This window comes from Staurois parvus, unplaced genomic scaffold, assembly GCF_062004578.1.
Source record: "Staurois parvus isolate SC_StPar_1 unplaced genomic scaffold, SC_StPar_1.0 ptg002794l, whole genome shotgun sequence".
Taxonomy (NCBI): Eukaryota; Metazoa; Chordata; class Amphibia; order Anura; family Ranidae; genus Staurois; species Staurois parvus.
The window spans coordinates 20837-84703 of NW_028320590.1; the positions used below are offsets into that span (position 1 = coordinate 20837).

At 49.7% G+C, this 63867-nt stretch overlaps 1 protein-coding gene across 1 annotated transcript; it reads right to left on the bottom strand.

The window, feature by feature from the left end:
* Positions 1-30433: 30433 nt before the first annotated feature.
* On the bottom strand, positions 30434-59304 carry LOC149429115 (ATP-dependent DNA helicase Q4-like). Its single transcript, XM_089666713.1, has 21 exons — positions 59161-59304; positions 56266-57380; positions 55479-55578; positions 54206-54335; positions 53438-53548; positions 51046-51165; positions 49480-49572; positions 49189-49325; positions 47365-47448; positions 46884-47072; positions 46618-46800; positions 45212-45395; positions 44855-45132; positions 43455-43592; positions 42020-42188; positions 39828-39957; positions 38024-38196; positions 37406-37592; positions 33367-33520; positions 32604-32712; positions 30434-31271 (listed from the first exon to the last, which is right to left on the bottom strand). The coding sequence occupies exons 1-21, from the start codon at positions 59245-59247 to the stop codon at positions 31150-31152; spliced, it is 3993 nt and encodes a 1330-aa protein (XP_089522839.1). The 5' UTR covers positions 59248-59304; the 3' UTR covers positions 30434-31149.
* Positions 59305-63867: the final 4563 nt, after the last annotated feature.

The following is a 63867-nucleotide window of genomic DNA, read 5'->3' on the forward strand; positions in this document are numbered from 1 at the left end:
CTACTCGTCCCCATGCCCGTCTACTCGTCCCCCCCCCCCCATGCCCGTCTACTCATCCAGATAAAAAAAAAAACAATTTTAACCAAAACTTTATTTAAATCGGCGGTGATTTTAGGAATGTTGGGACTTTTAAAATCAAAAGGGGCATTACGTTGTATATCTCCTCCTCCCCTCCCCCGCCCATCTCCAGTACCGCCCTCAGGGACTAGCATGGAGGGAGAGACCTTGCAGTGTAATGAACCTTGATTGGCTGCTCCTCGGGAAAGGGGTGTGTCCAGCTTATCCTTTTTTTCCCTTTCACTGCAAGAGCCATTTTTGCATTTTTTTGCGCACGTTTAAAAAATAATTTTAGGTCTGAAGATGACACAAAACCCCCAAACATGAGATATTTTCTGAAGGCAAAGACCTGAGAGAATAAAATATGGGTAGTTCCAATTTGTCATGTCACATATTACCGCAAAATTTCAGTAAATAAATACAAGGAACTTAATTTTAGGGCACAGAAAAAAATAGATTCCCCTATTTTTTTGTAAAATATAAAAGGTTGCAGCGAGTAAATAGATACCCAACATGTCAAACCTTAAATTTATGTGCTGAAAAACAAAACAAAAAAAAAATCAGCGCCTACAGATTCCCCAAATCCTAATGCAACACAGGAAAAGTTCATAATAAAGTCCAATATCATACGATACAATATACAGTAAATGAGTCCATAGAGCGCGTGGGCGAGCTGTTGTGGCTGCAGCAGGCTCAGGGTGAAGATACAAAAGGAGAAGAAAGCGCCTCAGTGCCGTACGTAAAACATTGAGGAAGAATGTAACAAACACTCCCATGGTGAAGGGATAAAGGAAAGCTTTGGTCTAAGAAGCAGAAGACGTGGCTGAGTCCTCGCTGTAATAGGTGCCGTGGTCCGGGCTGAGGAAGACTCTGGATGTACACGAGAAGCCAGCCGGCGTGTATAAGTCTCGGAAGATGGCGTTCGGAGCACCCTGGAGCGCAGCGTCAGCGTGATGACGTAGGGGGGACCAGCATGCAATGCGTTTCGGAGAATGCACTAGGCCACTAACAGGCAAAAGTGCGATCCCTTCTCAAGCATAAGCAGCAGTCAGGGAGCCCTTGAAAATGAATGTGCGCACAAAATCGCCTACATTCCCAATGTGCGCACAAAATCGCCTGCATTCCCATTCTGCGCACAAAATCGCCTGCGTTCCCAATGTGCGCACAAAATCGCCTGCGTTCCCAATGTGCGCACAAAATCGCCTACATTCCCAATGTGCGCACAAAATCGCCTGCATTCCCATTCTGCGCACAAAATCGCCTGCGTTCCCAATGTGCGCACAAAATCGCCTGCGTTCCCAATGTGCGCACAAAATCGCCTACATTCCCAATGTGCGCACAAAATCGCCTGCGTTCCCATTCTGCGCACAAAATCGCCTGCGTTCCCAGTGTGCGCACAAAATCGCCTGCGTTCCCAATGTGCGCACAAAATCGCCTGCGTTCCCAATGTGCGCACAAAATCGCCTGCGTTCCCAATGTGCGCACAAACGCACTGCTCTTTAGCAGACACACAAAGGTTCGATTCATTCCTTATGTTACCCCCCATGCTGTGTGTTTTTGGTGTGGCGCAATTTTTTAAAAAATGGTTTGGGGACTGGGGCCAGTTCACACCAGAAGACTGTGCGGGAAAGGAGCGCTCCATGTACATTTCCCACACTGCAGGTGATTGCATTGCCTCTGCGATCTGCATGTAGGCGCCAATGCATTAACGGAATCCAAAACAGATCGCAAATGCAGTGTTCGAAGGCACCAGATTACATTCAAATGAATGGGCTGCAAAATCACACTGCATGTTCCCCTCTCTGCTCACCTCTGCACCCCCCTCTTTGCTTACCTCCACCCCCTCTTTGCTCACCTCCACCCCACTCTCTGCTCACCTTCACACCCCAAACCCCTCTCTACTCACCCCAAACCGCCTCTCTGCTCACCTCTGCACCCCCCTCTCTGCTCACCTTCACACCCCAAACCCCTCTCTACTCACCCCAAACAGCCTCTCTGCTCATCCACACCCCCCCTCTCTGCTCCCCCCCAAAACCCCCTCTCTGCTCACCTCCACACCCCCCCCTCTGCTCACCTTCACACCCCAAAACCCCCCCTCTGCTCACTTCCACACCCCAAACCCTGCTTTGCACACCTCCCTCCCTGCTGACCTCCACACCTCAAACCCCTATTTGCTCACCTCCACACCCCCCTCTCTGCTCACCTTCACACCCCAAACCTCTCTCTGCTCACCTCCACACCCCAAACCCTTTGCCCACCTCCAACCCCCCCCCCCCCCTGCTCACCTTCACACCCCAAAAACCCTCTCTGCTCACCTCCACACCCAGAAAACTCTGCTCACCTTCACATCCCAAAACCCCCTCTCTGCCCACCTCCAACCCCCCCCCCTGCTCACCTTCACATCCCAAAACCCCCTCTCTACTCACCTCCACACCCCAAACCCTGCTTTGCACACCTCCAAACTCCCCCCCTCTGCTCCCCTTCACCTCTCTGCTCACATCCACACCCCAAACCGCCTCTTTGCTCACTTCCACACCCCAAACCCTGCTTTGCACACCTCCCTCGCTGCTCACCTCCACACCTCAAACCCCCATTTGCTCACCTCCACACCCCCCTCTTTGCTCACCTCCACACCCCAAACCCCCTGTTTGCACTCCTATGTACACCACTCTCCCTGCTAAACACTACAAGCAAACCTCCGCCTTCCCTTCTGATCCTTTCTTCTCCCTGCTTTCCACTTACCAGAGCCTTGGGTCAGGCCGTTCTTCTATTGCAATCCACAAGGCTATGGGTAGTGCTGGCCAGGTACTGTCCTGTAGGGGGAGGTGTAGAGCTCATGATTCAGAAAGCTACCTCCCCCTGGCACTGCACCGACCGAGCGCTTGCTCCTGTAATATTCGGACAGAATGGGAGTTTGGTCGGCTATGACAGCTTTTTCAAGCATGATGCCACAGCACCTCTGAGGACCTCATGTGGCACCCCGGTTGAGAAACGCTGATGTAGAGGAATCAGGACCTCCTTCCTCCGGCAGGTGACTCCTCTAGTGATATATAGAGGAATCAGGACCTCCTTCCTTCTGCCGGTGACCCCTCTAGTGATAGATCTATATAGAGGAATCGGGACCTCCTTCCTCCTGCCGGTGACCCCTCTAGTGATGGATCTATATAGAGGAATCGGGACCTCCTTCCTCCTGCCGGTGACCCCTCTAGTGATAGGATCTATATAGAGGAATCGGGACCTCCTTCCTCCTGCCGGTGATCCCTCTAGTGATATAAAGATCTATATAGAGGAATCGGGACCTCCTCCTGCCGGTGACCCCTCTAGTGATAGATCTATATAGAGGAATCGGGACCTCCTTCCTCCTGCCGGTGACCCCTCTAGTGATAGGATCTATATAGAGGAATCGGGACCTCCTTCCTCCTGCCGGTGACCCCTCTAGTGATAGGATCTATATAGAGGAATCGGGACCTCCTTCCTCCTGCCGGTGACCCCTCTAGTGATAGGATCTATATAGAGGAATCGGGACCTCCTTCCTCCTGCCGGTGACCCCTCTAGTGATATATATATCTATATAGAGGAATCGGGACCTCCTTCCTCCTGCCGGTGATCCCTCTACTGATAGGATCTATATAAAGAAATCAGGACCTCCTTCCTCCTGCCGGTGATCCCTCTACTGATAGGATCTATATAAAGAAATCAGGACCTCCTTCCTCCTGCCGGTGACCCCTCTAGTGATAGGATCTACAGTTGTGTTCAAAATAATAGTGTGCTGAAAAATAGTGAATAAAGCTGCAAATCCTTCTAATCCTTTTCTTTCCATCCACACAAATGCATTGGGAACACAACACATTCTATTCCAAATCACAACAGGAAGAAAAATACATCAAATTTGTGTTGTTCCTCTAAAAAAATGGAAGAAAAGTGAATATTAGACGGTTCAAAAAAAATGGCCGTGTTTGTATTCTTCTTTACAAACTCCAACATTCACTATATAAACTGAGAAATGTTTGAAGATTTTGCTTTCCTTTGAATGACTTCATGAATATTTGGTTGTAGTCGCACTGTTTCTGAGAACTGCTGTACATCTGTGTTGCATGGAGTCACCCAACTTCTGGCCCCTGTGATCAGGTATTCCAGCCCAGGATGATTGGACCACATTCCACAGTTCTTCTCTATTTCTTGGTTTTGTCTCAGAAACGGCATTTTTGATGTCACCCCACAAGTTTTCTATTGGATGAAGATCCGGGGATTGGGCTGGCCACTCCATAACGTCCATCTTGTTGGTCTGGAACCAAGATGTTGCACGTTTACTGGTGTGTTTGGGGTTGTTGTCTTGTTGGAACACCCATTTCAAGGGCATTTCCTCTTCAGCATAAGACACCATGACCTCTTCAAGTATTCATCCACGACCTATTTGTTTCCCGCTCCCTCAACCTCCTAGTGATCACGGAAACCTGGATCCAGCCCACTGACTCTACCTCCCTGCTGCACTCTCCTATGGAGGTCTCACCTGGACCCACTCACCCAGACCGAACGGTCGTAAAGGTGGTGGGGTTGGTCTGCTCCTGTCACCGCAGAGCACCTTCCGAGTCCTCCCAAACCCCCCCTCCCTATCCTTCTCCTCCTTCGAAGCCCACTGCGTCAGACTATTCTCCCCAACCCCCCTGAAGATTGCTGTGATATACCGGCCTCCTGGATCCATACCCCGCTCCCTGGATAACTTTTCCTCCTGGCTACCCTTCTTCCTCTCCTCTGAGCTACCCACCATAATTCTTGGGGATTTCAACATCCCTGTCAACCTTGAAAACCCGGATACATCACATCTCCACTTAACCTCCTCCTTTGCACTTGCACAGTGCATACAATCCACCACCCACTCCAACGGTAATATCCTTGTTCTTGTCTTCTCCAACCACTGCGCTCCGCACAACCTCACTAACACCCCCTTTCCTCTCTCTGACCACAACCTGATTACCTTCTCTATCTCCTCGTCCTCCAACACCTACCCCTCCAAATGTCACACTACTACCAGCCGTAACCTCCGCAACCTTAACCCTGCCCCCCTCCACTCTGCAGCTGATCAACTCCATGACAGCATCCTCCCCCTGTCCTGCCCCGACTTGGCGATGACTGCCTACAACAACACGCTGTCAGCAGCCCTTGACTCACTAGCGCCTTTAACCACACGCAACATCAGACCCCGACCGCTCCAGCCCTGGCAGACTGATCACACCAAAACCCTCCAAGGACACAGTCGTGCCCTGGAGCGACTATGGCGCAAAACCAAATCCCAACAAGCCTTCACCCGATACAAATCTGCCTTCCACACCTACACCTCCTCCCTCCACGCAGCCAAACAAGCCTACTTCTTGACCCTCATCAAGGCCCTCTCCTCCAATCCTCACCGAATCTTCTCTGCCTTCAACTCTCTACTCTCTCCACCCCCACCTCCACCCAGCACCTCACTCACCGCCCTTGAGATTGCCAATCACTTCAAAAACAAGATTGACACAATTCGCAAGGACATCGCCGCAACTCACACGCCCTCTCAACCTGTCCCCTCTCACACAGCTACCCCCTCATCCCCCCTCCCCCTCGACATTACCCGCAGGGACTTCGTCACTGCTCAAACTTCCTCCAACCCCGTTCCCCCTCACTCAGCTACCCCCTCATCACACCTCTCCCACGGCCCCACCACTGCTCTGACCTCCACTTCCACCCCACCCTACATTCCTCATACTGAAGCTCACCCAACACTCCGCACCTTTGATCTTACTACCATCGAGGACGTCACCAAGATCCTCTCTGATGTCCGCCTCACCACCTGCCCCCTCGACCCTATCCCCTCACAATTCCTATGACCTCCCTCCCCTTCCATCCTATGCTCCCTCACCCACATCTTCAATCTCTCCCTCTCCTCCGGCACTTTCCCCTCCCCACTGAAGCATGCACACATCACCCCCATACTTAAAAAGCCCTCCCTGGACCCCAATGACCCGAACAACCTCAGACCCATCTCCCTGCTCCCATTTACATCCAAACTCCTCGAGCGCCTAGTCTATACCCGCCTATGCTCTCACCTCAACGACAACAACCTCCTCGATCCCCTACAGTCCGGCTTCCGTCCCCTACACTCCACCGAAACTGCCTTACTCAAACTCTCCAACGACCTGCTAACCGCCAAAGCTAATGACCACTATTCAGTGCTCCTACTCCTTGACCTCTCTGCGGCCTTCGACACAGTTGACCACCCCCTCCTCCTCAAAAAGCTACACTCCCTCAGCCTCAGAGATTCTGCTCTCTCCTGGCTCTCATCCTACCTGTCACAACGCTCTTTCAGCGTTATCTATAATGCTACCACCTCCCCCTCACTCCCCCTCTTTGTTGGGGTCCCTCAAGGCTCTGTCCTTGGGCCCCTTCTCTTCTCCATCTACACCTCCTCCCTTGGCCAACTCATACACTCTCACGGCTTCAACTACCACCTCTATGCCGACGACACACAAATCTATCTCTCAACCCCCCACCTCACCCCCTCAGTCTCTGCCCGAATCACACACCTACTGAGCGACATATCAGACTGGATGTCGCTCCACTTCCTTAAACTCAATCTCTCCAAAACCGAGCTCCTTGTCTTCCCCCCCAGCCCGAACCCCACCCCCCATTGACCTCTCCATCACATCCAACAACGCCACCATCAAACCCGCCCTGCAGGCCAGAGTACTTGGTGTCATTCTGGACTCCAACCTATCCTTCCAGCCCCAAGTCCAATCTTTAACAAACTCGTGCAGACTCCACCTCCACAACATGCAGACTCCACCTCCGCAACATGCAGACTCCGCCTCCACAACATGCAGACTCCGCCTCCGCAACATCGCCAAAATCCGCACGTTCCTAACCCCAGAAACCACTAAACAGCTCATCCACTCCCTCATCATATCACGACACGACTAATGCAACTCCCTCCTCACTGGCCTGCCTCGCCGCTGGCTATCCCCGCTTCAGTCCATCCTGAATACGGCTGCCAGACTCATTCACCTTTCCAACCGCTCCATCTCCACCACCCCCCTCTGCCAATCCCTCCACTGGCCTCCACTCAGTGTCCTCCACCCCCCTCTGCCAATCCCTCCACTGCCCTCCACTCAGTGTCCTCCACCCCCCTCTGCCAATCCCTCCACTGGCCTCCACTCAGTGTCCTCCACCCCCTCTGCCAATCCCTCCACTGGCCTCCACTCAGTGTCCTCCACCCCCCTCTGCCAATCCCTCCACTAGCCTCCACTCAGTGTCCTCCACCCCCCTCTGCCAATCCCTCCACTGGCCTCCACTCAGTGTCCTCCACCCCCCTCTGCCAATCCCTCCACTCAGTGTCCTCCACCCCCCTCTGCCAATCCCTCCACTGGCCTCCACTCAGTATCCTCCACCCCCCTCTGCCAATCCCTCCACTGGCTTCCGATTGCGCAACGGATCAAATTTAAAATCCTAACTCTGACGTACAAAGCCGTCCACCATACTGCCCCGAACTACATCACCGACCTAATATCCAAGTACCACCCAACACGCACACTCCGCTCCTCACAAGACCTCCTTCTCTCTAGTTCCCTGGTCTCCTCCTCCCATGCCCGCCTCCAGGACTTCTCCAGGGTGTCACCCGTCCTCTGGAACTCCCTACCCCAACCCATCAGATTATCACCTACTCTCCTCTCCTTTAGGCGCACCCTGAAAACCCATCTCTTCAGGGAAGCCTACCCCACCCCCTGCTAACTTGCCGACCTCCTCCACTCTTCCTACCACTCCATCCCCCACAGCTATCTCCTCCTGTACCACTATCCCCTCCCTCCTAGATTGTAAGCTCGAAAGAGCAGGGCCCTCGATCCCCTCATGTTTTGCATTGTATTGGTATTGTTCTGTCACATGTTCTGTCCCCCTTTGTAATGTACAGCGCTGAGCGAACTATTGGCGCTTTATAAATACTGTATAATAATAAAAATATTCAAACTGATCCATGATCCCTGGTATGCGATAAATAGGCCCAACACCGTAGTATGAGAAACATCCCCATATCATGATGCTTGCACCACCATGCTTCACGGTCTTCACAGTGTACTGTGGCTTGAATTCAGTGTTTGGGGGTCGTCTGACAAACTGTCTCCGCCCACTAGACCCAAAAAGAACAATATTACTTCCATCAGTCCACAAAATGTTGCGTCATTTCTCTTTAGACCAGTCAATGTGCTCTTTGGCAGATTGTAACCTCTTCAGCACACGTCTTTTTCCCAACAGTGGGACTTTGCGGGGACTTCTTGCAGATAGCTTGGCTTCACATCGGCGTCTTCTAATTGTAACAGTCCTCACAGGGAACGTCACACCTTCTTTCATCTTCCTGGAGCTGATTGTTGGCTGAGTCCTCACAGGGAACGTCACACCTTCTTTCATCTTCCTGGAGCTGATTGTTGGCTGAGTCCTCACAGGGAACGCCACACCTTCTTTCATCTTCCTGGAGCTGATTGTTGGCTGAGTCCTCACAGGGAACGTCACACCTTCTTTCATCTTCCTGGAGCTGATTGTTGGCTGAGTCCGCCCCATTTTGGCTATTCTTCTATCCATTCCAATGGTAGTTTTTCGCTTTCTTCCGTCTTTCAGGTTTTGGTTGCCATTTTAAAGCATTTGCCATCATTTTAGCTGAGCAGCCGATCATTTTCTGCACTTCTTTATATGTTTTCCCCTCTCCAATCAACTTTTTAATCAAGGTACGCTGTTCTTCTGAACAATGTCTGGAACCACCCATTTTCCTCAGAATTTCAGAGAGAAATGCACTGTAACTAGCATGTCCAACATTTGCTGCCTTCCTTCCTTAAATAAAGGCAATAATTGCCACCTGTTTATCAAAGAATGAATGACCTCACTAATAGAACTCCACACGGCTATTATTGTGAACACGCCCCTTTCAATGAGTGATTCAATGACACAGAATCAGCAGCATGCATGTCATGACTGTCGGGTCTGTTGGATTTCTATGACTCTACTACACCTGCTAGGAAATTATCTGCCATGTAGAAATATCATTCCTACCAAAAACAGTGATTGATCCGGTTAGTGATGTCTGATGGCTAGTATTTTCAACACAACTGTATATAGAGGAATCGGGACCTCCTTCCTCCTGCCGGTGACCCCTCTAGTGATAGATCTATATAGAGGAATCAGGACCTCCTTCCTCCTGCCAGTGACCCCTCTAGTGATATATAGATCTATATAGAGGAATCAGGACCTCCTGCCGGTGACCCCTCTAGTGATAGGATCTATATAGAGGAATCGGGACCTCCTTCCTCCTGCCGGTGACCCCTCTAGTGATAGGATCTATATAGAGGAATCAGGACCTCCTGCCGGTGATCCCTCTAGTGGTAGATCTTTATAGAGGAATCAGGACCTCCTTCCTCCTGCCGGTGACCCCTCTAGTGATAGATCTATATAGAGGAATCAGGACCTCCTGCCGGTGATCCCTCTAGTGATCTATATAGAGGAATCAGGACCTCCTTCCTCCCGCCGGTGACCCCTCTAGTGATATAAAGATCTATATAGAGGAATCAGGACCTCCTTCCTCCTGCCGGTGACCCCTCTAGTGATAGGATCGATATAGAGGAATCAGGACCTCCTTCCTCCTGCCGGTGACCCATCTAGTGATAGGATCTATATAGAGGAATCAGGACCTCCTTCCTCCTGTCGGTGACCCATCTAGTGATAGGATCTTTATAGAGGAATCAGGACCTCCTTCCTCCTGTCGGTGACCCATCTAGTGATAGGATCTATATAGAGGAATCAGGACCTCCTTCCTCCTGCCGGTGACCCCTCTAGTGATATAAAGATCTATATAGAGGAATCAGGACCTCCTTCCTCCTGTTGGTGACCCCTCTAGTGATATAAAGGAATCAGGACCTCCTGCCGGTGACCCCTCTAGTGATAGGATCTATATAGAGGAATCTGGACCTCCTTCCTCCTGCCGGTGACCCCTCTAGTGATATATAGAGGAATCAGGACCTCCTTCCTCCTGCTGGTGACCCCTCTAGTAATAGGATCTATATAGAGGAATCAGGACCTCCTTCCTCCTGCCGGTGACCCCTCTAGTGATATAAAGATCTATATAGAGGAATCAGGACCTCCTTCCTCCTGCCGGTGACCCCTCTAGTGATAGGATCTATATAGAGGAATCAGGACCTCCTTCCTCCTGCCGGTGACCCCTCTAGTGATAGATCTATATAGAGGAATCAGGACCTCCTTCCTCCTGCCGGTGACCCCTCTAGTGATATAAAGATCTATATAGAGGAATCAGGACCTCCTTCCTCCTGCCAGTGACCCCTCTAGTGATAGGATCTATATAGAGGAATCAGGACCTCCTTCCTCCTGTCAGTGACCCCTGTAGTGATATAAAGATCTAAACAGAGGAATCGGGACCTCCTTCCTCCTGCCGGTGACCCCTCTAGTGATAGGATCTATATAGAGGAATCAGGACCTCCCTCCTCCCCCCGGTGACCCCTCTAGTGATAGATCTATATAGAGGAATCAGGACCTCCTTCCTCCTGCCGGTGACCCCTCTAGTGATATAAAGATTTATATAGAGGAATCAGGACCTCCTTCCTCCTGCCAGTGACCCCTCTAGTGATAGGATCTATATAGAGGAATCAGGACCTCCTTCCTCCTGCCAGTGACCCCTCTAGTGATAGGATCTATATAGAGGAATCAGGACCTCCTTCCTCCTGCCGGTGACCCCTCTAGTGATGTAAAGATCTATATAGAGGAATCAGGACCTCCTTCCTCCTGCCGGTGACCCCTCTAGTGATAGGATCTATATAGAGGAATCAGGACCTCCTTCCTCCTGCCGGTGACCCTTCTAGTGATATAGAGATCTGTATAGAGGAATCTATTCTCTTCCCCCACTTATTCTCAGTCTGATGCTATTGTGCCTACATGGCCTTGCTCTCAGCTGCTTCACTGAGCATGTGCACACACAATTTTCTTTCTCTGGGAGGACCATCTCCTAGGTGGCATACGTATTCACAGCTCCTTTCACAGACAGCACCGCGATGCTACAGCAGCCTACAGGTTCCTAGCAATGAAGGCTTAGCCTTTCACTCCACACAGCAGTAGAGGCCCTGAGTGCTCCTTTGTGGACACTTGTGCACCATACACAGCAAACTACAAGCACAGAGTAAGGGGTCGGATGGCCCTACTGGCTCTCAGCACATGGCTTGGGTGAAGAAGGTGGAGAGTCAAAGTCCTATCTCTAGAGGACCCTACTGTCCTCTTGGGATTGATGTCTCCAGTCTGACTGCCTTCCTTTGGGCACCTGCTGGCCCTTCAGCTGCTCAGGCTTTCCCCTACTTACAGTGGGGAAAATAATTGATCCTCTGCAGATTTTGTAAGTTTGGCCACTTAACAAATACATTTTTATCATAGGTGTATTTTATATGATATAGAAAGAAAAAACACTTACTACAAATTTTATCAATTAAGCTGCAGTTCACTGAGTAAAATAAGTGTTTGATCCCCTACCAACCAGCAATAATTGTGGCTCTCACAGACTGGCTATGTGTTGCAAACATTAGTCTGTCAATTTTAAGAAGGTGCTCCTAATGACAACTCGTTATGTGTATAAAAGACACTTGTCCACAGAATCTTTCTTCCATTCAGAGCTCACCACCACCATAGGCAAGACCAAAGAGCTGTCAAAGGACATCAGGGACAAGATTGTAGAGCTGTACAAGGCTGGGATGGGCTACACGACCATCAGCAAGAAGCTTGGTGAGAAGGAGATAACTGTTGGAGTGATTGTTTGCAAATGAAAGAAGTACAAAACTAGAAAATCTAAAATTTCTGGGGAAATTGTGTGAAGTGTTCTTGCCTCCACCAGTAGTCTACAACTGGAGTGGGCGGAGTAACTGGGGAGAGCGGCTTGTCACTCTGCTGCCTGCTCACACACCTGGCTTCCTATGGCAACTCACTCTACAGCAAAGGCAGAGAAGAGCGGTTAAAAACAAATTGCTCCAACTTGCTCACTTCACTGGCGGTTGCCATCTTCAAACGGTTGTAGTTTACAAAATTATAAATCCTACAGCAAAGAGCTTTATATTGTGAGAATCACAAGACCCAGACCTACATTGTGATGCATAGTATGTCTCTGAAATATTAAAAATGAAGGCACAGTCACAGTTTAGAAATTGCCCTTCAAATTTGAGGTGGCTAGAGTGGAGTTTCAATGAATGTCAATGGGCGGCGGGAGTTGCAAACAAATGGTCATATTGTGAAAACTATCAGGACTATGGCTTAGCCTTGGACATTTTTAGTGGCAGCAGGAATAGCTGAACGTTTTGATATAAGATTTGTGTAGGTGGGCTTGAAAATGAAGGAGTGATGGCAGTTTAGAAATCATGTCCTGATTTGTCAGCTCACACTCTAACTTTTGTCAGCTCCCACTCTAGCTTTGAACATTCCGCCATTCATTCCTATGGGACCAATTTCACCACAAAAACGCCGATATTTCATGAACCATTCGGCCAAACGTTCCACAAAGTAATAGCACACCAATTGGGAACAGTCCGCACGTTTCGGTATATTACTGTCTATGGAGTGTAAAAACTGTGGGAGGAGTTAGGGTGGTATTTTTGGCTGTAATAAGAATATATATGTGAGATAACAGTAAGTGGTCTTGCCATGCATGAACACCTAATAACCATCAATTGCCCTCGGTCTGGAGCTTCATGCAAGATTTCTCCTCACGGGGTAAGGATGATCTTGAGAAAAGTGAGGGATCAGCCCAGAACTACACTGGAGGAGCTTATGAATGCCCTCAAGGCAGTTGGGACCACAGTCACCAAACAAACCATTGGTAACACAATACACCACCATGGATTGAAATCCTGCAGCACCCGCAAGGTCCCCCTACTCAAGAAGGCACAAGTACAGGCCTGTCTGACGTTTGCCGATGCACATCTAAATGATTTGGAGAAGGATTGGGAGAAACTGCTGTGGTCAGTTTAGAGGTCTTTGGTATTAACTCGACTCGCCGTGTTTGGAGGAAGAAAAATGCTGACTATGACCCTTAGAACACCATCCCTACAGTCAAGTATGGAGGTGGAAACATTATGCTTTGGGGCTGTTTCTCTGCTAAAGGTACAGGCCGACTTTGCCGCATTGAGGGGCCAATAGACAGGGCCATGTATTGTAAAATCTTGGATAAGAATCTTCTTCCCTCATTCAGAACAATGAAGATGGGTTGTGGATGAGTCTTCCAGCATGACATTGACCCAAAACTTACTGCCAAGTCAACAAAGGAGTAGCTCAAGAAGAAGCACATTAAGGTCATGGAGTGACCTAGCCAGTCTCCAGACCTTCATCCTATAGAAAATTTATGGAGGGAGCTGAAAATTTGAGTTGCTAAGTGACAGCCAAGAAAGCTTAAGGATTTAGAGAAGATCTGTAAAGAAGAGTGGACCAAATGCCTCCTGAGATGTCCACAAACCTGGGAACCAACTACAAGAAACGTCTCCATACCATATCTTGGAGGAGCACTGACTGGCCGGAGTAATTGAGGTGTTGACTTGGCCTCGACATTCTCCAGATCTCAAATCCATTAAGCATCCGAGGACGTGCTGGAAAAACAAGTTTGATCCATGAAGGTCCTACCTCTTAACTTACAAGACCTAGAAGATCTGCTAGTGAGAGTTTGGTGCCAGATACCACAGCAAACCTTCAGAGGTCTAGTGGAGTCCATGATGTGACAGGGTATAGTGGGTTGTCATAGGGTTACAGCTGATTGGTGTATATACCTGAGGCTCTTTCTCTAAATTTGGTTGTATTTCCCCTATGTCCCATAGAATATCCGATCCTGGTGATCTAATAGCCAAAATATACATCAAATTATTTCTTCCAAAGAGCATATCTGTCATGCACTGCCAGGCGGTACCTCTAGTGATCCACAGAACGGGATTCGCCAGGATGTGGAGTCTAAGCCCCAATCTGCTTATTCACCAGAGCCCCTGATGGTGGGGATGGACTTGGAGCAGACCGAGACAAGGTCGCGACCCCTGAGTGCATCCAACTGTGGTAGAAGGGACCGCTGGAGGTATGTAATGGAAGAGAGCCTGATGTGAAGATGCTGGCAGGCCCGGGCAGGGGGACTGGATCCGTGCAGGATGGATGGATGGATAACAGTGCAGGTATAGCATAGTCAGACGGGCCGGGTCAGTCACAGCAGAGTCAGGATGGTACAGAGCAGCGGGCAGAGAATAGTCGGGTCACAAGCCAGGTTCAACAACAGGAGGTCAAGCAATCAGGAGTAGGCAGAAGAGTAGTCAAATGAGCCAGAGGTCAGGGTAGGAGAAGTTAGCAGGAACCAGGATCAAGCAGGGTCGGCAACAAGGGATATCTCTCAGGAACAGATCAGCAGGGAACAAAGACCATACGGCAACTTGAGTCTGCACAGGGCTGGTTTAAATAGTGCACCCTGCGCTATCATTGGTGCCAGGCGCGCGATCACGAGTGTGCATGCGCGGCCGCCGCCGTTGCCTATGTCCTAGTGCCCGCCGGCTAATGCGCCTCGGCATTCTGCGCATGCCCTGACTTGTGCACCGCCGCAACGCCTGACATTGCTCCCCCCCCCCTACAGGCAGCCCCCGGCTGCCCAACTGATTTCTCCTCTGTGGATGGTTGCGGAAAAATTCTTGGACCAATCTAGGACCTTGGACGTTTTGGGTTGGTTCCCACGAATTCTCCTCCGGGCCGTAGCCTTTCCATTTAATGAGAAATTGCGTCTGACCTCCCCTTTTCCTACAGTCCAAGATTGCCTCAACTTCAAATTCTTCCTCTCCATCAATATTTATGGCCTCCGGGGGTCTGGACCTACGGTCCGGAAAGGGATCCGGTATTGCAAGTTTTAATAAAGATACATGAAAAACCGGGTGTACCTTAAAGGATTCGGGAAGTGTGAGCTCATACGCTACTTCATTAATCTTCCGTTTCACCCGGAATGGACCCATGAACTTAGGTGCCGGTTTCCTTGATGGGCACAATATTTTCAGGTTGGTTGTAGCTAACCAGACCTGGTCCCCAGGTTGCAGGATTAGCTCGCCTCTTCTTCTTCTGTCAAAAGCCCTTTTGGTATCCTCCTGAGCTCTTGCAATTGCTTCTTGTAACACCTTGTTGTTAGAAGAAAAAAATTTTAGCATATCTTGTGTAGCGGGAACCGAACTTTCTGGAATCAGATCAGGCAGAAACGTGGGATGGAACCCGTAATTAGCGAAGAATGGAGATTGGTGGCGGAATGACTTGCGTTGTTGTAGGCAAATTCGGCTAACGACAGGAGCATCAGCCAATCATCCTGGAGAAAGGCTGTGTAGCACCTGAAGTACTGTTCCAATGTCTGGTTCGTCCTTTTGGTCTGCCCATTTGTCTGTGGGTGATATGCGGATGAGAAGGACAATTTGATTCCTAGGATTTCACATCGGGCTTTCCAGAACTTTGAGGTAAACTGGACCCCCCTGTCCAAGATGATATCTTGAGGAATCCCATGGAGTCTTACAACTTCCTTGATGAAGATTTGTGCCGTCTCAGGAGCCGGTGTGTTCTTTGGTGGTAAGAAATGGGCCATCTTTGACAGGCGATCCACAATCACAAAGATTGCCGTGTGATCTTGAGAAGGTGGGAGCTCCACTATAAAGTCTATGCAGATCATTCTCCAAGGCCTGTCGGGTATTGGCAATGGTCGTAGTAGACCCCAAGCCTTGTTTCTGGTGGACTTGCTTCTCTGACAAATGGCACAAGTCTTCAAGTATGATTCGCAGTCCTTGACCATGCTCGGCCACCAGAATGTGCGCTGTAACACCTCTAAAGTCTTATCTACTCCAAAATGGCCTGCCAATGGATGATCGTGGCAGTAGCCCAGGACCAAGGTATGGGCTTCCTCGGGTACCATGATCTGTTCTTCCTTCCACAAAAGTCCTTCCCTGTTCTGCAAAGAAACCTCGGGTGGACTTGGCATTCCTATGGAGGCAGTTTGCAACTTGGACCGCAAATTGGAGGGCAAGAAAATTTCCTGTAGACAAAATGTTGTCTGGCTTAGGCACCTCTTCAGGGTCCTTGAACATGCGCGTGAGCGCATCAGGTTTTGTGTTTTTGGATCCAGGTCTATAGGTTATGTGGAACACGAACCTTGAAAAGAATAGTGCCCATCTGGCCTGGTCTCAGGCGCTTAGCCGTCCTCAAATATTCAAAATTTTTGTGATCCGTGAAAATTAAGATCGGGTGCGTAGCCCCCTCCAGTAGGTACCTCCACTCCTCCAGTGCCGTCTTGATCGCCAAGAGTTCCCGATCTCCGATATCATAGTTCCTCTCTGCTGATGTGAGCTTCCTAGATAAGAAGGCTACTGGGTGCATGAGTTCCTTGATGCCCCTTCTTTGGGACAGGACCGCCTCCACTGCGTTCTCAGATGCGTCCACCTCCAGTATATAGGGTAAGGAGGAATCCGGGTGGCTTAGGATGGGAGTTGCGGTAAATAATTTCTTCAGGGATTCGAATGCCACCTGTGCTTCAGGTGTCCACTGGAAGCAAACCCCCTGCTTGGTGAGTTGGGTAATGGGGGACACCAGACCCGAAAAATTCTTGATGAACTTTCTATAGAAGTTAGCGAAGCCAATGAACCGTTGGATACCCTTTTTATCGGTGGGTACTGGACACTCCAAGATTGCAAAGACCTTCTGAGGGTCCATGGTAACTCCCGTGGTGGAGATGATTAGCCCCAAGAAAGAAATGCTGTGTTGTTCAAAGCTACATTTGTCTGCCTTGGCATACAGCACGTGTTGGCGTAGTCGTTCCAACACGCTCTTGACATGACCTCTATGTACCTCCAGTGAAGAGGAGAAAATCAGAATATTGTCTACGTAGATGACGACAAAGATATCTAAATAATCCCTGAACACATCATTTATAAAATGTTGGAATGTGGCCGGTGCAATGCACAGCCCGAAGGGCATGACCAGGTACTCTAAGTGCAGAATGCTGTCTTCCATTCATCTCCTTCCCTTATGCGGACTAATTTATAAGCACCTCTCAAATCCAACTTAGTAAAAACAGATGCCGACTTCAGCCTTTGGAATAGCTCAGGAACTAAAGGAAGCGGGTAGCGATTCTTCACCTTATTTAGCTCCCGATAGTCTACGCAGGGCCTTAGGGACTTGTCTTTTTTTTCCACGAAAAAGATTCCAGCTGGTGACGTGGAAGGGCGAATGAAACCCTTTTGGAGGTTCTCATCTATGTATTCCTTTAATACCCCCAGCTCCCGCTCGAATAAAGGGAATATTCGCCCGAAAGGGATCTCAGATCCCGGGAGGAGGTCGATTGGACAGTCATAAGTTCAGTGCAGAAGGAGAATGTCTGCCTCTCGCTTACTAAACACGTCAAGGTAGCTGTGGTAGGCCGGGGGAATGGCTTGGGTCAGTCCTGTGTCCATGTCGATGCATAATAAGGACTGTGGGGCTGAGGAAGCCCTGGGGCAGCAAAGCTACTGGTAGTAGGGTGATCGGAACTGAATTGACCCTGTCTTCCAACTAATCTGGGGGTCATGGGCTCGTAACCAGGGAAGCCCCAGAATAATTAGAAATAGAGGGGATGCAATGGCATCCAGGCGGAGGAATTCCTGATGGTGGCCAGCCACCGTAGTACAGATAGATGGGGTCTCCCGGTCTACCAACCTTGATTTAATATGGGACCCGTCGGCCAGGAAAATATTTACACCACATTCCCTTGTCTGTAGGGGGATCTGCTGTTGAGCTGCAAAATCTAGGTCTATGAAGCAACTACAAGCTCCAGAGTCAACAATTTTCGTTGCTGACACGGTCCTTCTGGGAAGCTGGAAGGAAATAGGCACGGCTAGGTAATTTGAGTTATTAAGACAGGTGGGAGATACAGCAGAAGAAACAGAGGCGCACTTACTTAGTTTTGCTGGGCAAGAGCGTACAATATGACCCGCTTTCCCGCAGTAGAGACAGAGGTGGTTTAACCGGCGTCTCTGGTGTTCTTCAAGCGTTAATGACGGTCGCGTCAATCCCAATTGCATGGGTTCGGGCATGTCGTCAGTTTCCAAATTCCGATTTCCAACAAAAGCAGTAGACTGGACCGGAACCCGGGGTAGTACCCATGTTGGTTCCTGACCTTGGCTGGACCTTTCTGCTCTACGTTCCCGCAATCTGCGGTCGATCTGGACGGACAGAGTTATTAGGTCTTCTAAGGTATCAGGTATCCCACTCTGGCTAACTCGTCCTTGAGTGGCTCGGATAGGTCCATGCAAAATTGGTGATGCAGGGCCACGTCATTCCATTGAGTGTCCCCACTCCAGCGTCTGAAATCAGAAGCATATTCTTCCGCTGCTCGATGACCTTGTCTGAGTGTATGCAGAGCCGTTTCAGCCGAAGCTGCCCACTGCGGATCATCGTATAACAAGGCCATTTCTTTAAAAAATTCTGTTATCGAACTCAGCTGCGGATGGCGAGTCTCAAGTAGTCAGCGGGCCCAGCCCTGGGGTTCACCCTGCAGTAGGGATATAATGAATCCGACCATTACGGATTCTGTAGAGAATGTCCGTGGCTGCAGATCAAAATATAATTGGCATGAGTTAAGAAATGCCCTAAATTTCCTTTGATCCCCATCGAAGCGTTCCCGCGTCAGCACGCGGGGTTCGGGTGGAGGTATGGAGGCCACTGCTCTGACAGGAGGTTCCGAAGGGTCCCCGGCCAGAGACGGAGTCACCAGGTTGTGAGATGTGGATGCTGGCGAAGCTAGTGTCTGAATACGACCTTCCAGGTGCGAATAACCTTCCTGTAGCGTTTGAACCGCTTGGATAAGTGCCGCCAGCTGTTGGCATATGTCGTCCAAAGGGGAAGGTCCTCTTCCAGGCTCAGTCATGGCCGTATGGTACTGTCATGCACCGCCCGGCGGTACCTCTAGAACGGGATTCCCCAGGGCGCGGAGTCTAAGCCCCAATCTGCTTATTCACCAGAGCCCCTGATGGTGGGGATGGACTTGGAGCAGACTGAGACCAGGTCGCGACCCATGAGTGCACCCAATTGTGGTAGAAGGGACCGCCGGAGGAATGTAATGGAAGAGGGCCTGATGTGAAGATGCTGGCAGGACCGGGCAGGGGGACTGGATCCGTGCAGGATGGATGGACGGATAACAGTGCAGGTATAGCATAGTCAGACGGGCCAGGTCAGTCACAGCGGAGTCAGGATGGTACAGAGCAGCGGGCAGAGAATAGTCGGGTCACAAGCCAGGTTCAGCAACAGGAGGTCAAGCAATCAGGAGTAGGCAGAAGAGTAGTCAAACGAGCCAGAGGTCAGGGAAGGAGTCAACAGGAACCAGGATCAAGCAGGGTCGGCAACAAGGGATATCTCTCAGGAACAGATCAGCAGGGAACAAGGAACAAAGACCATACGGCAACTTGAGTCTGCACAGGGCTGGTTTAAATAGCGCGCCCTGCGCTGTCATTGGTGCCAGGCACGTGTCCGCGATCGTGAGTGCACATGCGCTGCCGCCGCCGTTTCCTATGTTCTACTACCCGCCGGCTAATGCGCCTCAGCGTTCTGCGCATGCGCCAACTTGTGCACCGCCGCGATTCCTGACAATATCCTACAAATGTACATATTACGCAGCTACAAGAATTACTGTATGTCCTGAGGATCTGCCGATCTTTTCAGGTGAATTACATTTTCTGGATCCCACCTCAGTCATTCAATATCTTTTCAAATCCTTTGTGGTATCAGTCCATGAATGGTTACAGTTGTATCATTATGGCCGTTCTATATCTCTCGTACCATCCCGTATAAAGCCACAACTCAAATTCAGGTTGTCAATGAAGAAATCCAGCAAATGGGACTCTTATAGTGGACCACCATCTAATATTGTCCAAAAGGAGAGTGGAAAATAATATACCAAGATGGAAGTAAATCACGAAACGATTCCACAACAGACATGGAAAGATATTGAGTGAAGGGGAAGGTAATCCGTCTCATGATATAGACTTCTTGTAGCTACATAGTATGTAGACTTGTGGCGTTTGCTGTTTGGGATAATTATTTATTTGATGCATACATTTGGAACTAGATTGGCAGGATCATTTGTCCTACAAGGGAAAATACCATATTTAAGGACATGCCATTGGGGAATATACTGTACACGGCTCAAAAAAATGAAAGGAACACTTTGTAATCCGAGGGTATAGCATCAAGTCAGAGAAACTCCTGGGATATTGCTCTGGTCAGGGAAGTCGCAGAGGGGGTTGTTCATCTGTTTCAGTTGCTTTGGTGTTCATGAAACTAACAGGAGCACTAGATGGGCAACAATGAGACAACCCCCAAAACAGGAACGGTTTTACAGGTGGAGGCCATTGTAATTTTTTCCCTACTCGTCTTTTCTGTTTTTCACTGGTTTTGCATTTGGCTCGGGTCAGTGTCACTACTGGTAGCATGAGGCCAGACACCACAGCCGACCATACATGACTAGACGACACCAGTCTGTCTGAACATGGAACTCTTTATTTTAAATGGGCTTTTTATACAATATCTACAGAGACTGATCACATGATCATACAATAGACACGGAGACTGATCACATGATCATACAATAGACACGGAGACTGATCACATGATCATATGCAAACGCAGCTATATACAGAAATAGACTTAACACTCTACACAGTAAGTTAATTAGGTTAGCTAGCTGGGTGACCAAAACAAAAGGTGAATGGGAATTCACACCTAGACAATGGTCGGATGAATTAGGATCTCACTACAGAGCAGACAGTCTGGCTCCTACACTGGAGGAGAGGAGAGGCCCAGCCTGATCAGGTCCTTCAATTCACATGTCTAGTTCAGAAACAACAACCAGGAATAGTCTTCATACTGTATGCATGATAAATATTACTGTCCCATCTGAAGTAATTCCAACCGCATTCTCAGCGTCCATTAGTCACCTTGTGCCCCTAAGAGACACAGGGTGACTTGCACATAAGAGGGATATGGGGAGCTGAGACGGGTCTCCCCACCACTCCAAAGTGAGCTGTGTTCCATGAGCTCCCCACCCAAAGTCACTCCCGTCACAAATAGGGCAGTAGAAGGTCCTTAACCCATCAGCAGGACCGGTATCTGCTTCTTTGTGCCAGGAGGAACAGGATGAGCCCTACAAAATGACCTCCAGCAGGCGACTGGTGTGACCAATTAAGAAACAGAATTCATTGGGGTGGCCTGAGGGCCCGACGCCCTCTAGTGGGCCCTGTGCTCACTGCCCGGCACCATAGAGCTGGATTGGCATTGGCCATTGAACCCCAGAATTGGCAGGTCTACCACTGGCACCCTGTGCTTTTCACAGATGAGAGCAGGTTCCCCCTGAGCACATATGACAGACGTGAGAGGGTCTGGAGAAGCCGTGGAGAATGTTCTTGTAATGGAACCGGAACCCAGACCGCACTGAGTTTTTCCGTTATAGCACAACTTACCCTGTCCGAACACCATCCACGGACCACGCCCTTGAAATCCCTCAGGAAAATAGACAGCACCCAGCTCTTAAAACAGAAAGCCAACTCTTTATTTTAACACAAAACACAGAATATATACAGAGGGCGGGGAAACACAACCAGGAACAGGAAATACATCATCAGCCCGCCCTATCAGTGGGAAGGGCTACAGGGAACCACCCCAACCAACCCAAGACACAGAACAATGGGATGCAGCCATGTGGCAAAGGACCTTGACCAACCCCCACACCAATACACAAACAGTACATCCCATAATAGTTTGCTGGACAGGAAGGCACAGCACCATGGGGGTGAGCACATGGCAAACAAACAATGGACAGCCATGTGGCCTAGACAAAGGACAACACACAAATGCACAATACCGGGACATTCACATGTACACCCTGTACCCTTAAACAGGCACAGGGTGGGTTAAACATAATGATTTAGGGAGATGATACAGGGGTCCCCCCACCCCCAAAAGTCGCTCCCGTCACAGTTCTGCTGCCTGTAACATGGTTCATCATGGCCGTTTTCGTGGTGGGTCAGTGATGGGCTAGGGAGGCATCTCTATGGAGGGACGCACAGACCTCTACAGGCTAGACAATGGCACCCTGACTGCCATTAGATATGGGGATGAAATCCTTGGACCCATTATCAGACCCTACGCTAGTGCAGTGGGTCCTGGGTTCCTCCTGGTGCAGTGGGTCCTGGGTTCCTCCCAGTGCGGTGGGTCCCGGGTTCCTCCTGGTGCGGTGGGTCCCGGGTTCCTCCTGGTGCGGTGGTTCCTGGGTTCCTCCTGGTGCAGGACAATGCCCGGCCTCATGTGGGGGGGGGTATGCAGGCAGTTCCTGGAGGACAAAGAAATTGATACCATTGAATGGCTCCCACGCTCACCTGACCTAAATCCAATAGAACCCCTCTGGGATGTCATGTTTCGGTCCATCCATCGCCGCCAGGTTGTACCTCAGACTGTCCAGGAGCTCAGTGACACCCTGGTCCAGATCTGGGAGGAAATCCCCCAAGATACCAGCCGTGGCCTTATTAGGAGCCTCCCCTGATGTTGTCAGGCATGCATACAAGCAGGTGAGGACCATACAAACTACTGAGGACCATTCTGAGTTGCTGCAATGACATTTCAGCCAAATGGACTCGCCTGCTGCATCATTTTTTCACTTTGATTTTTGGGGTGTCTGTGAATTCAGTCCGCTGTAGTTCGATCATTTCCATCCAACGATGGGGTGTCCTTATGTTCCTCACTCATCCCCCGTCCATGTCAGTATAGAGATCCAGCAGGAGATTCCTCCTCATTGAGGTCTGATGGGTTTTCAAAGTCTTCCTTTCATTTTCTTGAGCCGTGTATTTAATGACATACACAGCGGAGTTCAGACTGAGATTTGGGGGCGTCTGTACTGTTACCCAGTCAGAGCTGCATGCAGTGCAGTGCTGTTAGTCACATGTTTCAGGCCCTGGGGAAGGTGTGTAAGCTTGTTAGTGGAGGAGAGGGCACAAAGAGAACCTCATAGGATGAGATCTTCACCATGGCTCATGAGGCCGGAGCTGAGACACACAGTGACTAATAATGATGTGATGCCTAGCCTGTGAATATATTATAGATGCACAATTTGTCGCCAGAAAAATAATTATATATATAAAACGCTGTTTGGATGGAGGTCCTCTGACTAGGGAAGCTATGTTTAGAATAGGCAAAAAGAGGACAGAGGACCAGTCACCAGTATTGCCTGCCATCTTCCTGCAGCAGAGGACAAAGGACCAGTCACCAATAATGTCTGTGGTCTCCCTGCAGCAGAGGGCAAATGACCAGTATTGTGTGTGATCTTCCTGCAGCAGAGGGCAAATGGCCAGTATTGTCTGCGATCTTCCTGCAGCAGAGGGCAAATGACCAATAATGTCTGCAATCTTCCTGCAGCAGAGGGCAAATGACCAGTATTGTGTGTGATCTTCCTGCAGCAGAGGGCAAATGGCCAGTATTGTCTGCGATCTTCCTGCAGCAGAGGGCAAATGACCAGTATTGTGTGTGATCTTCCTGCAGCAGAGGGCAAATGGCCAGTATTGTGTGTGATCTTCCTGCAGCAGAGGGCAAATGACCAGTATTGTGTGTGATCTTCCTGCAGCAGAGGGCAAATGACCAATAATGTCTGCGATCTTCCTGCAGCAGAGGGCAAATGACCAGTATTGTCTGTGATCTTCCTGCAGCAGAGGGCAAATGACCAGTATTGTCTGCGATCTTCCTGCAGCAGAGGGCAAATGACCAGTATTGTGTGTGATCTTCCTGCAGCAGAGGGCAAATGACCAATAATGTCTGCGATCTTCCTGCAGCAGAGGGCAAATGACCAGTATTGTGTGTGATCTTCCTGCAGCAGAGGGCAAATGGCCAGTATTGTGTGTGATCTTCCTGCAGCAGAGGGCAAATGACCAGTATTGTGTGTGATCTTCCTGCAGCAGAGGGCAAATGACCAATAATGTCTGCGATCTTCCTGCAGCAGAGGGCAAATGACCAGTATTGTCTGTGATCTTCCTGCAGCAGAGGGCAAATGACCAGTATTGTCTGCGATCTTCCTGCAGCAGAGGGCAAATGACCAGTATTGTGTGTGATCTTCCTGCAGCAGAGGGCAAATGACCAATAATGTCTGCGATCTTCCTGCAGCAGAGGGCAAATGACCAGTATTGTGTGTGATCTTCCTGCAGCAGAGGGCAAATGGCCAGTATTGTGTGTGATCTTCCTGCAGCAGAGGGCAAATGACCAGTATTGTGTGTGATCTTCCTGCAGCAGAGGGCAAATGACCAATAATGTCTGCGATCTTCCTGCAGCAGAGGGCAAATGACCAGTATTGTCTGCGATCTTCCTGCAGCAGAGGGCAAATGACCAGTATTGTCTGTGATCTTCCTGCAGCAGAGGGCAAATGACCAGTATTGTGTGTGATCTTCCTGCAGCAGAGGGCAAATGACCAGTATTGTGTGTGATCTTCCTGCAGCAGAGGGCAAATGACCAGTATTGTGTTTGATCTTCCTGCAGCAGAGGGCAAATGACCAGTATTGTGTGTGATCTTCCTGCAGCAGAGGGCAAATGACCAGTATTGTGTGTGATCTTCCTGCAGCAGAGGGCAAATGACCAGTCACCAGTATTGTTTGTGGTCTCTCTGCAGCTAATTTTTCCCCATTACTTACTGTGCCTTGTATCTTTACCAAGATGGAGGATGCCATCTTGGTAGAGGCAGGGCTTTGCTTCGTCATGTCAGTGTTGCCCCCCTCATGACTGGTGGGGCAATGACAAAGGTAGAAGAAGAACAGATACACAAAATGGATGGAGCTGAAGCAGAGAGATTCTTGTACTGCAGGTCCTCAGGTACATATTCCTCTCCAGCAAGAACAGCGAGCAACACAATAGTAGCATCACCAAATCTCCTGAGGCCACTAGTCAGACAGAGCAGTGCCTCAGGTGATCTCACACTGCACAAAAAGCTATGAGGTTTAAAAAAAGGCATGTCTAACCGGTTCCCGCCCAGCCAATAGCACAAAGGCAGCCGGCAAAACACATTGTCCCTCCGGGTGGACGCCATATGGCGTCCTTTCAGGCATGCACGGTGCGCCTGCCCACAGGGCCACTCTGCGGCGCAATCTGTCACCGCCCGTGTACCTCGGACACGGCCGATGACAGATCTGAGTACCGACCCCTGTTGCCGGTACCATGTGACCTGCTGTGACCAATCACAGCAGGTCACATGACAGTTGTATACAATGGATGGCTTCCTTTCATGCCATCCATTGTATACAAGTGTGTCTAGCTGTGAATGGTCACAGCGATCACATGCACAAGCTGGGCCAATCACAGCCCAGCTGTGTCATGTGATTAGCCATGGCCAAATCACTTTTAAGCACCAAAAAACCCCCCTGAATGAATCGATGTCATTCAGGTAAATGCTTGCTTATAGCAAAGTAATTCTTTGCTATAAGCAAATTTTGTAAAAAAAAAAAATAATAAAATACTGATCACTTCCCCAAAGTGGTACAATGTTACTATGGTAATAATATACTACTTTGGTCATAGTGTAATATGAAAAAAAAAATCTTAAATAGAGAAAAAAATGTAATAAAAAATCATCGCCATGCCAGTTATATGATAATGCTGTACTACACTGGTGACCGGATGTAATAAAAAAAAAAAAATAGTGAAAATATTTGAAATTTTTTCATTTTCCGAAAAATTGACAAAAAATTACAACTTCAAAATCACAACCCCCTGATGAAGCCGCATGACCGGCGGCGTAACGCGTAGGGGAGGGGCTGCAACGTCACAGACCATTTGTGGACGGCGAGTAGACACAGAGCATGCTGTGTTTGGTTTGTTAAAGGCGATCCATTGTTTTTACAAAAGCAGTTTGTACTTCTATCAAATAGGATATATCAAAAGTAGGAGGAGTAGCTGCATGGGAGAGAGATCCTAGAAGGGATATGAGGCGGAGAGCCGGCTGAGAGATACCCACCATACTTCATACGATGCAATATACATCTGAAATGTTCCTTAAAGTGAACAAAAGCGCAGTAAGCCTATGATAGGCTATCCAGGAGGTGAGCGTACATCTCAATCACATTAAAGGAAGTCGCTGGAATTGATCATTTTACTTGAATCACTGAGCGGTCACTATTATTGAATAGAGACTTTTTTTCATCATATGTTATGCATTGGATGTCACATTATATATTTTGATCACATTGGTTATTTATATATTTTTTATAATTTTTTGAATATGATTTGTTTGGGAATAGGATTTAGGTACCGATATAATTTTTGCAACGTTTTTTCTGATTACACTATTTTATTTAGATTAGGAGCGCGACATTTATTTTATTTGGAACTTCAAAAAACTCGCCATGCCTCTTATGAAATACGTCGGACTGTCTACTTTGCAAAAAGTGGTCATTTGGGGGATATCTGTACTGTCCTGACATTTGGGGGATACCTGTACCGTCCTGACATTTGGGGGATACCTGTACTGTCCTGACATTTGGGGGATATCTGTACCGTCCTGACATTTGGGGGATATCTGTACCGTCCTGACATTTGGGGGATCTCTGTACCGTCCTGACATTTGGGGGATCTCTGTACCGTCCTGACATTTGGGGGATATCTGTACCGATCTGACATTTGGGGGGATATCTGTACCGTCCTGACATTTGGGGGGATATCTGTACCGTCCTGACATTTGGGGGATATCTGTACCGTGCTGACATTTGGGGATATCTGTACTATCCTGACATTGGGGGGATATCTGTACCGTCCTGACATTTGGGGGGGATCTGTACTGTTCTGACATTCTTGGATCTCAAGAAATGAGATTGGCTGTCAGTACTTCAGGATTGATCAACATTCAGATATCTCCCATAGTTTGTGAACTCTATAACTTTCCTACAGACTAAATCATAAATCCTAATTTGGGTTATGTCCACCAAAGACATGGAGCAGAATACATTTTGGCCCAAATTTATGAAGAACAATTATTTATTTATTTGCAAACTTTTATAACAGAAACAAAGAAAAACGTGTTTTTTTTTTTTTCAAAATTTTCAGTCTTTTTTTGTTAATTTAGCAAAAAATAAAAACCCCGGCGGTGATTAAATACCAACAAAAGAAAGCTCTAGTTGTGTGAAGAAAATGATAGTTTGGGTACAGTGTTGCATGACCGCGCAATTGTCATTCAAAGTGTGAGAGCGCTGAAACCTGAAAATTGGCCTGGGGACTGGAAGGGGGTGACAGTGCCCGGTATGGAAGGGGCTAGGCCCAGGAAGTGCACCTTTTTTTTTTCTTTAGCAAATATTCACTTTTTGTCTTGGATTCTGCATTCGTTAGGATAACCATCTAATTCCGAAGTATTTCAGATATATTAGGGTGACCCTCCTCATCCTGACACTTAGATGTATGGTGGGTCACGGGGTGCACTTCCTGTGCTGTCCTGTAACCCAGATTCAGACCACAGTGGCCTAAAGCCTACAGTCGGCTGGTGTCAGAGTTGGTCGAACAATGTCAGGATCACTTCGAAGCCTGATTGGCAGCTGGAACAGCCTCTCAGCATGCCGCTGAGAATCTGAGCAAGCCGGTCCCGCCTCCTCCTGAGCCTGGAGCTCCAGTCACTGTTCATTGCTTAGACAGAACCAAGAACTGAGCGATTGGCGGTCATGTGATCGCTCAGTTCTCCAGCTAACAGCAGGTGGGGGGGAGTAGGCAGGTTTATTCTTTATTGCATTCCAACACTTCACCTTTAACGTGTGACAAGTGCAGACCCTACGGGCTTCTACTGGGGGAAGATCGATCGATCGATCAATAACCTGACAAGACTGTGTGAATTCGTTCCTGACAGGTCACAATGTACAGCAATGGTAACTACAGCCCAGTTTGGGGCAAGTGTTTTACACATTACAATGGGCCTGCAGGCAGATCAGACTGCAGTGCTCGACTTTAATCCAGAGCTGCCCCCACAGCACTTCTTTATCACAAGATGCCCAATCATTCAACCTGGAAGATGGAGGACACTATGATTGCTGGGCGTCATGGCTCCGCCTCCTTGAAGGGTATACCTATGGCACTCTGCTGTCAGTGTATTGATGCAGAGAGTGGTGCTGCTGTCACTACAATTCCGTCATGAAGGAAAGAAAGAAAAAAAAGTTAAAGGATGAGTTCACCTTTCAGAATGTTTCGTCCGTATTCAGGGTGTAACATGTTAATAAATCAGCCTCCCCCGCACTCACCCCCCAAGACCCCATTATGGCAGCTTCTCCCCGTACTCACTGTCACAATTTAAAAAGAGAGCGGCCATACGGTGCTCGACCCCCCAACCACATCATCCATTCAGAGATCTGTAAAGAGAACTACCAACAACCATTGCGGCTGATGGCTGGTGGTTCTCACCTACGAGGGTGCAGGGTGGAGGGGGGCAGCAGTGGCAAAGGGATGAATTGAACAACTAAGACATCCAGAATGCACCTCCCAGCCACAGCAGACAGATTTCTGTTCTCAGTCATCACTCGCTGGTTCTAAGGTTAGAGGCGGTGACTGCTCTGTGGGGGACGTCCTGCATTTATCCCAGGAAGTAGATGAAGCTGGAACACTGATGGCTCCACCCTAGAGGAAGCTGCCAGACTTGGGATCACTCTGAGAGACAATAGGGAGTATTACAAACAGGAGGTATCTGGAGGGACAGGTCCACTTGTGTACGGGGTGTCGTAGAACGTGGCCTCTTCCATTACAACAGGAGGTATCTGGAGGGACAGGTCCACTTGTGTACGGGGTGTCGTAGAACGTGGCCTCTTCCATTACAACAGGAGGTATCTGGAGGGACAGGTCCACTTGTGTACGGGGTGTCGTAGAACGTGGCCTCTTCCATTACAACAGGAGGTATCTGGAGGGACAGGTCCACTTGTGTACGGGGTGTCGTAGAACGTGGCCTCTTCCACTACAACAAGAGGTATCTGGAGGGACAGGTCCACTTGTGTACGGGGTGTCGTAGAACGTGGCCTCTTCCACTACAAGAGGTATGTGGAGGGACAGGTCCACTTGTGTACGGGGTGTCATAGAACGCGTCCTCTTCCATTACAACAGGAGGTATCTGGAGGGACAGGTCCACTTGTGTACGGGGGTCGTAGAACGTGGCCTCTTCCAACAGGCGGTATCTGGAGGGACAGGTTCACTTGTGTACGGGGTGTCATAGAACGTGGCCTCTTCCATTGCAACAGGAGGTATCTGGAGGGACAGGTCCACTTGTGTACGGGGTGTCATAGAACGCGGCCTCTTTCACTACAACAACAGGAGGTATCTAGAGGGACAAGTCCACTTGTGTACGGGGCGTCGTAGAACGTGGCCTCTTCCAATACAACAGGAGGTATTTGAAGGGACAGGTCCACTTGTGTACGTGGTGTCGTAGAACGTGGCCTCTTCCATTACAACAGGAGGTATCTGGAGGGACAGGTCCACTTGTGTACGGGGCGTCGTAGAACGTGGCCTCTTCCATTACAACAGGAGGTATCTAGAGGGACAAGTCCACTTGTGTAGGGGGCATTGTAGAACGTGGCCTTTTCCATTACAACAACAGGAGGTATCTGGAGGGACAGGTCTACTTGTGTATGGGGTGTCGTAGAACGTGGCCTCTTCCATTACAACAAGGAGGTATCTAGAGGGACAGGTCCACTTGTGTACGGGGTGTCATAGAAGGTGGCCTCTTCCATTACAACAGGAGATATCTGGAGGCACAGGTCCACTTGTGTACGGGGCCTCTTCCATTGCAACAACAGGAGGTATCTGGAGGGACAGGTCCACTTGTGTACGGGGTGTCGTAGAACGTGGCCTCTTCCATTACAACAGGAGGTATCTGGAGGGACAGGTCCACTTGTGTACGGGGTGTCGTAGAACGTGGCCTCTTCCATTACAACAGGAGGTATCTGGAGGGACGGGTCCACTTGTGTACGGGGTGTTGTAGAACGTGGCCTCTTCCATTACAACAGGAGGTATCTGGAGGGACGGGTCCACTTGTGTACGGGGTGTCGTAGAACGTGGCCTCTTCCACAGCTCAGACTGTACAAATGGAAAATGCTGCTTCTGATCTGCTGCGCCTACAATATGATTGGATCTCATAGGATCAGGTGGGTCCAATCACAAAGCAGGTGACACCCACCATCATTGGAATCTGCTCTCCTGTGTTAATAATCGGGGGTTGGGGCATCGTCCTTCACATAATTCCCTGCTGACCTGCCCCCCCCCCCCCCCGGGGTAAAATCACTTCTACCCCGTGCTGGGCCAATCACAACAATTCACAGGCTTCTAATAAAGTTTATTTTATTAAATACGAATTTTACAAATATACAGCCGTGTTCCGTCACATTGGGTACAGCCGTGTTCCGTCACACTGGGTACAGCCGTGTTCCGTCACATTGGGTACAGCCGTGTTCCGTCACACTGGGTACAGCCGTGTTCCGTCACACTGGGTACAGCCGTGTTTCGTCACACTGGGTACAGCCGTGTTCCGTCACACTGGGTACAGCCGTGTTCCGTCACACTGGGTACAGCCGGGTTCCGTCACACTGGGTACAGCCGGGTTCCGTCACACTGGGTACAGCAGTGTTCCGTCACATTGGGTACAGCCGTGTTCCGTCACATTGGGTACAGCCGTGTTCCGTCACACTGGGTACAGCCGTGTTCCGTCACACTGGGTACAGCCGGGTTCCGTCACACTGGGTACAGCCGGGTTTCGTCACATTGGGTACAGCCGTGTTCCGTCACATTGGGTACAGCCGTGTTCCGTCACACTGGGTACAGCCGTGTTCCGTCACATTGGGTACAGCCGTGTTCCGTCACATTGGGTACAGCCGTGTTCCGTCACACTGGGTACAGCCGTGTTTCGTCACATTGGGTACAGCCGTGTTCCGTCACATTGGGTACAGCCGTGTTCCGTCACATTGGGTACAGCCGTGTTCCGTCACATTGGGTACAGCCGTGTTCCGTCACATTGAGGCCCCGCCCACTGATCTCTGCTTCTCAGCGCAGACGGATGATTTCCTCTTTACAGATCTGCATGACTTTGGTAAAGTCCAAGTGGAGGTATTTCCGCCAGAAGCGCCGATCCCGCCCATAGACCTGTGCTGGGTAACATGGACTTCCTGTGGAGCAAACAAACCGCATGTTAGGAAGTGGGATCCCCCACAATCCCCTCCTCCAGGATGCGGAGTCAGGCATCCCCTTTTATATCTGCCTCAGGAATAGCTCATTGGAGTGACTTTGGGGGGGTTGGACCTCCAGGAAAGCTGCCAATTATCTGACCAGCAGCTCATGTACAGTGTGTACTAATTGGGTTCCTTCTCCATTGTCCCCTGTATGTAGGAATGTAGACCCCTCTACTGCGCACTCCTGAGATGGACTATGGGGATACAGACTATGGGACTATGGTCTCTGCACTGTGGAGTATGGACTATAGGCTATTGTGACGGGAGTGACTTTGGGTGGGGGGCCCATGGAACACAGCTCACTTTGGGTGGGGGGCCCATGGAACACAGCTCACTTTGGGTGGGGGGCCCATGGAACACAGCTCACTTTGGGTGGGGGGCCCATGGAACACAGCTCACTTTGGGTGGGGGGCCCATGGAACACAGCTCACTTTGGAGAGGTGGGGAGACCCCTGTCTCAGCTCCCCATGTCCCTCTTATGTGTAAGTCACCCTGTGCCTGTTAGGAGTGCAGGGTGATATGCCCTGATATTGTGTAGACATGTATAGGTGGGGGGGGGGGGGGGGGTTGTGGATTGTTTACTGCCATGTAGTACATCCCATTGTTCTATTGTGTGTCTTGCTTGGGAGCAAACTATTATGGGATGTATGTGTTTGTGTATTGGCTTGGTGGGGGGTGTCTGCTGATGTGTCTCTGGCTGCTAGATGTGGTTTGCCCCGCCCTGTGTCATTATGCAGGGAAGGGGGGTTGCCCCGCCCTGTGTCATTATGCAGGGAGGGGGGGTTGACCCGCCCTGTGTCATTATGCAGGGAGGGGGGGGTTGCCCCACCCTGTGTCATTATGCAGGGAGGGGGGTTGTTCCCTTGAATGTATATATCTTGTATCTGTGTTTATATAAAGTAGTCTTTTTCCTGGTTTACTTCAAGACTGGTGTCGTCTGGTCTTGTATGGTCAGCGGTGGTGTCTGGTGTCGGTGGTGTCTGTGGTCGGTGGTGTCTGTGGTCGGTGGTGTCAGTGGTGTCAGTGGTGTCAGTGGTGTCTGTGGTGTCGGTGGTGTCAGTGGTGTCGGTGGTGTCAGTGGTGTCGGTGGTGTCAGTGGTGTCGGTGGTGTCAGTGGTGTCGGTGGTGTCAGTGGTGTCGGTGGTGTCAGTGGTGTCGGTGGTGTCGGTGGTGTCGGTGGTCGGTGTTCGGACGGGGAAACGGGAGTCTAACGGAAGTACTCAGTGCAGTCTGGGGATGGTTCTGTTGCAAAACCAAAATCTTACATACCGATCCCATGAAAAATCCGGGCAAGATTTCGTCCAGAGAAACGCTCATCTTGGTGAATGGAGAGGAAAAGGCGAACGTCACAAGACAGCTGAGCCAACCAATCTTCGGCCTGCAGAGAGAAAGGCGATGAAGAAAATAACCCGAATAATGAGATGGAAGTCAGAGAGAAATCCCGATTACAGCTGGAGACGTAGGAGTGCGGCGAGGACTGGAAAATTGTCAGCAGAAGGGCGCCTGCATCCAATCAGATTGGGTATTCCGACAGGAGCTGGCTGGGGCCACAGCAGAAGATTCCTTTATCACAGCTGTATATCATGTTACAATATCTTCATTCTGCCCCCAGTGTGTGGCCCGAGTGTGCGCCAATGTGCGGTCCCCAGGTCTCTGCCAGTGTGTATCCCCCCCCCCCCCGGGTCTGCGCCAGTGTGTATTCCCCCCTCCAACCTGCGCCAGTGTGTATCCCCCCCCTCAACCTGCACCAGTGTGTGGACCCCCCGGTCTGCGGCTCCCCAGGTCTGCGGTCCCCAGGTCTGCACCAGTCTGCGGCCCCCCAGGTCTGTGCACCCAGCTTTAGGCAGTAAGACTGACTGTTCATACAACCTCTAGAACTGGTCCAGGGTTTGATGTGGGCCCCGAGGGTCAGCTATTCTTCTCTGGATGGAACTCGTAACGTTGAGAAGTTGGTGTGGAATGTGATCAGAGATGGGGGAGGGGAAGTCTCCTGAACCCAGATATCTCATCATGGTGACCACATGGAGGTTACCTTCTCTTTGCTCAGCTCTTCCTCGGCATTCTCCCGTCCTTCATCATTCAGAGGATTTCTCCCCTCAAAGTACTCCAGGATATGAGCCTTCAGCTGAGCGCTGCGCTCCAGATTGACTTGCTCTGCGCAGGCCGCGCTGCTCCTGTACGTCACACTGAATCAAAGGACAACATGGAAGGAACACGTCACAGAAGAGGCGGTCCGCAATCAACACGGAAAGTCATCATGGAGCTCATTGTGGGAACACGGAAGTCTTACATCTTTGGGCTATACTGCTACCTACAGGAGGATTGGATACTGGGAAACATTAGGTCAGCCCCTCCTACTAACCCCTCCCACTCCCAGCATGCTTCAGTTTTGTAGCAAAGCAGTACCAAGAACATGATCAGAAACAAATTAGTGGAACCCGCATCCCTTGATGGACACCAAGAAAAAAAAAAAATCACATTTCCTTTCTTCGTACTTGGAGGGACGTAGGAAGTCTGAAACCTTCAGGATGTCAAAAAGTAGTCCACATGAAGGGGGAGGGGGGGGGGCAGGGGACAGCAATTAACAGGTTAAACTGGGGACAGCCTGCAGTCACCTGAAGGAACCTACAGATCTAAAATCAGACGAGGAAGAAACATCCACCAAATATAACTGAGAACAGAAGACCAGCCGGCTGCCTTGCAAACCTGGAAAATGGGGGCCTGATGCCGAAACTCCCAAGAGGTGCTAATGGAGCTCTAATGAAGTGAGCCTGGAAAAGGGGAACCCGGAAGGATGGTATGTCAGAGCCACCTAGAGAAGGTTTCAATGAGAAACCAGGTCACCCCTGCGGGGCTCATATAGGGTGACAAAAATGTAACCAGTCCTCCAGCAAGAAGCAATGGTTCAAAGATAAATCTTCACAGCCTGGACCTCTTCAAAAAAATGGAGGGAAGTTTATTTTCGGGGAACTGAACCAGACAGAGGAACAATGTCTTGATTAAGGTGGAAAATGGAGATCATCTTGGGAAGAAAGGAAGCCCTGAGTCTCACAACCACCTTGTCCAAGACCAAAAGTGTTTTTGTGTAGGATGAATCTGCTGGATCAGACACTCTCCTACACCAGGATGACCACAAGGACAACCTTGTGGGTCAGAGCAGAGGGAAAGGCCTCTCATAGAATCACACAGGGCCTTCTGAAGTGCCAAAGAACCAAATTAAAATAGGAGTTATTGGGGCTGGATTGGGGGAAGGACATGGGTTAACCCCCCCCCACTCCACACACTAATGGTGGTAATCAGAATATGGAGAACCAATGCTCTTCGGAGCAGATTGGAAAGTGCCGAGATCTGGCCCTAGATTCTGCTAAGAGTCAAACATTAGTCCAGTCCCAATTGGAGAAAAGAGGTTCTGTAGTACAGAAAAAATCCTATGGGAAGGGGGGAGCCCTTAGCCCACTTTCCCCAAAGTCTTTCATCTGCTGAGGAAGGCGTATTTTATTTGGTGTGAATGTAACTAGCCTCAAACTTCACAGGCACCACAGACTTCCTATCCCTTAGAAATTGGGATTCAAACAGCTATGTCATTAAAGCCGGCAATCAAGAAGCAGGATGGCAAATCAGTCTTTGAACAGCAGATCTAGATTTTCTGGTAGAACCCTAAACTGCATCTGCAAGAAGTTATATCAGGTCAGAGTACCGCATCCGCATGGGCCAATCTGGAGCAATAAGGATCACTGGAATGCCCGCTATCAAGATCCAGGGTAACAGGAAAGGCCTCCAGAACTCATAAAATCTGGACAGCTGGTAGCTGGTGAACGATTTGTGACCAGAGGGCTAAGGCAGCCAAAAGGGACTAAAATCATAGCAGGCTGGATGCAGGAACGGATGGAAGTTCCATGTGGCTCTTTGTAGCAGAAGCAGCAGTGGGGTGTGCACAATACTCCAGTCAGCAGAATGATGTTAGCACTCTGGCCCAAAGCATGGACCTCTTCCCTGGCAATGTCAGTGAGAAATAACAATGAGGGAGATTCCTGGTGCTTGGCCCAGAGTTATGGTTCGGGGCCAGGATCAGAGGGTTCAGATCCAGACCTCTTCCCTGGCAATGTCAGTGAGAAATAACAATGAGGGAGGTTCCTGGTGCTTGGCCCAGAGTTATGGTTCGGGGCCAGGATCAGAGGGTTCAGATCTAGACCTCTTCCCTGGCAATGTCAGTGGGAAATAACAATGAGGGAAGTTCATGGTGCTTGGCCCAGAGTTATGGTTCGGGGCCAGGATCAGAGGGTTCAGATCCAGACCTCTTCCCTGGCAATGTCAGTGAGAAATAACAATGAGGGAGGTTCCTGGTGCTTGGCCCAGAGTTATGGTTTGGGGCCAGGATCAGAGGGTTCAGATCCAGACCTCTTCCCTGGCAATGTCAGTGAGAAATAACAATGAGGGAGGTTCCTGGTGCTTGGCCCAGAGTTAGGGTTTGCAGCCAGGACCAGAGGGTTCAGAACCAGACCTCTTCCCTGGCAATGTCAGTGGGAAAGAACAATGAGGGAAGTTCATGGTGCTTGGCCCAGAGTTAGGGTTCGGAGCCTGGACCAGAGGGTTCAGAACCAGACCTCTTCCCTGGCAATGTCAGTGAGAAATAACAATGAGGGAGGTTCCTGGTGCTTGGCCCAGAGTTATGGTTCGGGGCCAGGATCAGAGGGTTCAGAACCAGACCTCTTCCCTGGCAATGTCAGTTGGAAAGAACAATGAGGGATGTTCATGGTGCTTGGCCCAGAATTAAGGTTCGGAGCCTGGACCAGAGGGTTCAGAACCAGACCTCTTCCCTGGCAATGTCAGTGGGAAAGAACAATGAGGGAAGTTCATGGTGCTTGGCCCAGAGTTAGGGTTCGGAGCCAGGACTAGAGGGTTAAGGTTCAGATCCAGGACCAATACAGAGACAAAGTGCTCTGTAACTAACCTAACCTAACCAGGTCCAGTCTGAGAAGCGCACCACATGGAACTCCGTGCCTGAGGGTCACTTCCAGACTCACCCTACAAATCATCCAGTCCAGTGGGGGAGCAAACGTTATGCTATCCAGAAACCAGACTGAGGACGGCTGTGCTGGATAGCTGAGAGTCAGTAAGGAAAACCACCAACTGTTGGAGAAGAGTCATGCTAGAAGAAGAAAAAAAATCAAAAGTTCAATCCTGAACACTTCAGATCTGAAATTACATTCAGCCTAATAGAACCCAGAAGAGGGATTTTTTCCTGGGCTGGCCTATAGTGTCCAATCCCCCTGTAGGCAGCAGTATAACCGGAGAGTTTATTACTACCCGTGTCCCTCAATGGATGAGAAAGAAACGTCAGAAAGAAGAGAAAATCTCTATAAGAGAAGAGACACAAAGTGCTAAACCAGCAAATTCCTCACGGCTGACTATACAGAACACTGAATGTTACCCAAGAAAACTCTAAAACAAACATACTGGAATCACCATAGAAATAGGTCCCGTTATCCGAGTTCTGTGGGAACATTGCAGCCACTGAACCCAACCAAGATCCACAGATCAGCCATAGCCCCCCCCCAGGTGGATCTGAGATCCTGTATGGCCACTGGGAGATGGGGCCGCCTTTCCACAAGGGAAGTGAGCCACATTCCTCAGTGTGGCCCCACCACAGCCTTGTAGTCAGACATCGCTCACAGACTGGGCACTCAGAGGTCCAGAAACAATTCGACAACATAAAGGAGCCCGATGTATTACATCTGCACTATAGGGAAAATGGCCAATGTCCATAGCAAGCTACTGGAATGGGTTTTATCTGTGGATCTGAGAGCAGACTTGTGCTCAGATTGGTGCAATGGAGAACCAGCAGTTCTTCCTCCAGTGCCCTGTCCCTGTCTCCCTGTTTCCAGTATAGTCATTGTCTATAATAAGGAGATGGAGATGAAGACCTGGACCATGGAAAGGTACAATCTGACGGCTTCATCAGGCTTGGTGAGTGAGGCGACTCCATCTGCTGCTTTCATCATGTGACCGTTTCCTGCTCAGATATCGTCTAACAAGTACAACATAAACCTGGGACACAACGGACCACATACCTCTGGAACACCCGGTAACAAGACTTCAGTTGTCTCAGAGCCGTCGCCTCTCGTGAAGAAACTTTGTGATGGAGAAAATCACAGACATCCTCCAATTCCTCATCTGTCAGATCTCCGTAAGAACGGAAGTGAAAGGACAGCGCGCTGAACTCAACCAGGACACCGCTGCGGCCTGTACCCCGGAAACCTAAACACAGAGCAAAGATTGCTGCATTATACACCAGTCACATGACCCATCACATGCATCGCTTGGACAAAAAACTATCTCAGAGCTTCTAATAAAAAGTATAAAATTACCGGGACATGTCCCAATAAAGGGGAAAAGAAGGAAAAATCACCACCATGGAAAGTGAGCGAAAAGCCCTCTTAGATGCCACCAAAACAAATTTCCCCATCAAAAGATTTCCTCTTCTAGTGACAACTCGAAATTTGAATTTTCCCTCCCATAGAAAGCAATTTCTGAGACACTAAAAAGACAAAAGAGTGACTCCCTCTCACAAGTTTGACTTTTTATAGAGGAGTCCCAATGAAAGTGACCCTCCACCAGACCTCCTGCTGCCTGCCAAAACACAACATCAGAAAATGGGCTTCCTGCATCGGCCCGCTGCTACACATTACCTCCGGAGGAAGAAGAGTTCCATTGCAGGTTCCGGAGACCTCTCTTCACTAGAATGACTTCCCAGCCCATGAAGTCCGCCACCTCCACCACATTGAACTCCACAGAACTGGTGTGTGTGTGATCAACACCCGACAGTCGTTCCCGAGCCAGAGCCACAGCTACAGGGGGGCAGCTGAGGAGAAGACATATACATTCACCTACTGTACAGACACAGAGGGTTCATACTACATACACATAGGAGAAGACATATACATTCACCTACACACAGAGGGATCATACTACATACACATAGGAGAAGACATATACATTCACCTACACACAGAGGGATCATACTACATACACATAGGAGAAGACATATACATTCACCTACTGTACAGACACAGAGGGTTCATACTACATACACACATAGGAGAAGACATATACATTCACCTACACACAGAGGGATCATACTACATACACATAGGAGAAGACATATACATTCACCTACTGTACAGACACAGAGGGTTCATACTACATACACACATAGGAGAAGACATATACATTCACCTACACACAGAGGGATCATACTACATACACATAGGAGAAGACATATACATTCACCTACTGTACAGACACAGAGGGTTCATACTACATACACACATAGGAGAAGACATATACATTCACCTACACACAGAGGGATCATACTACATACACATAGGAGAAGACATATACATTGACCTACACACAGAGGGATCATACTACATACACATAGGAGAAGACATATACATTCACCTACGGTACACAGACACAGAGGGTTCATACTACATACACACATAGGAGAAGACATATACATTCACCTACGGTACACAGACACAGAGGGTTCATACTACATACACACATAGGAGAAGACATATACATTCACCTAGCGTACACAGACACAGAGGGTTCATACTACATACACACATAGGAGAAGACATATACATTCACCTACACACAGAGGGATCATACTACATACACATAGGAGAAGACATATACATTCACCTACGGTACACAGACACAGAGGGTTCATACTACACACACACACATAGGAGAAGACATATACATTCACCTAGCGTACACAGACACAGAGGGTTCATACTACATACACACATAGGAGAAGACATATACATTCACCTAGCGTACACAGACACAGAGGGTTCATACTACATACACACATAGGAGAAGACATATACATTCACCTAGCGTACACAGACACAGGGGGTTCATACTACATACACATAGGAGAAGACATATACATTCACCTACGGTACACAGACACAGAGGGTTCATACTACATACACATAGGAGAAGACATATACATTCACCTAGCGTACACAGACACAGAGGGTTCATACTACATACACACATAGGAGAAGACATGTACATTCACCTATACAGACACAGAGGGTTCATACTACATACACATAGGAGGAGACATATACATTCACCTGCACACAGAGGGATCATACTACATACACACATAGGAGAAGACATATACATTCACCTATTGTACACAGACACAGAGGGTTCATACTACATACACATAGGAGAAGACATATACATTCACCTACGGTACACAGGCACAGAGGGTTCATACTACATACACATAGGAGAAGACATATACATTCACCTATACAGACACAGAGGGATCATACTACATACACATATAGAAGACATATACAGGTTACATTTCAATCCAAGGGGCACTGGAGATTCTAATTACAAGTGACTCCCTTCCCCCGTGGCCCCCCTCCCCCATTCCTTCATTGGAGGACACAACTCTACCTGTGCGCGATGCCACGCAACTGCCGAGGACCACTGTAGCAAGTGACACGACAGACCGATAAGGTGGGGTGCAGGAGCTCCAACCAATGAGAAGAATGGAGTTCCAGATAGCAAAGAAGAGTCTCAATACCTGAAGAATGACAAAGAAGGCAGGAAAATGATTGGCTAAAATATGACTGACCCTGACCACTGATATCAGACAAATACACCCAACTGAGGGAACCAATATTGATCGGATCTAGACCCAATATCCAGAATATGATACAATTATTCATTGGATCTAGACCCAATATCCAGAATATGATACAATTATTCATTGGATCTAGACCCAATATCCAGAATATGATACAATTATTGAGGGGATCTAGACCCAATATCCAGAATATGATACAATTATTGAGGGGATCTAGACCCAATATCAGGATTATGAGGATACAATTATTGATGAGATCTAGACCCAAAATCAGGATTATGAGGGTACAATTATTGAGGGGATCTAGACCCAATATCAGGAGTATGAGGATACAATTATTGATGGGATCTAGACCCAATATCAGGAGTATGAGGGTACAATTATTGAGGGGATCTAGACCCAATATCAGGAGTATGAGGATACAATTATTGATGAGATCTAGACCCAAAATCAGGATTATGAGGGTACAATTATTGATGGGATCTAGACCCAATATCAGGAGTATGAGGATACAATTATTGATGAGATCTAGACCCAATATCAGGAGTATGAGGGTACAATTATTGAGGGGATCTAGATCCAATATCAGGAGTATGAGGATACAATTATTGATGAGATCTAGACCCAATATCAGGAGTATGAGGGTACAATTATTGATGGGATCTAGACTCAATATCAGGAGTATGAGGATACAATTATTGAGGGGATCTAGATCCAATATCAGGAGTATGAGGATACAATTATTGAGGGGATCTAGACCCAATATCAGGAGTATGAGGGTACAATTATTGATGTGATCTAGATCCAATATCAGGAGTATGAGGATACAATTATTGAGGGGATCTAGATCCAATATCAGGAGTATGAGGATACAATTATTGAGGGGATCTAAACCCAATATCAGGAGTATGAGGATACAATTATTGAGGGGATCTAGACCCAATATCAGGAGTATGAGGGTACAATTATTGATGGGATCTAGATCCAATATCAGGAGTATGAGGGTACAATTATTGATGGGATCTAGACCCAATATCAGGAGTATGAGGATACAATTATTGATGGGATCTAGATCCAATATCAGGAGTATGAGGGTACAATTATTGATGGGATCTAGACCCAATACCAGGAGTATGAGGATACAATTATTGATGAGATCTAGACCCAATATCAGGAGTATGAGGGTACAATTATTGATGGGATCTAGACCCAATATCAGGAGTATGAGGATACAATTATTGATGTGATCTAGATCCAATATCAGGAGTATGAGGATACAATTATTGAGGGGATCTAGACCCAATATCAGGAGTATGAGGATACAATTATTGATGGGATCTAGATCCAATATCAGGAGTATGAGGGTACAATTATTGATGGGATCTAGACCCAATACCAGGAGTATGAGGATACAATTATTGAGGGGATCTAGACCCAATATCAGGAGTATGAGGATACAATTATTGAGGGGATCTAGATCCAATATCAGGAGTATGAGGGTACAATTATTGAGGGGATCTAGACCCAATATCAGGAGTATGAGGATACAATTATTGAGGGGATCTAGATCCAATATCAGGAGTATGAGGGTACAATTATTGATGAGATCTAGACCCAATATCAGGAGTATGAGGATACAATTATTGAGGGGATCTAGACCCAATATCAGGAGTATGAGGATACAATTATTGATGGATAGAGGCCAATAGGTATCCTACGGTAAGATCGGGTCATATACTGTATATTTGCTCCATTGTGTGGGCGGGTTTGTAAAATGCGGTCCAGTATCTCCGGTTCGCAGACACCAGTTACAGTGCAGATTTTCCAGTCTCAGAGACGGTGGCAGTTTCTGCAGAAAGCCGGATTCTCTGACATGTGATGGACGGTGAATCTTTGGGCTTCACACATCAGTGGTTGCACCATTTCATTTCTAAGCAGTTTAATTTGCTGGTAATAAACTTGGGAGAACAATACAACTACAGACGCTGTCAGGAGTTACCTTCCTCCCGGACGTCCAGCGCCTGCACGGTCTCCTCTATAGGAAGAACACGCTCATGTCTATGGCACGTCCGCTCCACCGCTTTGTCCATAGATGGAGGTCTGGCCTCTTCCTCACCATCACACTGTGCCAGGAAATCCAACATTTCATCATCATCCAGCTCACAGCCCTGCAGGCCAAAAGATTGGGAGGAAATAGGAGACACCAGTTATGGAGATGAAGATACCATACAAGGGACTAGATGTTGTACTGGAATGTATCTGGAAATGAACAGAAGATTCCAGTATTACACACATATATATACTTGTACTTCTGTCAACACGAGCCTCACAGGGTCACCCAATATGGCTTTTACTGCTGCCAATAGAACAAAGGAAATATAACAGTCATACTGTCCCTCTCCTACAGGTCTGCTGCCACCAGGGTGGTGATCTGTAAACAGACCATTATAGTCACACTGTCCCTCTCCTACAGGTCTGCTGCCACCAGGGTGGTGATCTGTAAATAGACCATTGTAGTCACACTGTCCCTCTCCTACAGGTCTGCTGCCACCAGGGTGGTGATCTGTAAACAGACCATTGTAGTCACACTGTCCCTCTCCTACAGGTCTGCTGCCACCAGGGTGGTGATCTGTAAACAGACCATTATAGTCACACTGTCCCTCTCCTACAGGTCTGCTGCCACCAAGGTGGTGATCTGTAAACAGACCATTGTAGTCACACTGTCCCTCTCCTACAGGTCTGCTGCCACCAGGGTGGTGATCTGTAAACAGACCATTATAGTCACACTGTCCCTCTCTTACAGGTCTGCTGCCACCAGGGTGGTGATCTGTAAACAGACCATTGTAGTCACACTGTCCCTCTCCTACAGGTCTGCTGCCACCAGGGTGGTGATCTGTAAACAGACCATTGTAGTCACACTGTCCCTCTCCTACAGGTCTGCTGCCACCAGGGTGGTGATCTGTAAACAGACCATTATAGTCACACTGTCCCTCTCCTACAGGTCTGCTGCCACCAGGGTGGTGATCTGTAAACAGACCATTATAGTCACACTGTCCCTCTCCTACAGGTCTGCTGCCACCAGGGTGGTGATCTGTAAACAGACCATTGTAGTCACACTGTCCCTCTCCTACAGGTCTGCTGCCACCAGGGTGGTGATCTGTAAACAGACCATTATAGTCACACTGTCCCTCTCTTACAGGTCTGCTGCCACCAGGGTGGTGATCTGTAAACAGACCATTATAGTCACACTGTCCCTCTCTTACAGATCTGCTGCCACCAGGGTGGTGATCTGTAAACAGACCATTATAGTCACACTGTCCCTCTCTTACAGATCTGCTGCCACCAGGTGATCTATAAATGGAACATTATATTGGGTTTCATAGAATAAAGGTGAATGCAGCAGATAGGAGAGAAACATGTTAGTCAGATCTCACCCTCCTTAGGGCCTCACGCTTGTTCTGGATGTCACGACACTTGCACGTAGGAAAGACTCTCTGGACCAGTTTCTTCACCGTAATGTAGTCCACAGAATCGGCGTACACATGTCTGCGCAGCTCATCCAAATCCTGCGACTAAAAAACCCCAGGACTGATTCAGAATGGCCAAGGATTAGAAGCACAAGCTGTCACAGCAACCAGTCAGGTGTAATCCTTGAGCCTTATAGAAAGGTATCAGAAGTAACAGGACAGGAAATAGTTCAGTTCTGCGGCTTGTCAGACCCTTACATTTTGCACGATAACCCACAAAACCTCCATTAGCTACTGACCCTGGTGAGCCCCAGAAACCGCCACCCCAGTCAGTCCCCTGCGACAATGTGATATTTGATGGACCTCCAACCCTTCTGAAAACAATGACTTCTCCGGCCCTTCGCTACAACGTGCTATCTGACGGACCACCAACCCTTCTGAAGACAATGACTTCTCTGGCCCTCACTACAATAGGCTATCTGATGGACCTCCAACCCTTCTGAAGACAATGACTTTTCCGGCCCTCGCTACAATAGGCTATCTGATGGACCTCCAACCCTTCTGAAGACAATGACTTCTCCGGCCCTCGCTACAATAGGCTGATGGACCTCCAACCCTTCTGAAAACAATGACTTCTCCGGCCCTCGCTACAATAGGCTGATGGACCTCCAACCCTTCTGAAAATGATGACTCCGGCCCTTCGCTACAATAGGCTATCTGATGGACCTCCAACCCTTCTGAAAACAATGACTTCTCCGGCCCTCGCTACAATAGGCTGATGGACCTCCAACCCTTCTGAAAATAATGACTCCGGCCCTTCGCTACAATAGGCTGATGGACCTCCAACCCTTCTGAAAATAATGACTCTGGCCCTTCGCTACAATAGGCTATCTGATGGACCTCCAACCCTTCTGAAGACAAGGACTTCTCCAGTCCTCCACTACAATATACTATCTGATGGACCTCCAACCCTTGTGAAGACAAGGACTTCTCCGGCCCTCGCTTCTCCGGTACTGCCTACAACGTGCTATCTGATGAACCCCAAAGCCTTCTGAAAGCAATGACTTCTCCGGCCCTTCGCTACAATAGGCTATCTGATGGACCTCCATCCCTTCTGAAGACAAGGACTTCTCCAGTCCTCCACTACAATATGCTGATGGACCTCCAACCCTTCTGAAGACAATGGACTTCTCCAGTCCTGCACTACAATGTAATATCTGGTGGACTTCCACCCATTCTGAAGACTGAATTCTCTGATCATAACCTTTGGTCAGTGCTGGAAATAACAGCAAAGAGTCAGGAATGTCTGTAATGTGAATAAGGCCCAACAGGAAATGAGTCCATGTGCTTTGTATTAGAAGACTTACATTGGGGTCTAGGAAGAGGTGACAGTGGGCATCCTTGCCATCTCGCCCAGCTCTGCCAATCTCCTGGACGTAGCTCTCAAAGTTTTTAGGCATATTGTAATGGATGATCCCTCGAACGTCAGATTTATCCAGACCCATCCCGAACGCCACAGTAGCCACGACGATTCGAAGCTGACCACTCATGAAGTTGTTCTGTACCCTCCTGCGCTCAGCAGCCGACAACCCTGCATGGTATGAATCCGCCATCCACTTCAGTGGGCGGCGAATCTTCTTTCTTGCTGCAGGAGAAGAAATGATCATGTCTATATTAGATTTCCTGATATTCATGATAGTGACCGGAAATCATCTTATTCCTACCCTGTGCTTTCTTCTTGTCACTCTCCACTGACACATTCTCCTCTGCTGGGCGATTCACCATCACCCCCTGCAGGCACGTTCGAAGCAACGCGGCCAAGCGCTGTGTCTCCTCCCTTCGTGTGCAATAGATGATGACAGAATCCAGACAACCAAAACGTTCACCTTTTAGAAGCGTAACAAGTGCCTGAAATAAAAAATGTATGGCAGGTGAGGGGAACAGGCAGGAGAGGGGACAGGCAGGAGAGAGGGGACAGGCAGGAGAGGGGGAACAGGCAGGAGAGGGGACAGGCAGGAGAGGGGACAGGCAGTAGAGGGGGAACAGGCAGGTGAGGACAGAGGCACAAGGCGAGTCAGCAGAGGTGCCAGGTCAGGCAGGAGAGGACAGAGGCACAAGGCGAGTCAGCAGAGGTCTCAGGTTAGGCAGGAGAGGACAGAGGCACAAGGCGAGTCAGCAGAGGTCTCAGGTTAGGCAGGAGAGGACAGAGGCACAAGGCGAGTCAGCAGAGGTCTCAGGTTAGGCAGGAGAGGACAGAGGCACAAGGCGAGTCAGCAGAGGTGCCAGGTCAGGCAGGAGAGGACAGAGGCACAAGGCGAGTCAGCAGAGGTCTCAGGTTAGGCAGGAGAGGACAGAGGCACAAGGCGAGTCAGCAGAGGTGTCAGGTTAGGCAGGAGAGGACAGAGGCACAAGAGGAGTCAGCAGAGGTCTCAGGTCAGGCAGGAGAGGACAGAGGCACAAGGCGAGTCAGCAGAGGTCTCAGGTTAGGCAGGAGAGGACAGAGGCACAAGGCGAGTCAGCAGAGGTCTCAGGTTAGGCAGGAGAGGACAGAGGCACAAGGCGAGTCAGCAGAGGTCTCAGGTTAGGCAGGAGAGGACAGAGGCACAAGGCGAGTCAGCAGAGGTCTCAGGTTAGGCAGAAGAGGACAGAGGCACAAGGCGAGTCAGCAGAGGTCTCAGGTTAGGCAGGAGAGGACAGAGGCACAAGGCGAGTCAGCAGAGGTGCCAGGTTAGGCAGGAGAGGACAGAGGCACAAGGCGAGTCAGCAGAGGTGCCAGGTTAGGCAGGAGAGGACAGAGGCACAAGGCGAGCCAGCAGAGGTCTCAGGTTAGGCAGGAAAAGACAGAGGAGCAAGGCGAGTCAGCAGAGGTCTCAGGTTAGGCAGGAGAGGACAGAGGAGCAAGGCGAGTCAGCAGAGGTCTCAGGTTAGGCAGGAGAGGACAGAGAAGCAAGGCGAGTCAGCAGAGGTCTCAGGTTAGGCAGGAGAGGACAGAGGCACAAGGCGAGTCAAGAGAGTAGAGATACGTCAAGTGAGGCAGGAGAGGTAGAAGGTAAGGGAAATCATTATCATATAATTGCATTCCTCCTGCCCCCCCAAAAAGCCCAACAAGAACAGAACCCAATGGTGTCACCTGGTCCCGGTCTTGGTCCATGGACACAGATAGGTGTAGATTAGGAGGCACAGCTGCCAGCCGCAGAGGCGTCTTGTCGATGTCTGACACCTCCAGGTGACGGGCTACATCTTGAGCGGTACCCAGGGTGGCTGTGGCTGTAAGGCCAAGAAGACACCGCACACCGAGGCGTTCCCGGAGAACCTGAGAAACAAGCAGTGTGTGAGCTCCAACTGCGGACTTCCAGGACTCCTTTCCATCTCAGAGAATGAGAAGGTCATACTCACTTTACACAGCCGAAGGTAACAAGGCCGGAAGTTGTGGGACCACTCCGAGACACAGTGAACTTCATCTATACATGCAAAGGCCACTGGGGGGAGCTGGTCAGCAGGGGGCAAACAACTGGATCCCGACAGACCCCCACCAACCAGAGCCTCCGGGGAAAGGAGCAGCACGTGCACCTTGCCTTGTTTCACCTGAAAAGACCAAATTATTTAAAGGAAGGAAGGAAGAGGTAGAATATGGGGAGGAAAAGTTCCATAACAATCAGTTCTGTATACCTGAACAACGTGACAGGACCATGGTACAGCAAACTCATAGGGGGTCCCCAAAAGGTCTGCACCCCGTTATATTATCATTACAGTATTATGAAAAAGCTGATCTGGAACCTTCCACCCAAAATGCTCATCTCCCGCCTTCCACAGAAGAGGACACCCTACAAGGAGGAAGGACACCCGACATAACCGGGTACATAGGAGACCTCCTCACCTTCTCCATAGCTGCTTCTCGCTGATTTCTTGTCATGTTGGAGTGAATACACACGGCTTTAAGTTTGGAGGGAAGACCAGACACCTAGAAGGGGTGGAATGGACAGTTAGCAAGAACTGCAACAACCATCAGTGCATGGTACTTACTAATCCAGACCTGGAGCCCCATCCACTCTGCTCACCCCGTCCAGGCCTGGAGCCTCATCGCCCCTATTCACTCCGTCCAGGCCTAAAGTCTCATCGCCTCTACACACCCCGTTCAGACCTGGAGCCCCATCGCCTCTACTCATCCCATCCAGACCTGAAGCCCCATCGCCTCTGCTCAACCTCGCCAGACTTGGAGCCACATCACCTCTATTCAACCCGTCCAGACCTGGAGCCCCATTACCTCTATTCACCCTGTCCAGACCTGAAGCCCCATCGTCTCTATTCACCCCGTCCAGACCTGAAGCTCCATCGCCTCTATTCACCCCGCCAGACCTGGAGCCCCATTGCCTCTATTCACCCCTACCAGACCTGAAGCCCCATAGCCTCTATTCACCTCGCAGCACCTGGAGTCCCAGCGCCTCTATTCACCCTGAGCCCCATCACAGATCCATGTAAAGCACCTGCACCTCTATTCACCATGCTTAGACCTGGAGCCCCATCACCTATATTCACCCCGCCAGACCTGGAGCACCATCGCCTCTATTCACCCCGCCAGACCTGGAGCCCCATCGCCTCTATTCACCCCGCCAGACCTGGAGCCCCATCGCCTCTATTCACCCCGTCCAGACCTATAGTCCCATCATTTCTATTCACCCTATCCAAACCCAAGGACCAGTCCAGACCCTGAGCCCCATCACAGCTCCATGTAAAGCACCTTCACCTCTATTCGCCATGCTCAGACCTGGTGCCCTTTCCCTTGTATTCATTCCATCTAGACCCAAAGCCCCTTCACCTCCATCACTCCTCTGGACCTACAGCCCCTCCACCTATACCAAATGGACCCCACACTGGTTTGTTTCTTTTCACCCCATCTGCACTAGTTCCTTCACCTCTATTCACTCTGTCCAAGCCTGGAGCCCCTTCACCTCTATCACCCCTCTGGACCCGTAGCTCCTTCACCAACGTTATCCCATTCTGACCTTAAGCTGCATCATCTTAGCTTTTCCTGACCCAGTTCCCAAGTGCCTCTATTTACACTTTCCAAACCAAGAGCCCCATTACCTCTATTCACTCCCTCCAGACTTGAAGCCCCTTCACTTCTATCACCTCCTGCTTTGCTTCCATCGCAACCCCAGGCCTGGAGCCCCATCGCAACTCCAGGCCTGGAGCCCCATCGCCTCCATCGCAACTCCAGGCCTAGAGCCCCATCGCCTCTATCGCAACTCCAGGCCTGGAGCCCCATCGCCTCCATTGCAACTCCAGGCCTGGAGCCCCATCGCCTCCATCACAACTCCAGGCCTGGAGCCCCATCACCTCCATCACAATTCCAGGCCTGGAGCCCCATCGCCTCCATCACAACTCTAGGCCTAAAGCCCCATCGCCACCCCAGGCCTGGAGCCCCATCGCCTCTATCGCAATTCCAGGCCTGGAGCCCCATCACCTCCGTCATCCCACCAGACTCTGTGCCCCATCACCTCCATCATCCCACCAGACTCTGAGCCCCATCACCTCTACCAACCCTTTAGGCTTGGAGCCCATTCTCCTTTGGTAGTACTCTCCAGTACGACAGACAATACACACCGGTACAATCCATACAGCGCAGTATATAAGGGGTCTAATACAGAATTAAGGTGATAGAACAGTTCCCTTTTGATGCAATGCTCGGTGGAAACGTTACCTGGTCATCCATCAGTGACACTAGTGGTGATATGACCAGCGTGATGCACGGTGACCTCTTTGCATACATGAATGCTGGTAGCTGATAACACAGAGATTTCCCCATTCCTGTGGAGAGGATTACCAGGGAGGACAGACCTGAAACAGCAGAGATGGTTGGTGAGAAGACAGAAGGGAGGCAGCTTTAGGGAACTGATGGGAGGACACTGCCAAGGCTTAATCACTGGCTGGTACCTCAAGATAGAGGAGGACAGGAACATTCAACAAACCAAGTAATGGGTACCCGTCTTACCGGATAGGATCCTCATGATGGCCTCTTCCTGCCCTGGACGGAAACGGTGATAACCCAACTCAGCAAGTGCGGCGTACACCTCGGGGGGCGTATCTGTCGGCCAGAAAGGATTACATTATTATTTCAGGAGCTCAGAATTTGTCATCGTAAAATGACCTCAACTCACACATTATATGTATACAGTAATGCCACTCCTAGCACTGTAAGTAGCCGGTGTGTCCAATGGGCAACAAATAGAACAGAGCCCAGGTCAAACCCGAGTGGCTAAGCTGCAGCATAATAAACTGCAAATAAAAGAGAAAAAACTAATTCTACCACGTAACAAGACTCAGGTCCGTCTGGAGTATGCCGTCCAGTTCTAGTCACCAGTACTCAGGAAGGAAATGCTGGAACTGGAGAGAGTCCAGACAAGGGCAACAAAGCAAAAAAGAGGGATGGAGGAGCTCGGCTATGGGGGGGATGGAGGAGCTCGGCTATGGGGGGGATGGAGGAGCTCGGCTATGGCGGATGAAAGAGCTCAGCTATGGCGGATGAAGGAGCTCAGCTATGGCGGATGAAAGAGCTCAGCTATGGCGGATGAAAGAGCTCAGCTATGGCGGATGAAGGAGCTCAGCTATGGCGGATGAAGGAGCTCAGCTATGGGGGATGGAGGAGCTCAGCTATGGGGGGGATGGAGGAGCTCAGCTATGGCAGATGAAGGAGCTCAGCTATGGCAGATGAAGGCGCTCAGCTATGGCAGATGAAGGAGCTCAGCTATGGCAGATGAAGGAGCTCAGCTATGGCAGATGGAGGAGCACAGCTATGGGGGATGGAGAAGCACAGCTATAGGGGATGGAGGAGCACAGCTATAGGGGATGGAGGAGCTCAGCTATGGCGGATGGAGGAGCACAGCTATGGGGAACAACTGCAAACATTAAACTCCCTACATCCCATTCTCTGTAAGAAAGGAAGTCCCACCTCCCTAAATAACAAGCCCTCACCCAGAGAAGAAGTCATACCTCCATGGATAAGTAACCCTCACCCAGAGAAGAAGTCATACCTCCATGGACAAGTAGCCCTCACCCAGGGAAGACATACCTCCATGGATAAGTATCTCTCACCCAGAGAAGAAGTCATACCTCCATAAAAAACAAGCCTTCAGCCAGAACAGAAGTCATACCTCCATGAATAAGTAGCCTTCACCCAGAGAGAAAGTCACACCTCAATGGACAAGTAGCTCTCATGCAGAGAGTAAGTCATACCTCCATGGACAAGTAGCCCTCACCCAGGGAAGAAGTCATACCTCCATAGATAAAGTAACCCTGACCCAGAGAAGAAGTCATACCTCCATGGACAAGTAGCCCTCACCCAGGGAAGAAGTCATACCTCCATAGAGAAGTAGCTCTCACCCAGGGAAGAAGTCGTACCTTCATGGATAAGTAACCCTCACCCAGTGAAGAAGTCATACCTCCATGGATAAGTAGCCCTCACCCAGAGAAAGTCATACCTCAGTGGAGAACTAGCCCTCACCCAGAGGGAGTCATATCTCCAAAAATAACAAGCCCTCACCCAGAGAGGCATTCATACCTTGGACTGTCCCTGATGGTTCCAGCTCATAAAGAGGCGTCATGGTGGGAGGGAGTGGGGCTGGTTCATATACCGGCCTGATCACTTCGTGGTTCGCATTATGGTGACCTTCACAGATTTCTGAAATCAAACACAGCAAACCATGTCAGTGCCCATTTGTAGAACGAATGCCTATACCCAAATCAGCAGAAAAGTAGATTGCTGAGCCACTTCCTATTTGGCATTAGAAAGAAAAAAAAAAAATGCACAGCAGCCCATACCGACCAATCACAATGTTTTTTTTTTTATTTTCACATAAAATGCAATTGGTTGTTATGGGATGACACAAATCCATATTCCCTGTATGGGGGGGGGGTTATGTCCCATGTGGAAGCCAGAACTGGACAGAATAAGTCCCCCGGATAGGTCATACCACTCGGATGGCTGAACCATTATATTTAAAGCATACTGAATGAGCCACAAATAACACTCGATGGGCCAACCCACACTATCTGGAGGGCTGTACCATTATGGTGGGTATACACTCACCAGCCACTTTATTAGGTCCACCAGTTCAATTGCTTGGTAACACAATTTGCTAATCAGCCAATCACATGGAAGCAGCTCAATGCATTTAGGCATCTAGACGTTGTGAAGACAACTTGCTGAAGTTCAAACCGAGCTTCAGAATGGGGAAAAATGGGGATTTAAGTGACTTTGAATGTGGCATGGTTGTTGGTGCCATATGGAATGGTCTGAGTATTTCAAAAACTGCTGATTTACTGGGGTTTTCCCGCACAACCATCTCTAGGGGTTTACAGAGAATGGTCCGAAAAAGAGAAAATAACCAGTGAGCGGAAGTTGAGTGGAGGAAAATGTCTTGTTGATATCAGAGGTCAGAGGAGAATGGGCAGACTGGTTGCTGCAACAATCAGATGGTAGGGTCAGAATTTGGTGTAAAAAACATGAAAGCATGGATCCATCCTGCCTTGTATCCACGGTTCAGGCTGGTGGTGGTGTCATGGTTCCATACTGCCTTGTATCAATGGTTCAGGCTGGTGGTGGTGTCATGGATCCACACTGCCTTGTATCAATGGTTCAGGGTGGTGGTGTCATGGTGTAGGGAATCCAGCCTGCCTTGTATCAATGGTTCAGGCTGGTGGTGGTGGCGTCATGGTGTAGGGAATCCATCCTGCCTTGTATCCACGGTTCAGGCTGGTGGTGGGGGTGTCATGGTGTGATGGATCCATCCTGCCTTGTATCAATGGTTCAGGCTGGTGGTGTCATGGTGTGGTGGATCCATCCTGCCTTGTATCAATGGTACAGGCTGGTGGTGGGAGTGTCATGGTGTGGTGGATCCATACTGCCTTGTATCAATGGTTCAGGCTGGTGGTGGTGTCATGGTGTGGGGGATCCATCCTGCCTTGTATCAATGGTTCAGGCTGGTGGTGGTGGTGTCATGGTGTGGTGGATCCATACTGCCTTGTATCAATGGTTCAGGCTGGTGGTGGTGGTGTCATGGTGTGGTGGATCCATACTGCCTTGTATCAATGGTTCAGGCTGGTGGTGGTGGTGTCATGGTGTGGGGAATCCAGCCTGCCTTGTATCAATGGTTCAGATTGGTGGTGGTGGTGGCGTCATGGTGTGGGGAATCCAGCCTGCCTTGTATCAATGGTTCAGGCTGGTGGTGGTGGTGGCGTCATGATGTGGGGAATCCGTCCTGCCTTGTATCCACGGTTCAGGCTGGTGGTGTCATGGTGTGGTGGATTCATCCTGCCTTGTATCAATGGTTCAGGCTGGTGGTGGGAGTGTCATGGTGTGGTGGATCCATCCTGCCTTGTATCCATAGTTCAGGCTGGTGGTGGTGGTGTCATGGATCCTTACTGCCTTGTATCAATGGTTCAGGCTGGTGGCGTCATGGTGTGGGGAATCCATCCTGCCTTGTATCAATGGTTCAGGCTGGTGGTGGTGGCGTCATGGTGTGGGGAATCCATCCTGCCTTGTATCAATGGTTCAGGCTGGTGGTGGTGGTGTCATGGTGTGGTGGATCCATCCTGCCTCGTATCCACGGTTCAGGCTGGTGGTGGTGTCATGGTGTGGGGGAGATTTTCTTGGCACTAGCAAGGAGGACCTAATAAAATGGTCGGTGAGTGTATGGAAAGCATATTGAATGAGCCAATCCACACCATATGGAGGGGTGTACCATTATGGCGGGTATAATTAAAACACACTGGTTGGGTCATACCATTACATCCACACAATACAATACACACAGGACAGATAGAAACATTTCAGGATTGCAATCCCCTTGCCAGGATTTGGAGGAATTAAATATTTCAGAAAACATGAAGAGGGGAGAGTTCTGCAGTCAATATTGGGTCGCCCTGAATGAGTGCCATTATGTGCCCCTCACCCGTGATGGTCCCCATCGGAGTGTTGGTCATCCTGGCCACATCCTCCAGTGATGGTAACATGATCTCTTCCTCCATAGGCTCCGCCTCCTCAGGCTTCGTAACCGGAAGTACTGGAAGAAAAGAACATGGCGCACAATGAATGTTACTCTCTACTACAGATATATAAAAACATGGAGAAATTGAACCAAAATCCATTCCAAATTCATGTATAGCAGACTGAGTAACCTACTCTCATCTTGTACCTCAGACAGTTCAGCGATGAAGTCTCCAAAGCAAAAGTTTCTATTCCTTCTACCGTACACCATAGCATGCAGGTTGTTCTGCTCACCTTGGGGAGTTCCCACCCACCATGGGGTTTTCCCATGCCTCGTTAGTCATCTTACATAAAATTTCAGCAGAGTGAAGGAGACCCCTCGTAGTGGCCTTGGCAAGAGCAAAGACCTGAGAACCCAACCACAGAAATGGTTTACCTGGGCATCTGGGAAATATAATAAACCATTAGAGAATCTAACAAAACCAAGAACCTTTATTTTGGGAGACGATTCCCTGGACTAGTCTGGATTTCTTTTCCTGAGGTTTTAATGAAAGAAAGAATTTTATTCAGTTTTTTTTGTAAAGAAACATTTCCATGTGTGTCAATGGTCACACTTCTCCGGGACTGTTAGAGCCATAGGAAATGTGCTGTAACCGCTAGCAACCATCACAGCTAATGAGTGAAGTCTGTTGGTGTCACCCAACTGCCATTATAATATGTGCTTCCACTATACCTTTGCCAGGACACTGAGATGCCCAATGACCCTTCCTGCCACAATGGAAGCAAGTATCCTCACTGCGGTTAAAATGTTTTCCTCCTCCACCAAACTGCTCTCCCTTCTTCTGCCACTTCTGCTTCCACATCTGAAAAAGAAGAAGATATAAATATAGAGACAAGGAGGACGCTGGCCCAGCCACAGTCCCAAACCAAGCCAGACAAGGAGAACATCAACCAAGCCACAGCCCCATACAAAGCCGGACAAGGAGAACATCAACCGAGCCACAGCCCCATACAAAGCCAGACAAGGAGGAAACTGAGCCAATAACCCCATAGCAAGAAGAACACTGGCCCAGCCAAAGCCCTATACAAAGCCAGACAAGGAGAACATCAACCCAGCCACAGCCCCATACAAAGCCAGACAACGAGAACATCAATCCGGACACAGCCCCATACAAAGCCAGACAAGGAGGAAACTGAGCCAATAACCCCATAGCAAGGAGAACACTGGCCCAGCCAAAGCCCTATACAAAGCCAGACAAGGAGAACATCAACCCAGCCACAGCCCCATACAAAGCCAGACAAGGAGAACATCAATCCGGACACAGCCCCATACAAAGCCAGACAAGGAGAACATCAACCCAGTCACAGCCCCATACAAAGCCAAACAAGGAGAACAATAACCCAGCCACAGCCCCATACAAAGCCAGAGAAGGAGAACATCAACTGAGCCACAGCCCCATACAAAGCCAGACAAGGAGAACATCAACCGACCCACAGCCCCATACAGAGCCAGACAAGGAGGAAACTGAGCCAATAACCCCATAGCAAGGAGAACATTGGCCCAGCCAGAGCCCTATACAAAGCCAGACAAGGAGAATGCTGGTCCAACTACAGCCCCATGCCAAGCCAGAAAAGTAGAACATCAACCCAGCCACAGCCCCATACAAAGCCGGACAAGGAGAACATCAACCCAGCCACAGCCCCATACAAAGCCAGACAAGGAGGAAACTGAGCCAATAATCCCATAGCAAGGAGAACACTGGCCCAGCCAGAGCCCTATACAAAGCCAGACAAGAAGAATGCTGGTCCAACTACAGTCCCATGCCAAGCCAGACAAGGAGAATGCTGGCCTAGTCACAGTCCCATGCCAAGCCAGACAAGGAGAATGCTGGCCCAGCCACAGTCCTATAAATGAAAGACAAGAAGGAAGTTGACCAGTAGCCCATATAAAGCAGGGCAAGGAGAATGCTGGCCCAGCCACAGTTCCATACCAATCCAGACATTACCTGCTTTCTCAGTCTGCTGCCATTTAACACAAAACTTTTTACGTGGGATTTCTTCTTCAGATTAATGCGGACAAAGTTCTCTGTTCTCCTCTGTGGCACCCTGTTGGAAAAACGTTGTATAAGTCACAGATCATCACCATCTCCACAGGGCTAGGGTGAGACATACACTACCCTCCCCCATCCCATCCCAGAAAAATGTCCCAATCCACTGTCATTTATCTGTTACTCCAATGTGCCATGGTCAACACGTCCCCCTCCATGATTACACATCTAATCAAATCAGAACATCTCCTGGAACCTCCAGACATTTCTCATCTAATTAGTACAGGGCAATGGAAGGCATGACTAGAGAGGCATCTTCTGCCCCCCCCCCCCCCCCCCAGGAGTCCTTAGTAGGAATTCTGAGCCTCATCATATGGACCAATTACTGGTGTACTGTTATATGATCCTGCAGAGTACACAAGGGAAAAGACTGTGTGTGTATGATCAATGTGTGCCCCCAAGTCGACCAATCTCAATTCATCTCCTATATTGGACTAACCCTTCAGACAAAACCCCCCCATAGGGGGAGCAGATCTACGAACAGCATAAAACATGGGCAGCACTGGAATTTGCTGTTATTACCGTAATAAACCAGAACAATATCGCCTGTCCACCCCTCAGAACCTGGGTTCATTTTGTTACCATGTTCTCCATATTCAACACAATGGAGCTCAGCACTGCCCCGTAATACAAACTCCACCCACTCCACCTCTCCAAAACACTCCCTGGGGCTCTTAGCTTGTACCTGGCACTTTGCGGAATTTGTGCAGCGACTCTCTTCATATCTTCTTCCATCATTTCCCCCAGGATGTTCTCTGTCATTCGGCTGGAGACTTCAGTTGTGGGCGGATCCTCAGAGTCTTCACCTACTTTAGACTTTTTTGGGCCTCGCTTGGGACTCTTCTCCTCTGTGGTCAGCTTTGCTTTGCGTTGTCTCTTCCGTGAGTGAACATCCTCAGGATCTGCATTGTTTGTCGCATCCCTTCGCCTTTTCCTACGTGAGACTTTCCCATTCTGTGAAGTCAGGTCACTCCCCTTACTGTCCTCTGTGAGCCCCTCCAGCTCTTTATATTTTTCCTGTATAATGGATGGATTACTTGACCCGGTTGATGATGCAGCTTCCATATTTGGTCCATCGTTTGGTCCAGGTGATTGATGGATGACGTCTTTATTCCTCTCTGAGACCAGAAGGATCTTCTTTCTTTGTTCTTCAGGGTTTGTTTCCACCTCCTTCAGGTGATGGTTTGGCGATCTGGTCTTTACTGGTTCACTCATCTTCTTGCAGTCTGCAGCACTGGTGGTCATGTGTGGAATATCCTCTGTAGACAAGACACTCCCCTGTGTCTTGGTGTCATCTATTGACTTCACTTCATGCTTCACCTCACGCTGACCCCTCCCGGAATGAGGAGAATGTCCATCTACAGAAGACCACTGGAAGTCCATCAGCTCCAACCCAGCCTTTCTTTCTCTCCTCTCTTCCATAATTGGTTTATCTCCCTGTCCTGCTCCTGCCCCTCTGAGCTCACATCTCTGCAACCAGTCATGGTCCAGTGAGGACAGGCGTTGCCCAACTTTAGACTGGAGCTGGTGAAGCTTCCTCCCAACACCATTATGACTGGAAGGGGTTAAATTAACCTTGTGGGTTCTTAGGCCCATTGTAAGAAGAGGCAAATCCTCCATGGAGTCTGGAGGACGGTCAGGAGTAGGATCAGTGGATGGTTCAGGTGGGACAGAGGTGGGCGATGGCTCAGGTGGGACACAGGTGGGCATTGGCTCAGGTGGGACACAGGTGGGCGATGGCTCAGGTGGGACACACGAGGGCGATGTAACAGTCTTCTTCTTTAAGGACCATGGACGGTTCTAGGGAGAAAACAATGGAAAGTGTCCATAGCCAGAGCTGTAAAAGTGTAACAAGTATCATCCCCATTAACTCTGCACCGGCCTCCCTGTTAGAGACACATTGGAAGTCCTTTATAAGACATGACCTGAATGAACTCTTCATAATATATTGGAAGATCAGCGACACACCCAACAATTCCCACCAGTATGGACATACCACTATGGATACACCGACTCTACAGAGGACACCCCTCATTACTCAGCGGGATGATGATCCTGGAAAAGCTGACAGTAACATTACAGGACTTTATGCTGACCTGGACTCTTCAATCCTCTCATTACCCCCAAGGGCCCCTCATTTGTCCCCATTAGAAGTCAATCCAATACTACCATTGAACAGAATACTCTCCACGTGACTCCGCCCTGAATAAAAGGAAACCATTTAGAGTTTGGATGCCGAGGAGTTGCATATTCCTCCTCCGGTGAGATTTGGCAGAATGTTAGGATAGTTTTCATTGTGTGATGAAGGGGTTAATGTAAGGTTTAGGGGCTCAGCCTGAGTCACGGTCGGGGGGGCTCAGTCTGGGTCACGGTCGGGGGGCTCAGTCTGGGTCACGGTCCAGGGGGCACAGTCTGGGTCACATTCCGGGGCTCAGTCTGGGTCACATTCCGGGGCTCAGTCTGGGTCACATTCCGGGGGTTCAGTCTGGGTCACATTCCGGGGGTTCAGTCTGGGTCACATTCCGGGGGTTCAGTCTGGGTAACATTCCGGGGGTTCAGTCTGGGTCACATTCCGGGGGTTCAGTCTGGGTCACATTCCGGGGGTTCAGTCTGGGTCACATTCCGGGGGTTCAGTCTGGGTCACATTCCGGGGGTTCAGTCTGGGTCACATTCCGGGGGTTCAGTCTGGGTCACATTCCGGGGGTTCAGTCTGGGTCACATTCCGGGGGTTCAGTCTGGGTCACATTCCGGGGGTTCAGTCTGGGTCACATTCCGGGGGTTCAGTCTGGCTCACATTCCGGGGGTTCAGTCTGGCTCACATTCCGGGGGTTCAGTCTGGCTCACATTCCGGGGGTTCAGTCTGGGTCACATTCCGGGGGTTCAGTCTGGCTCACATTCCGGGGGTTCAGTTAGCTCAGATATGTCATACTGAAGCAGTATGGAGGCTGCCATAGCCGACCTGTCTGAAAATGCCAGATCCCTGGCTGTCATGCTGATATGATAATGCCAGTACTTGGCATACAGATCATCCATTTGCTCCGACTTTACTGGCCACATGATTGTTCTGTGCCTGCAGTCCAGAGAGTAGTGAAGTCGGTGCAGTGGTGGCCCCATAGTCCCCTCTGCAGGGGTCAGGCTGAAATTAAAGGTGTATGGGGACATTAACATTTAACGTTTTTGTTAAAAAAAATGAACTTTCATGGCGATTACTCAGATTTTCAGTCTTTTTCTTCTGTAAATGTCAATGGCAAAAAGCCGGCCTGTCCAAGAAGGGAGACAGAAAGACAGTCCCACCCACAGAGGAGGGATTAGACAAATGGCACCACCCACGGAGGGAGACAGACCACCCCACCCACAGTGAAGGGTAAAAATATGGCCCTGCCCATGCAGAAGCCATATGGCCCGCCTACGAGGGAAGGGAGACACCCAGGTGGCCCGCCCACAAGGGAAGGGAGACACCCAGGTGGCCCGCCCACAAGGGAAGGGAGACACCCAGGTGGCCAGCCCACAAGGGAAGGGAGACGTGGTACATACTGTATGTAGAGGTGAGTTAGACAGACAGACATGAAGGACAGCTGACCTTCCCAGCTCCTCCCAGGTTGGATTTGAGTTTCATTCCATAGTACTGCGCAGACGCTTTGAGGGAGGCGCGCTCTGATGAGGTCATCTTTGGGGTCACACTGGCGGCACGGTTCAGATGGCTCCCCCAAGAGTCGGGTTCCTGCTGACCAGTAAAACACACAAATTGTATTCCCGGGAAGAACATTCCCCCGTGTCACATTCTAAACCATTACAACCACGTTGAGGTGCCTCAGTATGTCCTCTCCTACCACAATCCATGAGAGTACCAACGCTGGGACAAACACTGCACTGAGGACACCCCGGTAAGGGTCCAGGACAGGAGACCCCCAACTGGTACAAGGCAGAGTACAGCTCCTCTGTATGAGGGAGCCATTACAAGTACATAAGAGCACACCCTCCCCCACTCAGTAGAGAGGGTGAGACACCAGTCATGGGGTCGTGGACTCAAGAGAGGACTGTGAAGAAGACTGCTCTTAGTGCCACTAATGGGGGGGGGTAAAGTGTGCCCCCTGGCTGTAAAGTCCTGCCACTTCACATGTCTGCATGTACACACAAACTCCCGGGACTGGCCAGTTATTATACCTTTGTGGCTGCCCTGCAGACTGAGACATCGGAAGATTCTTCTATAGTACATTTGTGGGCCAAGCAGAGTCTCAGATCCTCCTGAGGAAGTGGCTGGGTGTCACAAAACGCGTAGAGGGCCCCCACAGCCAAGGTCTACTGACTATTACATACGGGACTGATAGTAACCCACGGTAACTGAGCAATTAGATGTGTAATCTATAAATCTGTGGGGACGGTAATCGCCCCATGGGGTACCATACACGTGTCTAGGGAGGTGTAGAGGGATGATGGGGAGGGTAATCGCCCCATGGGGTACCATACACGTGTCTAGGGAGGTGTAGAGGGATGATGGGGATGGTAATCGCCCCATGGGGTACCATACACATGTCTAGGGAGGTGTAGAGGGATGATGGGGAGGGTAATCGCCCCATGGGGTACCATACACGTGTCTAGGCAGGTGTAGAGGGATTATGGGGAGGGTAATCGCCCCATGGGGTACAATACACTTGTCTTGGGAGGTGTAGAGGGATGATGGGGAGGGTAATCGCCCCATGGTGTACATATACGTGTCTTGGGAGGTGTAGAGGGATGATGGGGAGGGTAATCGCCCCATGGGGTACGATACACGTGTCTTGGGAGGTGTAGAGGGATGATGGGGAGGGTAATCGCCCCATGGGGTACCATACACGTGTCTAGGGAGGTGTAGAGGGATGATGGGGAAGGTAATCGCCCCATGGGGTACAATACACTTGTCTTGGGAGGTGTAGAGGGATGATGGGGAGGGTAATCGCCCCATGGTGTACATATACGTGTCTTGGGAGGTGTAGAGGGATGATGGGGAGGGTAATCGCCCCATGGGGTACGATACACGTGTCTTGGGAGGTGTAGAGGGATGATGGGGAGGGTAATCGCCCCATGGGGTACCATACACGTGTCTAGGGAGGTGTAGAGGGATGATGGGGAAGGTAATCGCCCCATGGGGTACAATACACTTGTCTTGGGAGGTGTAGAGGGATGATGGGGAGGGTAATCGCCCCATGGTGTACATATACGTGTCTTGGGAGGTGTAGAGGGATGATGGGGAGGGTAATCGCCCCATGGGGTACGATACACGTGTCTTGGGAGGTGTAGAGGGATGATGGGGAGGGTAATCGCCCCATGGGGTACCATACACGTGTCTAGGGAGGTGTAGAGGGATGATGGGGATGGTAATCGCCCCATGGGGTACCATACACGTGTCTTGGGAGGTGTAGAGGGATGATGGGGAGGGTAATCGCCCCATGGGGTACCATACACATGTGTCTTGGGAGGTGTAGAGGGATGATGGGGAGGGTAATCGCCCCATGGGGTACCATACACACGTGTCTTGGCAGGTATAGAGGGATGATGGTGAGGGTAATCGCCCCATGGGGTACCATACACGTGTCTATGGAGGTGTAGAGGGATGATGGGGAGGGTAATCGCCTCATGGGGTACCATACACGTGTCTAGGGAGGTGTAGAGGGATGATGGGGAAGGTAATCGCCCCATGGGGTACCATACACGTGTCTAGGGAGGTGTAGAGGGATGATGGGGAAGGTAATCGCCCCATGGGGTACCATACACGTGTCTAGGGAGGTGTAGAGGGATGATGGGGAGGGTAATCGCCCCATGGGGTACCATACATGTGTCTAGGGAGGTGTAGAGGGATGATGGGGAGGGTAATCGCCCCATGGGGTACCATACACGTGTCTAGGGAGGTGTAGAGGGATGATGGGGAGGTTAATCGCCCCATGGGGTACCATACACGTGTCTAGGGAGGTGTAGAGGGATGATGGGGAGGGTAATCGCCCCGTGGGGTACCATACACATGTGTCTTGGGAGGTGTAGAGGGATGATGGGGAGGGTAATCGCCCCATGGGGTACCATACACATGTCTAGGGAGGTGTAGAGGGATGATGGGGAGGGTAATCGCCCCATGGGGTACCATACACATGTGTCTAGGGAGGTGTAGAGGGATGATGGGGAGGGTAATCTCCCCATGGGGTACCATACACGTGTCTAGGGAGGTGTAGAGAATGATGGGGAAGGTAATCGCCCCATGGGGTACCATACACGTGTCTAGGGAGGTGTAGAGGGATGATGGGGAAGGTAATCGCCCCATGGGGTACCATACACGTGTCTAGAGAGGTGTAGAGGGATGATGGGGAGGGTAATCGCCCCATGGGGTACCATACACGTGTCTGGGGAGGTGTAGAGGGATGATGGGGAGGGTAATCGCCCCATGGGGTACCATACACATGTGTCTAGTGAGGTGTAGAGGGATGATGAAGAAGGTAATCGCCCCATGAGGTACCATACATGTGTCTAGTGAGGTGTAGAGGGATGATGGGGAGGGTAATCGCCCCATGGGGTACCATACATGTGTCTAGGGAGGTGTAGAGGGGTGATGGGGAGGGTAATCGCCCCATGAGGTACCATACATGTGTCTAGTGAGGTGTAGAGGGATGATGGGGAGGGTAATCGCCCCATGGGGTACCATACATGTGTCTAGGGAGGTGTAGAGGGGTGATGGGGAGGGTAATCGCCCCATGGGGTACCATACATGTGTCTAGTGAGGTGTAGAGGGGTGATGGGGAGGGTAATCGCCCCATGAGGTACCATACATGTGTCTAGTGAGGTGTAGAGGGGTGATGGGGAGGGTAATCGCCCCATGGGGTACCATACATGTGTCTAGTGAGGTGTAGAGGGATGATGGGGAGGGTAATCGCCCCATGGGGTACCATACACGTGTCTAGGGAGTGTAGAGGGATGATGGTGAGGGTAATCGCCCCATGGGGTACCATACACGTGTCTAGAGAGGTGTAGAGGGATGATGGGGAGGGTAATCGCCCCATGGGGTACCATACACATGTCTAGGGAGGTGTAGAGGGATGATGGGGAAGGTTATCGCCCCATGGGGTACCATACACGTGTCTAGGGAGGTGTAGAGGGATGATGAGGAGGGTAATCGCCCCATGGGGTACCATACACGTGTCTAGAGAGGTGTAGAGGGATGATGGGGAGGGTAATCGCCCCATGAGGTACCATACATGTGTCTAGTGAGGTGTAGAGGGATGATGGGGAAGGTAATCGCCCCATGGGGTACCATACACGTGTCTTGGGAGGTGTAGAGGGATGATGGGGAGGGTAATCGCCCCATGGGGTACCATACACGTGTCTAGGGAGGTGTAGAGGGATGATGAGGAGGGTAATCTCCCCATGGGGTACCATACACGTGTCTAGGGAGGTGTAGAGGGATGATGGGGAAGGTAATCGCCCCATGGGGTACCATACACGTGTCTAGAGAGGTGTAGAGGGATGATGGGGAGGGTAATCGCCCCATGAGGTACCATACATGTGTCTAGTGAGGTGTAGAGGGGTGATGGGGAGGGTTCCCCATATCCAACGGTCTCTGTCATGACAACAGGGAGTAACAAGGTGCGGCAATGAGTTGTAAAGGGTCTGATTTGCTGCCATTTTCTCCGTGCGCTGTGATTGGTGCACTGCAGCCATCTGAAGATCTCCGGTGTCGCAGAGGTGGAACATCCAGCTAAGTCTCATCAATTTATAAAGCGTTGTCACTCCCAGAGATGAGACCGCACTGGGGCAATAGACTGGCCATGAATTACCCTCCCCCACCGATAGTACCATCTTCTCCCACATCTACAGCCTGGACTCACCTCCCTGTCTGGGACCCGGTCTGTGGCCTCCCATCCGGCTCACATTCATTGGCCTGCTGCTGCTTCTTCTTTAGGGCCCGGTACTCCCTGTACAGGTCTGAAGGAGAGAAGAGGTCAGGGTGGAGACACATGGAGGATGAGAACATTGAATGACAGGTCAGGGTGGAGACACATGGAGGATGAGAACATTGAATGACAGGTCAGGGTGGAGACACATGGAGGATGAGAACATTGAATGACAGGTCAGGGTGGAGACACATGGAGGATGAGAACATTGAATGACAGGTCAGGGTGGAGACACATGGAGGATGAGAACATTGAATGACAGGTCAGGGTGGAGACACATGGAGGATGAGAACATTGAATGACAGGTCAGGGTGAGACACATGGAGGATGAGAACATTGAATGACAGGTCAGGTGGAGACACACGGAGGACAAA

Excerpts from the sequence above, each read along its gene's own strand:
- LOC149429115 (XM_089666713.1), bottom strand. The coding sequence starts at position 59,247 with ATGACCTCATCAGAGCGCGCCTCCCTCAAAGCGTCTGCGCAGTACTAT. Across the intron at positions 47,073-47,364 it reads GAGAAGCAGCTATGGAGAAG|GTGAAACAAGGCAAGGTGCA; the intron begins GTGAGGAGGTCT and ends TGGTCTTTTCAG. Across the intron at positions 37,593-38,023 it reads GAACTCTTCTTCCTCCGGAG|GTTTCCGGGGTACAGGCCGC; the intron begins GTAATGTGTAGC and ends CTCTGTGTTTAG.